This window comes from Pristiophorus japonicus, unplaced genomic scaffold (genome assembly GCF_044704955.1).
Source record: "Pristiophorus japonicus isolate sPriJap1 unplaced genomic scaffold, sPriJap1.hap1 HAP1_SCAFFOLD_61, whole genome shotgun sequence".
Lineage (NCBI taxonomy): Eukaryota > Metazoa > Chordata > Chondrichthyes > Pristiophoridae > Pristiophorus > Pristiophorus japonicus.
In genome coordinates this window covers 3,790,966-3,862,466 of record NW_027254520.1, presented here as the reverse complement: position 1 = coordinate 3,862,466, position 71,501 = coordinate 3,790,966, and the positions used below count along the sequence as shown (strand labels likewise).

The window sequence follows — 71,501 nt, the reverse complement described above, 5'->3', positions numbered from 1 at the left end:
GATGAATTTCCCGGGCTCACGTTCAGTCAGATGATCATTCCGATCTTTTAAGAAAAATGTAAAGTTTACAGATTTTTCCACGAAAATAGCGCCTGGAAAAAAATAGGCAGCGAGGAAGGACAAAAGGGAATGTTTGTGATACAGTGGAGTGTAGGAGTGATTGAATAATAAATGGCACAATGCGAAAAGGCAAAGTGGGTGGTAAGCGGGCAATAAAGTAACAAAGGATGGACCAGAGGAGGTGTTAGTGTGAACAGCAGAACCATTAGCAGACAATGGGAGCGGTGCTTATGATCCGATACGTTGAACCGAATGTTGAGGCGAGAACACTATAACATGCCTGGAATGTAGGGTTTGAACGCCTTTTAATCAGACCAGGCAGCTTGGCCACCCCGGATTGATTTCCTGCATGATTTAAATTCGGTAGCCAAGGGACTAAATCCAAAGCCAGCTTCTCACATCTTTTCAGCGCGAGAGAAACAGGACGCAATCATATTCAGGGCAGAGTCTGTTTCAAGTTGAATTTGAGATTGACGTTGAATGTATGCTTATCCCTTTGGAGGTGAGCTCATGCGGGCAGAAAGGAAGATACACTGATCAAGTATTTGCCGGAATCAAACCGGGGTTGACGTTGTCCAATGAGACGCAGAGCCGAGTACATCTGAGAGACATGAACTTGACTCAGTTCGGTGAGTTTCACTTTGCTCCTGTGAATCTCCAGGATTTTTAGACGCTGTGTGAACAACGGAGTGCAATCACACGTTTTAATTTGAAACATGTCAGTTTTCTCACATGTCGACCGGCTGAGAAGTCGTTTTTTGACTAAAAGTTGGCAGGGCTCGTCCGGGATTTGAACCCGGGACCTCTCGCATTTCAATTATTATGATCCCAAAGCGAGAATCATACCCCTAGACCAACGAGCCGCCGACAGTGAAGGACGTAGCTCTCAGTTTCTGACGTTAGTTTGCTATTCGGCCCATCGTGCCTGTGCTGACTCTCAGAGACCGATCTCATGAGTCCCCCTATCCATCGTCCTGCTCGTGTTTTCCCTTTGATGAAGTGATTATTTTTTGTGACATTACTTCACCAACGAGTTGCATCCTTTTCAGTAAAAGGTGAATTTGGCAATGAGGATAAATGTGATTGAATAAAAAAACGAGGGGAAAGTGTTTAACACAATAACGACGAAGCTGGGGGCATACTGGATCAGCAGTCCATTGCCTCAACCTGTCAGTCACCTTGTCTCCTATCTACTGCAAAGTCAGACATCCATCCCCTATTTTTGCATTCAAACAGAAATAATGTGCACGAAAGTCTACTTCACCGCTTGTTTTGCCCGTGCAACCAGATCGACAGTGATGAAAATATGCCATTAGCTTCTTAAAGCACACAGCCTTCCTTTACTTCAGGTGAGTGACTGTCCGAGATGGTTGGTTTTGAGGCAGAATCAAAACAAAGAATATAAAATTTCACGCGGCGCGATAGCTGACCGTTGCAGGACTAGAACCTGCAATCTTCTCATAAGATCACAGTTACAATCGAAGTCAGACACCTTATCCTTTAGGCCACGCGGCCGCTATCGTCGGTGCATAATTTGTTGTTTTTTATATTGAGAGCAAATTTGGGACAAGGGTTGCATCAAGGAGTGGATATCGGAAAAAATGAGCATATTTTGAGTAATGAACAGATGCGCTGCGATATGGATGTACACGGACACAGGCAAAGTCAATGTAGCTTGAAACACAACAGTTTAACAATTCGGTTCTCACAGCTGATAATCACACTCCTTTTTAAATGTACAGGATGATCCGGATAATGAGAAAATACGTTTTAAAGGGGCAATTGATGAACCGGAACTGACAACCATCCCGTTGAAACAGACACCGAATGATCCTGGACAGGAAGCACATCCATCTTACACAGCTGTAGAATTGCCCTTCACGGACAGCAGTTGCCTTTCAGAAGAATAAAGTGGGATTTCTATCATTCCTGAATGCAATTGTGTTGTGCGTGATTGAGCGCGGTTCTCATGAGCGCGCGGGACTGGGACGGTTGTTGAAGCCACAGGTGACAGACAAGCAGGAAAGAGGGAGGGAAATAAAACCAACCCAGTCAAACAGACAATTTAAAACATATATATATTTATCATGATAAGAAAATAAATAAATTTACAATTTTATTGCAAAAAATTTAATTTGATTTGATTGAAATAAATAAATAATTGTTTCTTAATCTATATATTTTTGATTGAACGAAGTCTGTGCGACTGCATGAAATCCACTGGAAATCAGGGTGTGCATTCAGTAAATACCCAAACACAGTAAACCCATGGTGTAAGACAAGCCACGAGGGAAGATGTGGGCAACAAAGCCCATCTTTTAAAGTCGCGAGTGCTTTTCTGCAGGATCAGAGTGAAGCTGCGTGTGCTGTGAAATAGGTCAAATGTAATAGAGCCAATGCAGGCAGAACAGAAAAAGCACATTTATTGTGAAAGTTAAAAAGTAGGGAATGTATGTAAATATATGCATATATAAATATTGATACATATATTTATATAAACAAAGTCAGTCATGTCTTGTCTTGTCTTGATTTGATTTGTATTTGAAAATAAGGGGGAAGGAGCTCATCATGTCACACAGCCCATCCGCAAGCTCTCGCTAAAATCGCTATGTTTCTAACTTATATAATTTGCCTTCTTTCACATGTGGAATAGCAAAATCCCACAGCAGATTCTTCTCCTGTCAGGCAGTCCCCGAATGCGTGTTGAATCAAATCAGTGTGGCTTCAAGTTGCATGTAATGCATTTTTCCTCCCATGACATGAAATGCACAGTAAGATCGCGCAGAACGTTTCCACGCACTCTCTCACTTACACAAACACTCCAACAAACTAAAAATTCTGCACTCTCCAAAGGCAGTTTTTGAAATTTGAAATTTGAAATCCGGGACAGACAGCACATTCCTTTTAAACAGATAGATAATGATCCGATACTGATAGCACACCATTTTGTAGAGACAGAGAATGACCCCGGGCAGACCAGCACATCACCTGAAAATGGATACAGAAACACAATGAACAAAAACAAAGCATTCTGTAAAACTCAGCAGGCCGTGAACATTCTGTGGATGAATTTCCCGGGCTCACGTTCAGTCAGATGATCATTCCGATCTTTTAAGAAAAATGTAAAGTTTACAGATTTTTCCACGAAAATAGCGCCTGGAAAAAAATAGGCAGCGAGGAAGGACAAAAGGGAATGTTTGTGATACAGTGGATCGTAGGAGTGATTGAATAATAAATGGCACAATGCGAAAAGGCAAAGTGGATGGTAAGCGGGCAATAAAGTAACAAAGGATGGACCAGAGGAGGTGTTAGTGTGAACAGCAGAACCATTAGCAGACAATGGGAGCGGTGCTTATGATCCGATACATTGAACCGAATGTTGAGGCCAGAACACTATAACATGCCTGGAATGTAGGGTTTGAACGCCTTTTAATCAGACCAGGCAGCTTGGCCAACCCGGATTGATTTCCTGCATGATTTAAATTCGGCAGCCAAGGGACCAAATCCAAAGCCAGCTTCTCACATCTTTTCAGCGCGAGAGAAACAGGACGCAATCATATTCAGGGCAGAGTCTGTTTCAAGTTGAATTTGAGATTGACGTTGAATGTATGCTTATCCCTTTGGAGGTGAGCTCATGTGTGCAGAAAGGAAGATACACTGATCAAGTATTTTCCGGAATCAAACCGGGGTTTAGGTTGTCCAATGAGACGCAGAGCCGAGTACATCTGAGAGATATGAATTTTACTCAGTTCGGTGAGTTTCACTTTGCTCCTGTGAATCTCCAGGATTTTTAGACGCTGTGAGAACAACGGAGTGCAATCACACGTTTTAATTTGAAACATATCAGTTTTCTCACATGTCGACTGGCTGAGAAGTCGTTTTTTGACTAAAAGTTGGCAGGGCTCGTCCGGGATTTGAACCCGGGACCTCTCGCATTTCAATTATTATGATCCCAAAGCGAGAATCATAACCCTAGACCAACGAGCCACCGACAGTGAGAAACGTAGCTCTCAGTTGCTGACGTTAGTTTGCTATTCGGCCCATCGTGCCTGTGCTGACTCTCAGAGACCGATCTCATGAGTCCCCCTCTCCATCGTCCTGCTAATGTTTTCCCTTTGATGAAGTGATTATTTTTTGTGACATTACTTCACCAACGAGTTTCATCCTTTTCAGTAAAAGGTGAATTTGGCAATGAGGATAAATGTGATTGAATAAAAAAACGAGGGGAAAGTGTTTAACACAATAACGACGAAGCTGGGGGCATACTGGATCAGCAGACCATTGCCTCAACCTGTCAGTCACCTTGTCTCCGATTTATTGCAAAGTCAGACATCCATCCCCTACTTTTTGCTTTCAAACAGAGTTAATGTGCACGAAAGTCTACTTCACCGCTTGTTTTGCCCGTGCAACCAGATCGACAGTGATGAAAATGTACCATTAGCTTCTTAAAGCACACAGCCTTCCTTTACTTCAGGTGAGTGACTGTCCGAGATGGTTGGTTTTGAGGCAGAATCAAAACAAAGAATATAAAATTTCACGCGGCGCGATAGCTGACCGCTGCAGGACTAGAACCTGCAATCTTCTCATAAGATCACAGTTACAATCGAAGTCAGACACCTTATCCTTTAGGCCACGCGGCCGCTATCGGCGGTACTTAATTTGTTGTTTTTTATATTGAGAGCAAATTGGGGCAAGGGTTGCATCAAGGAGTGGATATCGGAAAACATGAGCATATTTTGAGTAATGAACAGATGCGCTCCGATATGGATGTACACGGACACAGGCAAAGTCAATGTAGCTTGAAACACAAAAGTTTAACAATTCGGTTCTCACAGCTGATAATCACACTCCTTTTTAATTGTACAGGATGATCCGGATAATGAGGAAATACGTTTTAAAGGGGCAATTGATGAACCGGAACTGACAACCATCCCGTTGAAACAGACACCGAATGATCCTAGACAGGAAGCACATCCCTCTTACACAGCTGTAGAATTGCCCTTCACGGACAGCAGTTGCCTTTCAGAAGAATAAAGTGGGATTTCCATCATTCCTGAATGCAATTGTGTTGTGCGTGATTGAGCGCGGTTCTCATAAGCACGCGGGACTGGGACGGTTGTTGAAGCCACAGGTGATAGACAAGCAGGAAATAGGGAGGGAAATAAAACCAACCCAGACAAACAGACAATTTAAAACATATATATATTTATCATAATAAGAAAATAATTAAATTTACAATTTTATTGCAAAAAATTGTATTTGATTTGATTGAAATAAATAAAAAATTGTTTCTTAATCTATATATTTTTGATTGAACGAAGTCTGTGCAACTGCATGAAATCCACTGCAAATCAGGGTGTGCAGTCAGTAAATACCCAAACACAGTAAGCCCATGGTGTAAGACAAGCCACGAGGGAAGATGTGGGCAACAAAGCCCATCTTTTAAAGTCGCGAGTGCTTTTCTGCAGGATCAGAGTGAAGCTGCGTGTGCTGTGAAATAGGTCAAATGTAATAGAGCCAATGCAGGCAGAACAGAAAAAGCACATTTATTGTGAAAGTTAAAAAGTAGGGAATGTATGTAAATATATGCATATATAAATATTGATACATATATTTATATAAACAATGTCAGTCAGTCAGTCATGTCTTGTCTTGTCTTGATTTGATTTGTATTTGAAAATAAGATGGAAGGAGCTCATCATGTCACACAGCCCATCCGCAAGCTCTCGCTAAAATCGCTATGTTTCTAACTTATATAATTTGCCTTCTTTCACATGTGGAATAGCAAAATCCCACAGCAGATTCTTCTCCTGTCAGGCAGTCCCCGAATGCGTGTTGAATCAAATCAGTGTGGCTTCAAGTTGCATGTAATGCATTTTTCCTCCCATGACATGAAATGCACAGTAAGATCGCGCAGAACGTTTCCACGCACTCTCTCACTTACACAAGCACTCCAAGAAACTAAAAATTCTGCACCCTCCAAAGGCAGTTTTTGAAATTTGAAATTTGAAATCCGGGACAGACAGCACATTCCTTTTAAACAGATAGATAATGATCCGATACTGATAGCACACCATTTTGTAGAGACAGAGAATGAGTCCGGGCAGACCAGCACATCACCTTAAAATGGATACAGAAACACAATGAACAAAAACAAAGCATTCTGTAAAACTGTGCAGGCCGTGAACATTCTGTGGATGAATTTCCCGGGCTCACGTTCAGTCAGATGATCATTCCGATCTTTTAAGAAAAATGTAAAGTTTACAGATTTTTCCACGAAAATAGCGCCTGGAAAAAAATAGGCAGCGAGGAAGGACAAATGGGAATGCTTGTGATACAGTGGAGCGTAGGAGTGATTGAATAATAAATGGCACAATGCGAAAAGGCAAAGTGGGTGGTAAGCGGGCAATAAAGTAACAAAGGAAGGACCAGAGGAGGTGTTAGTGTGAACAGCAGAACCATTAGCAGACAATGGGAGCGGTGCTTATGATCCGATACGTTGAACCGAATGTTGAGGCCAGAACACTATAACATGCCTGGAATGTAGGGTTTGAACGCCTTTTAATCAGACCAGGCAGCTTGGCCACCCCGGATTGATTTCCTGCATGTTTTAAATTCGGCAGCCAAGGGACTAAATCCAAAGCCAGCTTCTCACATCTTTTCAGCGCGAGAGAAACAGGACGCAATCATATTCAGGGCAGAGTCTGTTTCAAGTTGAATTTGAGATTGACGTTGAATGTATGCTTATCCCTTTGGAGGTGAGATCATGCGTGCAGAAAGGAAGATACAATGATCAAGTATTTGCCGGAATCAAACCGGGGTTGACGTTGTCCAATGAGACGCAGAGCCGAGTACATCTGAGAGACATGAACTTTGCTCAGTTCGGTGAGTTTCACTTTGCTCCTGTGAATCTCCAGGATTTTTAGACGCTGTGTGAACAACGGAGTGCAATCACACGTTTTAATTTGAAACATGTCAGTTTTCTCACATGTCGACCGGCTGAGAAGTCGTTTTTTGACTAAAAGTTGGCAGGGCTCGTCCGGGATTTGAACCCGGGACCTCTCGCATTTCAATTATTATGATCCCAAAGCGAGAATCATACCCCTAGACCAACGAGCCGCCGACAGTGAAGGACGTAGCTCTCAGTTTCTGACGTTAGTTTGATTTTCGGCCCATCGTGCCTGTGCTGACTCTCAGAGACCGATCTCATGAGTCCCCCTTTCCATCGTCCTGCTCGTGTTTTCCCTTTGATGAAGTGATTATTTTTTGTGACATTACTTCACCAACGAGCTGCATCCTTTTCAGTAAAAGGTGAATTTGGCAATGAGGATAAATGTGATTGAATAAAAAAACTAGGGGAAAATGTTTAACACAATAACGACGAAGCTGGGGGCATGCGGGATCAGCAGTCCATTGCCTCAACCTGTCAGTCACCTTGTCTCCTATTTACTGCAAAGTCAGACATCCATCCCCTACTTTTTGCTTTCAAACAGAGATAATGTGCACGAAAGTCTACTTCACCGCTTGTTTTGCCCGTGCAACCAGATCGACAGTGATGAAAATGTACCATTAGCTTCTTAAAGCACACAGCCTTCCTTTACTTCAGGTGAGTGACTGTCCGAGATGGTTGGTTTTGAGGCAGAATCAAAACAAAGAATATAAAATTTCACGCGGCGCGATAGCTGACCGCTGCAGGACTAGAACCTGCAATCTTCTCATAAGATCACAATTACAATCGAAGTCAGACACCTTATCCTTTAGGCCACGCGGCCGCTATCGGCGGTTCTTAATTTGTTGTTTTTTATATTGAGAGCAAATTTGGGACAAGGGTTGCATCAAGGAGTGGATATCGGAAAACATGAGCATATTTTGAGTAATGAACAGATGCGCTGCGATATGGATGTACACGGACACAGGCAAAGTCAATGTAGCTTGAAACACAAACGTTTAACAATTCGGTTCTCACAGCTGATAATCACACTCTTTTTTAATTGTACAGGATGATCCGGATAATGAGAAAATACGTTTTAAAGGGGCAATTGATGAACCGGAACTGACAACCATCCCGTTGAAACAGACACCGAATGATCCTAGACAGGAAGCACATCCCTCTTACACAGCTGTAGAATTGCCCTTCACGGACAGCAGTTGCCTTTCAGAAGAAACATAGAAACATAGAAAATAGGCGCAGGAGCAGGCCATTCAGCCCTTCTAGCCTGCACCGCCATTCAATGAGTTCATGGCTGAACATGAAACTTCAGTACCCCCTTCCTGCTTTCTCGCCATAACCCTTGATCCCCCGAGTAGTAAGGACTTCATCTAACTCCCTTTTGAATATATTTAGTGAATTGGCCTCAACTACTTTCTGTGGTAGAGAATTCCACAGGTTCACCACTCTCTGGGTGAAGAAGTTTCTCCTCATCTCGGTCCTAAATGGCTTACCCCTTATCCTCAGACTGTGACCCCTGGTTCTGGACTTCCCCAACATTGGGAACATTCTTTCTGCATCTAACCTGTCTAAACCCGTCAGAATTTTAAACGTTTCTATGAGGTCCCCTCTCATTCTTCTGAACTCCAGTGAATACAAGCCCAATTGATCCAATCTTTCTTGATAGGTCAGTCCCGCCATCCCGGGAATCAGTCTGGTGAACCTTCGCTGCACTCCCTCAATAGCAAGAATGTCCTTCCTCAAGTTAGGATACCAAAACTGTACACAATACTCCAGGTGTGGCCTCACCAAGGCCCTGTACAACTGTAGCAACACCTCCCTGCCCCTGTATTCAAATCCCCTCGCTATGAAGGCCAACATGCCATTTGCTTTCTTAACCGCCTGCTGTACCTGCATGCCAACCTTCAATGACTGATGTACCATGACACCCAGGTCTCGTTGCACCTTCCCTTTTCCTAATCTGTCACCATTCAGATAATAGTCTGTCTCTCTGTTTTTACCACCAAAGTGGATAACCTCACATTTATCCACATTATACTTCATCTGCCATGCATTTGCCCACTCACCTAACCTATCCAAGTCACTCTGCAGCCTAATAGCATCCTCCTCGCAGCTCACACTGCCACCCAACTTAGTATCATCCGCAAATTTGGAGATACTGCATTTAATCCCCTCGTCTAAATCATTAATGTACAATGTAAACAGCTGGGGCCCAAGCACAGAACCTTGCGGCACTCCACTAGTCACTGCCTGCCATTCTGAAAAGTACCCGTTTACTCCTACTCTTTGCTTCCTGTCTGACAACCAGTTCTCAATCCACGTCAGCACACTACCCCCAATCCCATGTGCTTTAACTTTGCACATTAATCTCTTGTGTGGGACCTTGTCGAAAGCCTTCTGAAAGTCCAAATATACCACATCAACTGGTTCTCCTTTGTCCACTTTACTGGAAACATCCTCAAAAAATTCCAGAAGATTTGTCAAGCATGATTTCCCTTTCACAAATCCATGCTGACTTGGACCTATCATGTCACCATTTTCCAGATGCACTGCTATGACATCCTTAATAATTGATTCCATCATTTTACCCACTACTGAGGTCAGGCTGACCGGTCTATAATTCCCTGTTTTCTCTCTCCCTCCTTTTTTAAAAAGTGGGGTTACATTGGCTACCCTCCACTCCATAGGAACTGATCCAGAGTCAATGGAATGTTGGAAAATGACTGTCAATGCATCCGCTATTTCCAAGGCCACCTCCTTAAGTACTCTAGGATGCAGGCCATCAGGCCCTGGGGATTTATCTGCCTTCAATCCCATCAATTTCCCCAACACAATTTCCCGACTAATAAAGATTTCCCTCAGTTCCTCTTCCTTACTAGACCCTCTGACCCCTTTTATATCCGGAAGGTTGTTTGTATCCTCCTTAGTGAATACCGAACCAAAGTACTTGTTCAATTGATCCGCCATTTCTTTGTTCCCCGTTATGACTTCCCCTGATTCTGACTGCAGGGGACCTACGTTTGTCTTCACCAACCTTTTTCTCTTTACATACCTATAGAAACTTTTGCAATCCGCCTTAATGTTCCCTGCAAGCTTCTTCTCGTACTCCATTTTCCCTGTCCTAATCAAACCCTTTGTCCTCCTCTGCTGAGTTCTAAATTTCTCCCAGTCCCCAGGTTCGCTGCTATTTCTGGCCAATTTGTATGCCACTTCCTTGGCTTTAATACTATCCCTGATTTCCCTAGATAGCCACGGTTGAGCCACCTTCCCCTTTTTATTTTTACGCCAGACAGGAATGTACAATTGTTGTACTTCATCCATGCGGTCTCTAAATGTCTGCCATTGCCCATCCACAGTCAACCCCCTAATTATCATTCGCCAATCTATCCTAGCCAATTCTCGCCTCATACCTTCAAAGTTACCCTTCTTTAAGTTCTGGACCATGGTCTCTGAATTTACTGTTTCATTCTCCATCCTAATGCAGAATTCCACCATATTATGGTCACTCTTCCCCAAGGGGCCTCGCACAATGAGATTGCTAATTAATCCTCTCTCATTACACAACACCCAGTCTAAGATGGCCTCCCCCCTAGTTGGTTCCTCAACATATTGGTCTAGAAAACCATCCCTTATGCACTCCAGGAAATCCTCCTCCACCGTATTGCTTCCAGTTTGGCTAGCCCAATCTATGTGCATATTAAAGTCACCCATTATAACTGCTACACCTTTATTGCATGCACCCCTAATTTCCTGTTTGATGCCCTCCCCAACATCCCTATTACTGTTTGGAGGTCTGTACACAACTCCTACTAACGTTTTTTGCCCTTTGGTGTTCTGCAGCTCTACCCATATAGATTCCACATCATCCAAGCTAATGTCTTTCCTAACTATTGCATTAATCTCCTCTTTAACCAGCAATGCTACCCCACCTCCTTTTCCTTTTATTCTATCCTTCCTGAATGTTGAATACCCCTGAATGTTGAGTTCCCAGCCCTGATCATCCTGGAGCCACGTCTCCGTAATCCCAATCACATCATATTTGTTAACATCTATTTGCACAATTAATTCATCCACCTTATTGCGGATACTCCTTGCATTAAGACACAAAGCCTTCAGGCTTGTTTTATTAACACCCTTTGTCCTTTTAGAATTTTGCTGTACAGTGGCCCTTTTTGTTCTTTGCCTTGGGTTTCTCTGCCCTACACTTTTCCTCATCTCCTTTCTGTCTTTTGCTTTTGGCTCCTTTTTGTTTCCCTCTGTCTCCCTGCATTGGTTCCCATCCCCCTGCCATATTAGTTTAAATCCTCCCCAACAGCACTAGCAAACACTCCCCCGAGGACATTGGTTCCAGTCCTGCCCAGGTGCAGACCGTCCGGTTTGTACTGGTCCCACCTCCCCCAGAACCGGTCCCAATGCCCCAGGAATTTGAATCCCTCCCTGCTGCACCACTGCTCAAGCCACGTATTCATCTGCGCTATCCTGCGATTCCTACTCTGACTATCACGTGGCACTGGTAGCAATCCCGAGATTACTACTTTTGAGGTCCTACTTTTTAATTTAGCTCCTAGCTCCTTAAATTCGTTTCGTAGGACCTCATCCCTTTTTTTGCCTATGTCGTTGGTACCAATGTGCACCACGACAACTGGCTGTTCTCCCTCCCATTTCAGAATGTCCTGCACCCGCTCCGAGACATCCTTGACCCTTGCACCAGGGAGGCAACATACCATCCTGGAGTCTCGGTTGCGGCCGCAGAAACGCCTATCTATTCCCCTCACAATTGAATCCCCTATCACTATCGCTCTCCCACTCTTTTTCTTGCCCTCCTGTGCAGCAGAGCCAGCCACGGTGCCATGAACTTGGCTGCTGCTGCCCTCCCCTGATGAGTCATTCCCCTCAACAGTACCCAAAGCGGTGTATCTGTTTTGCAGGGGGATGACCGCAGGGGACCCCTGCACTACCTTCCTTGCTCTACTCTTCCTGCTGGTCTTCCATTCCCTATCTGGCTGTGGACCCTTTCCCTGCGGTAAGACCAACTCACTACACGTGATACTCACGTCATTCTCAGCATCGTGGATGCTCCAGAGTGAATCCACCTTCAGCTCCAATTCCGTAACGCGGACCGTCAGGAGCTGGAGGCGGATACACTTCCCGCACACATAGTCGTCAGGGACACCGGAAGTGTCCCTGAGTTCCCACATGGTACAGGAGGAGCATAACACCCGACCGAGCTCTCCTGCCATGTCTTAACCCTTAGATACACTTAAACTGGTAATAACAATGTTAAAAGTTACTGACCAATATAAGAAGAAAAAGAAAAACTACTCACCAATCACCAGCCAATCACTTACCCCCTAGGCTGTGACGTCACCTTTGTTTTTTTGCCTTCTCCCTGTAGCTGCACCGGTACGCCTCTCGCCGACCCCGGACTCGCGCTGCTCCGAGCTCCCGCCTCCTCGACTGACTGCTCCGAGCTCCCGCTGGCCTTTATAGGCCTCTCGCCGACCCCGGACTCGCGCTGCTCCGAGCTCCCGCCTCCTCGACTGACTGCTCCGAGCTCCCGCTGGCCTTTATAGGCCTCTCGCCGACCCCGGACTCGCGCTGCTCCGAGCTCCCGCCTCCTCGAAGAATAAAGTGGGATTTCCATCATTCCTGAATTAAATTGTGTTGTGCGTGATTGAGCGCGGTTCTCATGAGCACGCGGGACTGGGACGGTTGTTGAAGCCACAGGTGATAGATAAGCAGGAAATAGGGAGGGAAATAAAACCAACCCAGACAAACAGACAATTTAAAACATATATATATTTATCATAATAAGAAAATAAATAAATTTACAATTTTATTGCAAAAAATTGAATTTGATTTGATTGAAATAAATAAAAAATTGTTTCTTATTCTATATATTTTTGATTGAACGAAGTCTGTGCGACTGCATGAAATCCACTGCAAATCAGGGTGTGCAGTCAGTAAATACCCAAACACAGTAAGCCCATGGTGTAAGACAAGCCACGAGGGAAGATGTGGGCAACAAAGCCCATCTTTTAAAGTCGCGAGTGCTTTTCTGCAGGATCAGAGTGAAGCTGCGTGTGCTGTGAAATAGGTCAAATGTAATAGAGCCAATGCAGGCAGAACAGAAAAAGCACATTTATTGTGAAAGTTAAAAAGTAGGGAATGTATGTAAATATATGCATATATAAATATTGATACATATATTTATATAAACAAAGCCAGTCAGTCAGTCATGTCTTGTCTTTTCTTGATTTGATTTGTATTTGAAAATAAGGGGGAAGGAGCTCATCATGTCACACAGCCCATCCGCAAGCTCTCGCTAAAATCGCTATGTTTCTAACTTATATAATTTGCCTTCTTTCACATGTGGAATAGCAAAATCCCACAGCAGATTCTTCTCCTGTCAGGCAGTCCCCGAATGCGTGTTGAATCAAATCAGTGTGGCTTCAAGTTGCATGTAATGCATTTTTCCTCCCATGACATGAAATGCACAGTAAGATCGCGCAGAACGTTTCCACGCACTCTCTCACTTACACAAACACTCCAAGAAACTAAAAATTCTGCACCCTCCAAAGGCAGTTTTTGAAATTTGAAATTTGAAATCCGGGACAGACAGCACATTCCTTTTAAACAGATACATAATGATCCGATACTGATAGCACACCATTTTGTAGAGACAGAGAATGACTCCGGGCAGACCAGCACATCACCTTAAAATGGATACAGAAACACAATGAACAAAAACAAAGCATTCTGTAAAACTGTGAAGGCCGTGAACATTCTGTGGATGAATTTCCCGGGCTCACGTTCAGTCAGATGATCATTCCGATCTTTTAAGAAAAATGTAAAGTTTACAGATTTTTCCACGAAAATAGCGCCTGGAAAAAAATAGGCAGCGAGGAAGGACAAAAGGGAATGCTTGTGATACAGTGGAGCGTAGGAGTGATTGAATAATAAATGGCACAATGCGAAAAGGCAAAGTGGGTGGTAAGCGGGCAATAAAGTAACAAAGGAAGGACCAGAGGAGGTGTTAGTGTGAACAGCAGAACCATTAGCAGACAATGGGAGCGGTGCTTATGATCCGATACGTTGAACCGACTGTTGAGGCCAGAACACTATAACATGCCTGGAATGTAGGGTTTGAACGCCTTTTAATCAGACCAGGCAGCTTGGCCACCCCGGATTGATTTCCTGCATGATTTAAATTCGGCAGCCAAGGGACCAAATCCAAAGCCAGCTTCTCACATCTTTTCAGCGCGAGAGAAACAGGACGCAATCATATTCAGGGCAGAGTCTGTTTCAAGTTGAATTTGAGATTGACGTTGAATGTATGCTTATCCCTTTGGAGGTGAGCTCATGCGTGCAGAAAGGAAGATACACTGATCAAGTATTTGCCGGAATCAAACCGGGGTTGACGTTGTCCAATGAGACGCAGAGCCGAGTACATCTGAGAGACATGAACTTTACTCAGTTCGGTGAGTTTCACTTTGCTCCTGTGAATCTCCAGGATTTTTAGACGCTGTGTGAACAACGGAGTGCAATCACACGTTTTAATTTGAAACATGTCAGTTTTCTCACATGTCGACCGGCTGAGAAGTCGTTTTTTGACTAAAAGTTGGCAGGACTCGTCCGGGATTTGAACCCGGCACCTCTCGCATTTCAATTATTATGATCCCAAAGCGAGAATCATACCCCTAGACCAACGAGCCGCCGACAGTGAAGGACGTAGCTCTCAGTTTCTGACGTTAGTTTGCTATTCGGCCCATCGTGCCTGTGCTGACTCTCTGAGACCGATCTCATGAGTCCCCCTTTCCATCGTCCTGCTCGTGTTTTCCCTTTGATGAAGTGATTATTTTTTGTGACATTACTTCACCAACGAGCTGCATCCTTTTCAGTAAAAGGTGAATTTGGCAATGAGGATAAATGTGATTGAATAAAAAAACTAGGGGAAAATGTTTAACACAATAACGACGAAGCTGGGGGCATGCCGGATCAGCAGTCCATTGCCTCAACCTGTCAGTCACCTTGTCTCCTATTTACTGCAAAGTCAGACATCCATCCCCTACTTTTTGCTTTCAAACAGAGATAATGTGCACGAAAGTCAACTTCACCGCTTGTTTTGCCCGTGGAACCAGATCGACAGTGATGAAAATGTACCATTAGCTTCTTAAAGCACACAGCCTTCCTTTACTTCAGGTGAGTGACTGTCCGAGATGGTTGGTTTTGAGGCAGAATCAAAACAAAGAATATAAAATTTCACGCGGCGCGATAGCTGACCGCTGCAGGACTAGAACCTGCAATCTTCTCATAAGATCACAGTTACAATCGAAGTCAGATAATTATCCTTTAGGCCACGCGGCCGCTATCGGCGGTACTTAATTTGTTGTTTTTTATATTGAGAGCAAATTTGGGACAAGGGTTGCATCAAGGAGTGGATATCGGAAAACATGAGCATATTTTGAGTAATGAACAGATGCGCTGCGATATGGATGTACACGGACTCAGGCAAAGTCAATGTAGCTTGAAACACAAACGTTTAACAATTCGGTTCTCACAGCTGATAATCACACTCTTTTTTAATTGTACAGGATGATCCGGATAATGAGAAAATACGTTTTAAAGGGGCAATTGATGAACCGGAACTGACAACCATCCCGTTGAAACAGACACCGAATGATCCTGGACAGGAAGCACATCCGTCTTACACAGCTGTAGAATTGCCGTTCACGGACAGCAGTTGCCTTTCAGAAGAATAAAGTGGGATTTCCATCATTCCTGAATGCAATTGTGTTGTGCGTGATTGAGCGCGGTTCTCATGAGCACGCGGGACTGGGACGGTTGTTGAAGCCACAGGTGATAGACAAGCAGGAAAGAGGGAGGGAAATAAAACCAACCCAGACAAACAGACAATTTAAAACATATATATATTTATCACAATAAGAAAATAAATAAATTTACAATTTCATTGCAAAAAATTGAATTTGATTTGATTGAAATAAATACAAAATTGTTTCTTAATCTATATATTTTTGATTGAACGAAGTCTGTGCGACTGCATGAAATCCACTGCAAATCAGGGTGTGCAGTCAGTAAATACCCAAACACAGTAAGCCCATGGTGTAAGACAAGCCACGAGGGAAGATGTGGGCAACAAAGCCCATCTTTTAAAGTCGCGAGTGCTTTTCTGCAGGATCAGAGTGAAGCTGCGTGTGCTGTGAAATAGGTCAAATGTAATAGAGCCAATGCAGGCAGAACAGAAAAAGCACATTTATTGTGAAAGTTAAAAAGTAGGGAATGTATGTAAATATATGCATATATAAATATTGATACATATATTTATATAAACAAAGTCAGTCAGTCAGTCATGTCTTGTCTTGTCTTGATTTGATTTGTATTTGAAAATAATGGGGAAGGAGCTCAGCATGTTACACAGCCCTTCCGCAAGCTCTCGCTAAAATCGCTATGTTTCTAACTTATATAATTTGCCTTCTTTCACATGTGGAATAGCAAAATCCCACAGCAGATTCTTCTCCTGTCAGGCAGTCCCCGAATGCGTGTTGAATCAAATCAGTGTGGCTTCAAGTTGCATGTAATGCATTTTTCCTCCCATGACATGAAATGCACAGTAAGATCGCGCAGAACGTTTCCACGCACTCTCTCACTTACACAAACACTCCAAGAAACTAAAAATTCTGCACCCTCCAAAGGCAGTTTTTGAAATTTGAAATTTGAAATCCGGGACAGACAGCACATTCCTTTTAAACAGATAGATAATGATCCGATACTGATAGCACACCATTTTGTAGAGACAGAGAATGAGTCCGGGCAGACCAGCACATCACCTTAAAATGGATACAGAAACACAATGAACAAAAACAAAGCATTCTGTAAAACTCTGCAGGCCGTGCACATTCTGTGGATGAATTTCCCGGGCTCACGTTCAGTCAGATGATCATTCCGATCTTTTAAGAAAAATGTAAAGTTTACAGATTTTTCCACGAAAGTAGCGCCTGGAAAAAAATAGGCAGCGAGGAAGGACAAAAGGGAATGCTTGTGATACAGTGGAGCGTAGGAGTGATTGAATAATAAATGGCACAATGCGAAAAGGCAAAGTGGGTGGTAAGCGGGCAATAAAGTAACAAAGGATGGACCAGAGGAGGTGTTAGTGTGAACAGCAGAACCATTAGCAGACAATGGGAGCGGTGCTTATGATCCGATACGTTGAACCGAATGTTGAGGCCAGAACACTATAACATGCCTGGAATGTAGGGTTTGAACGCCTTTTAATCAGACCAGGCAGCTTGGCCACCCCGGATTGATTTCCTGCATGATTTAAATTCGGCAGCCAAGGGACCAAATCCAAAGCCAGCTTCTCACATCTTTTCAGCGCGAGAGAAACAGGACGCAATCATATTCAGGGCAGAGTCTGTTTCAAGTTGAATTTGAGATTGACGTTGAATGTATGCTTATCCCTTTGGAGGTGAGCTCATGCGTGCAGAAAGGAAGATACACTGATCAAGTATTTGCCGGAATCAAACCGGGGTTGACGTTGTCCAATGAGACGCAGAGCCGAGTACATCTGAGAGACATGAACTTTACTCAGTTCGGTGAGTTTCACTTTGCTCCTGTGAATCTCCAGGATTTTTAGACGCTGTGTGAACAACGGAGTGCAATCACACGTTTTAATTTGAAACATGTCAGTTTTCTCACATGTCGACCGGCTGAGAAGTCGTTTTTTGACTAAAAGTTGGCAGGGCTCGTCCGGGATTTGAACCCGGGACCTCTCGCATTTCAATTATTATGATCCCAAAGCGAGAATCATACCCCTAGACCAACGAGCCGCCGACAGTGAAGGACGTAGCTCTCAGTTTCTGACGTTAGTTTGCTATTCGGCCCATCGTGCCTGTGCTGACTCTCAGAGACCGATCTCATGAGTCCCCCTTTCCATCGTCCTGCTCGTGGTTTCCCTTTGATGAAGTGATTATTTTTTGTGACATTACTTCACCAACGACCTGCATCCTTTTCAGTAAAAGGTGAATTTGGCAATGAGGATAAATGTGATTGAATAAAAAAACTAGGGGAAAATGTTTAACACAATAACGACGAAGCTGGGGGCATACGGGATCAGCAGTCCATTGCCTCAACCTGTCAGTCACCTTGTCTCATATTTACTGCAAAGTCAGACATCCATCCCCTACTTTTTGCTTTCAAACAGAGATAATGTGCACGAAAGTCTACTTCACCGCTTGTTTTGCCCGTGCAACCAGATCGACAGTGATGAAAATGTACCATTAGCTTCTTAAAGCACACAGCCTTCCTTTACTTCAGGTGAGTGACTGTCCGAGATGGTTGGTTTTGAGGCAGAATCAAAACAAATAATATAAAATTTCACCGGCGCGATAGCTGACCGCTGCAGGACTAGAACCTGCAATCTTCTCATAAGATCACAGTTACAATCGAAGTCAGACACCTTATCCTTTAGGCCACGCGGCCGCTATCGGCGGTGCTTAATTTGTTGTTTTTTATATTGAGAGCAAATTTGGGACAAGGGTTGCATCAAGGAGTGGATATCGGAAAACATGAGCATATTTTGAGTAATGAACAGATGCGCTGCGATATGGATGTAGACGGACACAGGCAAAGTCAATGTAGCTTGAAACACAAACGTTTAACAATTCGGTTCTCACAGCTGATAATCACACTCTTTTTTAATTGTACAGGATGATCCGGATAATGAGAAAATACGTTTTAAAGGGGTAATTGATGAACCGGAACTGACAACCATCCCGTTGAAACAGACACCGAATGATCCTGGACAGGAAGCACATCCGTCTTACACAGCTGTAGAATTGCCGTTCACGGACAGCAGTTGCCTTTCAGAAGAATAAAGTGGGATTTCCATCATTCCTGAATGCAATTGTGTTGTGCGTGATTGAGCGCGGTTCTCATGAGCACGCGGGACTGGGACGGTTGTTGAAGCCACAGGTGATAGACAAGCAGGAAAGAGGGAGGGAAATAAAACCAACCCAGACAAACAGACAATTTAAAACATATATATATATATCACAATAAGAAAATAAATAAATTTACAATTTTATTGCAAAAAATTGAATTTGATTTGATTGAAATAAATACAAAATTGTTTCTTAATCTATATATTTTTGATTGAACGAAGTCTGTGCGACTGCATGAAATCCACTGCAAATCAGGGTGTGCAGTCAGTAAATACCCAAACACAGTAAGCCCATGGTGTAAGACAAGTCACAAGGGAAGATGTGGGCAACAAAGGCCATCTTTTAAAGTCGCGATTGCTTTTCTGCAGGATCAGACAGAAGCTGCGTGTGCTGTGAAAGAGGTCAAATGTAATAGAGCCAATGCAGGCAGAACAGAAAAGCACATTTATTGTCAAAGTTAAAAAGTAGGGAATGTATGTAAACATATGCATATATAAATATTGATACATATATTTATATAAACAAAGTCAGTCAGTCAGTCATGTCTTGTCTTGTCTTGATTTGATTTGTATTTGAAAATAAGGGGGAAGGAGCTCATCATGTCACACAGCGCATCCGCAAGCTCTCGCTAAAATCGCTATGTTTCTAACTTATATAATTTGCCTTCTTTCACATGTGGAATAGCAAAATCCCACAGCAGATTCTTCTCCTGTCAGGCAGTCCCCGAATGCGTGTTGAATCAAATCAGTGTGGCATCAAGTTGCATGTAATGCATTTTTCCTCCCATGACATGAAATGCACAGTAAGATCGCGCAGAACGTTTCCACGCACTCTCTCACTTACACAAACACTCCAACAAACTAAAAATTCTGCACCCTCCAAAGGCAGTTTTTGAAATTTGAAATTTGAAATCCGGGACCGACAGCACATTCCTTTTAAACAGATAGATAATGATCCGATACTGATAGCACACCATTTTGGAGAGACAGAGAATGATCCGGGCAGACCAGCACATCACCTTAAAAGGGATACAGAAACACAATGAACAAAAACAAATCATTCTGTAAAACTCAGCAGGCCGTGAACATTCTGTGGATGAATTTCCAGGGCTCACGTTCAGTCAGATGATCATTCCGATCTTTTAAGAAAAATGTAAAGTTTACAGATTTTTCCACGAAAATAGCGCCTGGAAAAAAATAGGCAGCGAGGAAGGACAAAAGGGAATGTTTGTGATACAGTGGAGCGTAGGCGTGATTGAATAATAAATGGCACAATGCGAAAAGGCAAAGTGGGTGGTAAGCGGGCAATAAAGTAACAAAGGATGGACCAGAGGATGTGTTAGTGTGAACAGCAGAACCATTAGCAGACAATGGGAGCGGTGCTTATGATCCGATACGTTGAACAGAATGTTGAGGCCAGAACACTATAACATGCCTGGAATGTAGGGTTTGAACGCCTTTTAATCAGACCAGGCAGCTTGGCCACCCCGGATTGATTTCCTGCATGATTTAAATTCGGCAGCCAAGGGACCAAATCCAAAGCCAGCTTCTCACATCTTTTCAGCGCGAGAGAAAGAGGACGCAATCATATTCAGGGCAGAGTCTGTTTCAAGTTGAATTTGAGATTGACGTTGAATGTATGCTTATCCCTTTGGAGGTGAGCTCATGTGTGCAGAAAGGAAGATACACTGATCAAGTATTTGCCGGAATCAAACCGGGGTTTAGGTTGTCCAATGAGACGCAGAGCCGAATACATCTGAGAGATATGAATTTTACTCAGTTCGGTGAGTTTCACTTTGCTCCTGTGAATCTCCAGGATTTTTAGACGCTGTGTGAACAACGGAGTGCAATCACACGTTTTAATTTGAAACATGTCAGTTTTCTCACATGTCGACCGGCTGAGAAGTCGTTTTTTGACTAAAAGTTGGCAGGGCTCGTACGGGATTTGAACCCGGGATCTCTCGCATTTCAATTATTATGATCCCAAAGCGAGAATCATAACCCTAGACCAACGAGCCACCGACAGTGAGAAACGTAGCTCTCAGTTGCTGACGTTAGTTTGCTATTCGGCCCATCGTGCCTGTGCTGACTCTCAGATTCCGATCTCATTAGTCCCCCTCTTCATCGTCCTGCTAATGTTTTCCCTTTGATGAAGTGATTATTTTTTGTGACATTACTTCACCAACGAGTTGCATCCTTTTCAGTAAAAGGTGAATTTGGCAATGAGGATAAATGTGATTGAATAAAAAAACGAGGGGAAAGTGTTTAACACAATAACGACGAAGCTGGGGGCATACTGGATCAGCAGTCCATTGCCTCAACCTGTCAGTCACCTTGTCTCCGATTTACTGCAAAGTCAGACATCCATCCCCTACTTTTTGCTTTCAAACAGAGATAATGTGCACGAAAGTCTACTTCACCGCTTGTTTTGCCCGTGCAACCAGATCGACAGTGATGAAAATGTACCATTAGCTTCTTAAAGCACACAGCTTTCCTTTACTTCAGGTGAGTGACTGTCCGAGATGGTTGGTTTTGAGGCAGAATCAAAACAAAGAATATAAAATTTCACGCGGCGCGATAGCTGACCGCTGCAGGACTAGAACCTGCAATCTTCTCATAAGATCACAGTTACAATCGAAGTCAGACACCTTATCCTTTAGGCCACGCGGCCGCTATCGGCGGTACTTAATTTGTTGTTTTTTATATTGAGAGCAAATTTGGGACAAGGGTTGCATCAAGGAGTGCATATCGGAAAACATGAGCATATTTTGAGTAATGAACAGATGCGCTGCGATATGGATGTACACGGACACAGGCAAAGTCAATGTAGCTTGAAACACAAAAGTTTAACAATTCGGTTCTCACAGCTGATAATCACACTCCTTTTTAATTGTACAGGATGATCCGGATAATGAGAAAATACGTTTAAAAGGGGCAATTGATGAACCGGAACTGACAACCATCCCGTTGAAACAGACACAGAATGATCCTGGACAGGAAGCACATCCGTCTTACACAGCTGTAGAATTGCCGTTCACGGACAGCAGTTGCCTTTCAGAAGAATAAAGTGGGATTTCCATCATTCCTGAATGCAATTGTGTTGTGCGTGATTGAGCGCGGTTCTCATGAGCACGCGGGACTGGGACGGTTGTTGAAGCCACAGGTGATAGACAAGCAGGAAATAGGGAGGGAAATAAAACCAACCCAGACAAACAGACAATTTAAAACATATATATATTTATCATAATAAGAAAATAAATAAATTTACAATTTTATTGTAAAAAATTGAATTTGATTTGATTGAAATAAATAAAAAATTGTTTCTTAATCTATATATTTTTGATTGAACGAAGTCTGTGCGACTGCATGAAATCCACTGCAAATCAGGGTGTGCAGTCAGTAAATACCCAAACACAGTAAGCCCATGGTGTAAGACAAGCCACGAGGGAAGATGTGGGCAACAAAGCCCATCTTTTAAAGTCGCGAGTGCTTTTCTGCAGGATCAGAGTGAAGCTGCGTGTGCTGTGAAATAGGTCAAATGTAATAGAGCCAATGCAGGCAGAACAGAAAAAGCACATTTATTGTGAAAGTTAAAAAGTAGGGAATGTATGTAAATATATGCATATATAAATATTGATACATATATTTATATAAACAAAGTCAGTCAGTCAGTCATGTCTTGTCTTGTCTTGATTTGATTTGTATTTGAAAATAAGGGGGAAGGAGCTCATCATGTCACACAGCCCATCCGCAAGCTCTCGCTAAAATCGCTATGTTTCTAACTTATATAATTTGCCTTCTTTCACATGTGGAATAGCAAAATCCCACAGCAGATTCTTCTCCTGTCAGGCAGTCCCCGAATGCGTGTTGAATCAAATCAGTGTGGCTTCAAGTTGCATGTAATGCATTTTTCCTCCCATGACATGAAATGCACAGTAAGATTGCGCAGAACGTTTCCACGCACTCTCTCACTTACACAAACACTCCAAGAAACTAAAAATTCTGCACCCTACAAAGGCAGTTTTTGAAATTTGAAATTTGAAATCCGGGACCGACAGCACATTCCTTTTAAACAGATAGATAATGATCCGATACTGATAGCACACCATTTTGGAGAGACAGAGAATGACCCCGGGCAGACCAGCACATCACCTTAAAAGGGATACAGAAACACAATGAACAAAAACAAAGCATTGTGTAAAACTCAGCAGGCCGTGAACATTCTGTGGATGAATTTCCCGGGCTCACGTTCAGTCAGATGATCATTCCGATCTTTTAAGAAAAATGTAAAGTTTACAGATTTTTCCACGAAAATAGCGCCTGGAAAAAAATAGGCAGCGAGGAAGGACAAAAGGGAATGCTTGTGATACAGTGGAGCGTAGGAGTGATTGAATAATAAATGGCACAATGCGAAAAGGCAAAGTGGGTGGTAAGCGGGCAATAAAGTAACAAAGGAAGGACCAGAGGAGGTGTTAGTGTGAACAGCAGAACCATTAGCAGACAATGGGAGCGGTGCTTATGATCCGATACGTTGAACCGAATGTTGAGGCCAGAACACTATAACATGCCTGGAATGTAGGGTTTGAACGCCTTTTAATCAGACCAGGCAGCTTGGCCACCCCGGATTGATTTCCTGCATGATTTAAATTCGGCAGCCAAGGGACTAAATCCAAAGCCAGCTTCTCACATCTTTTCAGCGCGAGAGAAACAGGACGCAATCATATTCAGGGCAGAGTCTGTTTCAAGTTGAATTTGAGATTGACGTTGAATGTATGCTTATCCCTTTGGAGGTGAGCTCATGCGTGCAGAAAGGAAGATACACTGATCAAGCATTTGCCGGAATCAAACCGGGGTTGACGTTGTCCAATGAGACGCAGAGACGAGTATATCTGAGAGACATGAACTTTGCTCAGTTCGGTGAGTTTCACTTTGACCTGTGAATCTCCAGGATTTTTAGACGCTGTGTGAACAACGGAGTGCAATCACACGTTTTAATTTGAAACATGACAGTTTTCTCACATGTCGACCGGCTGAGAAGTCGTTTTTTGACTAAAAGTTGGCAGGGCTCGTCCGGGATTTGAACCCGGGACCTCTCGCATTTCAATTATTATGATCCCAAAGCGAGAATCATACCCCTAGAACAACGAGCCGCCGACAGTGAAGGACGTAGCTCTCAGTTTCTGACGTTAGTTTGCTATTCGGCCCATCGTGCCTGTGCTGACTCTCAGAGACCGATCTCATGAGTCCCCCTTTCCATCGTCCTGCTCGTGTTTTCCCTTTGATGAAGTGATTATTTTTTGTGACATTACTTCACCAACGAGTTGCATCCTTTTCAGTAAAAGGTGAATTTGGCAATGAGGATAAATGTGATTGAATAAAAAAACGAGGGGAAAGTGTTTAACACAATAACGACGAAGCTGGGGGCATACGGGATCAGCAGTCCATTGCCTCAACCTGTCAGTCACCTTGTCTCCTATTTACTGGACAGTCAGACATCCATCCCCTACTTTTTGCTTTCAAACAGAGATAATGTGCACGAAAGTCTACTTCACCGCTTGTTTTGCCCGTGCAACCAGATCGACAGTGATGAAAATGTACCATTAGCTTCTTAAAGCACACAGCCTTCCTTTACTTCAGGTGAGTGACTGTCCGAGATGGTTGGTTTTGAGGCAGAATCAAAACAAAGAATATAAAATTTCACGCGGCGCGATAGCTGACCGCTGCAGGACTAGAACCTGCAATCTTCTCATAAGATCACAGTTACAATCGAAGTCAGACAACTTATCCTTTAGGCCACGCGGCCGCTATCGGCGGTACTTAATTTGTTGTTTTTTATATTGAGAGCAAATTTGGGACAAGGGTTGCATCAAGGAGTGCATATCGGAAAACATGAGCATATTTTGAGTAATGAACAGTTGCGCTGCGATATGGATGTACACGGACACAGGCAAAGTCAATGTAGCTTGAAACACAAACGTTTAACAATTCGGTTCTCACAGCTGATAATCACACTCTTTTTTAATTGTACAGGATGATCCGGATAATGAGAAAATACGTTTTAAAGGGGCAATTGATGAACCGGAACTGACAACCATCCCGTTGAAACAGACACCGAATGATCCTGGACAGGAAGCACATCCGTCTTACACAGCTGTAGAATTGCCGTTCACGGACAGCAGTTGCCTTTCAGAAGAATAAAGTGGTATTTCCATCATTCCTGAATGCAATTGTGTTGTGCGTGATTGAGCGCGGTTCTCATGAGCACGCGGGACTGGGACGGTTGTTGAAGCCACAGGTGATAGACAAGCAGGAAAGAGGGAGGGAAATAAAACCAACCCAGACAAACAGACAATTTAAAACATATATATATTTATCACAATAAGAAAATAAATACATTTACAATTTTATTGCAAAAAATTGAATTTGATTTGATTGAAATAAATACAAAATTGTTTCTTAATCTATATATTTTTGATTGAACGAAGTCTGTGCGACTGCATGAAATCCACTGCAAATCAGGGTGTGCAGTCAGTAAATACCCAAACACAGTAAGCCCATGGTGTAAGACAAGCCACAAGGGAAGATGTGGGCAACAAAGGCCATCTTTTAAAGTCGCGATTGCTTTTCTGCAGGATCAGACAGAAGCTGCGTGTGCTGTGAAAGAGGTCAAATGTAATAGAGCCAATGCAGGCAGAACAGAAAAGCACATTTATAGTCAAAGTTAAAAAGTAGGGAATGTATGTAAATATATGCATATATAAATATTGATACATATATTTATATAAACAAAGTCAGTCAGTCAGTCATGGCTTGTCTTGTCTTGATTTGATTTGTATTTGAAAATAAGGGGGAAGGAGCTCATCATGTCACACAGCTCTCGCTAAAATCGCTATGTTTCTAACTTATATAATTTGCCTTCTTTCACATGTGGAATAGCAAAATCCCACGGCAGATTCTTCTCCTGTCAGGCAGTCCCCGAATGCGTGTTGAATCAAATCAGTGTGGCTTCAAGTTGCATGTAATGCATTTTTCCTCCCATGACATGAAATGCACAGTAAGATCGCGCAGAACGTTTCCACGCACTCTCTCACTTACACACACACTCCAACAAACTAAAAATTCTGCACCCTCCAAAGGCAGTTTTTGAAATTTGAAATTTGAAATCCGGGACAGACAGCACATTCCTTTTAAACAGATAGATAATGATCCGATACTGATAGCACACCATTTTGTAGAGACAGAGAATGACCCCGGGCAGACCAGCACATCACCTTAAAATGGATACAGAAACACAATGAACAAAAACAAAGCATTCTGTAAAATCCAGCAGGCCGTGAACATTCTGTGGATGAATTTCCCGGGCTCACGTTCAGTCAGATGATCATTCCGATCTTTTAAGAAAAATGTAAAGTTTACAGATTTTTCCACGAAAATAGCGCCTGGAAAAAAATAGGCAGCGAGGAAGGACAAAAGGGAATGCTTGTGATACAGTGGAGCGTAGGAGTGATTGAATAATAAATGGCACAATGCGAAAAGGCAAAGTGGGTGGTAAGCGGGCAATAAAGTAACAAAGGATGGACAAGAGGAGGTGTTAGTGTGAACAGCAGAACCATTAGCAGACAATGGGAGCGGTGCTTATGATCCGATACGTTGAACCGAATGTTGAGGCCAGAACACTATAACATGCCTGGAATGTAGGGTTTGAACGCCTTTTAATCAGACCAGGCAGCTTGGCCACCCCGGATTGATTTCCTGCATGATTTAAATTCGGCAGCCAAGGGACTAAATCCAAAGCCAGCTTCTCACATCTTTTCAGCGCGAGAGAAACAGGACGCAATCATATTCAGGGCAGAGTCTGTTTCAAGTTGAATTTGAGATTGACGTTGAATGTATGCTTATCCCTTTGGAGGTGAGCTGATGCGTGCAGAAAGGAAGATACACTGATCAAGTATTTACCGGAATCAAACCGGGGTTTAGGTTGTCCAATGAGACGCAGAGCCGAGTACATCTGAGAGACATGAACTTGACTCAGTTCGGTGAGTTTCACTTTGCTCCTGTGAATCTCCAGGATTTTTAGACGCTGTGTGAACAAAGGAGTGCAATCACACGTTTTAATTTGAAACATGTCAGTTTTCTCACATGTCGACCGGCTGAGAAGTCGTTTTTTGACTAAAAGTTGGCAGGGCTCGTCCGGGATTTGAACCCGGGACCTCTCGCATTTCAATTATTATGATCCCAAAGCGAGAATCATACCCCTAGACCAACGAGCCGCCGACAGTGAAGGACGTAGCTCTCAGTTTCTGACGTTAGTTTGCTATTCGGCCCATCGTGCCTGTGCTGACTCTCAGAGACCGATCTCATGAGTCCCCCTTTCCATCGTCCTGCTCGTGTTGTCCCTTTGATGAAGTGATTATTTATTGTGACATTACTTCACCAACGAGCTGCATCCTTTTCAGTAAAAGGTGAATTTGGCAATGAGGATAAATGTGATTGAATAAAAAAACTAGGGGAAAATGTTTAACACAATAACGACGAAGCTGGGTGCATACGGGATCAGCAGTCCATTGCCTCAACCTGTCAGTCACCTTGTCTCCGATTTACTGCAAAGTCAGACATCCATCCCCTACTTTTTGCTTTCAAACAGAGATAATGTGCACGAAAGTCTACTTCACCGCTTGTTTTGCCCGTGCAACCAGATCGACAGTGATGAAAATGTACCATTAGCTTCTTAAAGCACACAGCCTTCCTTTACTTCAGGTGAGTGACTGTCCGAGATGGTTGGTTTTGAGGCAGAATCAAAACAAAGAATATAAAATTTCACGCGGCGCGATAGCTGACCGCTGCAGGACTAGAACCTGCAATCTTCTCATAAGATCACAGTTACAATCGAAGTCAGACACCTTATCCTTTAGGCCACGCGGCCGCTATCGGCGGTACTTAATTTGTTGTTTTTCATATTGAGAGCAAATTTGGGACAAGGGTTGCATCAAGGAGTGGATATCGGAAAACATGAGCATATTTTGAGTAATGAACAGATGCGCTGCGATATGGATGTACACGGACACAGGCAAAGTCAATGTAGCTTGAAACACAAACGTTTAACAATTCGGTTCTCACAGCTGATAATCACACTCTTTTTTAATTGTACAGGATGATCCGGATAATGAGAAAATACGTTTTAAAGGGGCAATTGATGAACCGGAACTGACAACCATCCCGTAGAAACAGACAACGAATGATGCTGGACAGGAAGCACATCCGTCTTACACAGCTGTAGAATTGCCGGTCACGGACAGCAGTTGCCTTTCAGAAGAATAAAGTGGGATTTCCATCATTCCTGAATGCAATTGTGTTGTGCGTAATTGAGCGCGGTTCTCATGAGCACGCGGGACTGGGACGGTTGTTGAAGCCACAGGTGATAGACAAGCAGGAAAGAGGGAGGGAAATAAAACCAACCCAGACAAACAGACAATTTAAAACGTATATATATTTATCACAATAAGAAAATAAATAAATTTACAATTTTATTGCAAAAAATTAAATTTGATTTGATTGAAATAAATAAATAATTGTTTCTTAATCTATATATTTTTGATTGAACGAAGTCTGTGCGACTGCATGAAATCCACTGGAAATCAGGGTGTGCAGTCAGTAAATACCCAAACACAGTAAACCCATGGTGTAAGACAAGCCACGAGGGAAGATGTGGGCAACAAAGTCCATCTTTTAAAGTCGCGAGTGCTTTTCTGCAGGATCAGACAGAAGCTGCGTGTGCTGTGAAAGAGGTCAAATGTAATAGAGCCAATGCAGGCAGAACAGAAAAGCACATTTATTGTCAAAGTTAAAAAGTAGGGAATGTATGTAAATATATGCATATATAAATATTGATACATATATTTATATAAACAAAGTCAGTCAGTCAGTCATGTCTTGTCTTGTCTTGATTTGATTTGTATTTGAAAATAAGGGGGAAGGAGCTCATCATGTCACACAGCGCATCCGCAAGCTCTCGCTAAAATCGCTATGTTTCTAACTTATATAATTTGCCTTCTTTCACATGTGGAATAGCAAAATCCCACGGCAGATTCTTCTCCTGTCAGGCAGTCCCCGAATGCGTGTTGAATCAAATCAGTGTGGCTTCAAGTTGCATGTAATGCATTTTTCCTCCCATGACATGAAATGCACAGTAAGATCGCGCAGAACGTTTCCACGCACTCTCTCACTTACACACACACTCCAACAAACTAAAAATTCTGCACCCTCCAAAGGCAGTTTTTGAAATTTGAAATTTGAAATCCGGGACAGACAGCACATTCCTTTTAAACAGATAGATAATGATCCGATACTGATAGCACACCATTTTGTAGAGACAGAGAATGACCCCGGGCAGACCAGCACATCACCTTAAAATGGATACAGAAACACAATGAACAAAAACAAAGCATTCTGTAAAACTCAGCAGGCCGTGAACATTCTGTGGATGAATTTCCCGGGCTCACGTTCAGTCAGATGATCATTCCGATCTTTTAAGAAAAATGTAAAGTTTACAGATTTTTCCACGAAAATAGCGCCTGGAAAAAAATAGGCAGCGAGGAAGGACAAAAGGGAATGCTTGTGATACAGTGGAGCGTAGGAGTGATTGAATAATAAATGGCACAATGCGAAAAGGCAAAGTGGGTGGTAAGCGGGCAATAAAGTAACAAAGGATGGACCAGAGGAGGTGTTAGTGTGAACAGCAGAACCATTAGCAGACAATGGGAGCGGTGCTTATGATCCGATACGTTGAACCGAATGTTGAGGCCAGAACACTATAACATGCCTGGAATGTAGGGTTTGAACGCCTTTTAATCAGACCAGGCAGCTTGGCCAACCCGGATTGATTTCCTGCATGATTTAAATTCGGCAGCCAGCTTCTCACATCTTTTCAGCGCGAGAGAAACAGGACGCAATCATATTCAGGGCAGAGTCTGTTTCACGTTGAATTTGAGATTGACGTTGAATGTATGCTTATCCCTTTGGAGGTGAGCTCATGCGTGCAGAAAGGAAGATACACTGATCAAGTATTTGCCGGAATCAAACCGGGGTTTAGGTTGTCCAATGATACGCAGAGCCGAGTACATCTGAGAGACATGAACTTTACTCAGTTCGGTGAGTTTCACTTTGCTCCTGTGAATCTCCAGGATTTTTAGACGCTGTGTGAACAACGGAGTGCAATCACACGTTTTAATTTGAAACATGTCAGTTTTCTCACATGTCGACCGGCTGAGAAGTCGTTTTTTGACTAAAAGTTGGCAGGGCTCGTCCGGGATTTGAACCCGGGACCTCTCGCATTTCAATTATTATAATCCCAAAGCGAGAATCATACCCCTAGACCAACGAGCCACCGACAGTGAGAAACGTAGCTCTCAGTTGCTGACGTTAGTTTGCTATTCGGCCCATCGTGCCTGTGCTGACTCTCAGAGACCGATCTCATGAGTCCCCCTCTCCATCGTCCTGCTAATGTTTTCCATTTGATGAAGTGATTATTTTTTGTGACATTACTTCAACAACGAGTTGCATCCTTTTCAGTAAAAGGTGAATTTGGCAATGAGGATAAATGTGATTGAATAAAAAAACGAGGGGAAAGTGTTTAACACAATAACGACGAAGCTGGGGGCATACTGGATCAGCAGTCCATTGCCTCAACCTGTCAGTCACCTTGTCTCCGATTTACTGCAAAGTCAGACATCCATCCCCTACTTTTTGCTTTCAAACAGTGATAATGTGCACGAAAGTCTACTTCACCGCTTGTTTTGCCCGTGCAACCAGATCGACAGTGATGAAAATGTACCATTAGCTTATTAAAGCACACAGCCTTCCTTTACTTCAGGTGAGTGACTGTCCGAGATGGTTGGTTTTGAGGCAGAATCAAAACAAAGAATATAAAATTTCACGCGGCGCGATAGCTGACCGCTGCAGGACTAGAACCTGCAATCTTCTCATAAGATAACAGTTACAATCGAAGTCAGACACCTTATCCTTTAGGCCACGCGGCCGCTATCGGCGGTACTTAATTTGTTGTTTTTTATATTGAGAGCAAATTTGGGACAAGGGTTGCATCAAGGAGTGGATATCGGAAAACATGAGCATATTTTGAGTAATGAACAGATGCGCTGCGATATGGATGTACACGGACACAGGCAAAGTCAATGTAGCTTGAAACACAAAAGTTTAACAATTCGGTTCTCACAGCTGATAATCACACTCCTTTTTAAATGTACAGGATGATCCGGATAATGAGAAAATACGTTTTAAAGGGGCAATTTATGAACCGGAACTGACAACCATCCCGTTGAAACAGACACCGAATGATCCTCGACAGGAAGCACATCCCTCTTACACAGCTGTAGAATTGCCGTTCACGGACAGCAGTTGCCTTTCAGAAGAATAAAGTGGGATTTCCATCATTCCTGAATGCAATTGTGTTGTGCGTGATTGAGCGCGGTTCTCATGAGCACGCGGGACTGGGACGGTTGTTGAAGACACAGGTGATAGACAAGCAGGAAATAGGAAGGGAAATAAAACCAACCCAGACAAACAGACAATTTAAAACATATATATATTTATCATAATAAGAAAATAAATAAATTTACAATTTTATTGCAAAAAATTTAATTTGATTTGATTGAAATAAATAAATAATTGTTTCTTAATCTATATATTTTTGATTGAACGAAGTCTGTGCGACTGCATGAAATCCACTGGAAATCAGGGTGTGCAGTCAGTAAATACCCAAACACAGTAAGCCCATGGTGTAAGACAAGCCACGAGGGAAGATGTGGGCAACAAAGCCCATCTTTTAAAGTCACGAGTGCTTTTCTGCAGGATCAGAGTGAAGCTGCGTGTGCTGTGAAATAGGTCAAATGTAATAGAGCCAATGCAGGCAGAACAGAAAAAGCACATTTATTGTGAAAGTTAAAAAGTAGGGAATGTATGTAAATATATGCATATATAAATATTGATACATATATTTATATAAACAAAATCAGTCAGTCAGTCATGTCTTGTCTTGTCTTGATTTGATTTGTATTTGAAAATAAGGGGGAAGGAGCTCATCATGTCACACAGCCCATCCGCAAGCTCTCGCTAAAATCGCTATGTTTCTAACTTATATAATTTGCCTTCTTTCACATGTGGAATAGCAAAATCCCACAGCAGATTCTTCTCCTCTCAGGCAGTCCCCGAATGCGTGTTGAATCAAATCAGTGTGGCTTCAAGTTGCATGTAATGCATTTTTCCTCCCATGACATGAAATGCACAGTAAGATCGCGCAGAACGTTTCCACGCACTCTCTCACTTACACAAACACTCCAACAAACTAAAAATTCTGCACCCTCCAAAGGCAGTTTTTGAAATTTGAAATTTGAAATCCGGGACAGACAGCACATTCCTTTTAAACAGATAGATAATGATCCGATACTGATAGCACACCATTTTGTAGAGACAGAGAATGACCCCGGGCAGACCAGCACATCACCTTAAAAGGGATACAGAAACACAATGAACAAAAACAAAGCATTCTGTAAAACTCAGCAGGCCGTGAACATTCTGTGGATGAATTTCCCGGGCTCACGTTCAGTCAGATGATTATTCCGATCTTTTAAGAAAAATGTAAAGTTTACAGATTTTTCCACGAAAATAGCGCCTGGAAAAAAATAGGCAGCGAGGAAGGACAAAAGGGAATGCTTGTGATACAGTGGACCGTAGGAGTGATTGAATAATAAATGGCACAATGCGAAAAGGCAAAGTGGGTGGTAAGCGGGCAATAAAGTAACAAAGGATGGACCAGAGGAGGTGTTAGTGTGAACAGCAGAACCATTAGCAGACAATGGGAGCGGTGCTTATGATCCGATACGTTGAACCGAATGTTGAGGCCAGAACACTATAACATGCCTGGAATGTAGGGTTTGAACGCCTTTTAATCAGACCAGGCAGCTTGGCCACCCCGGATTGATTTCCTGCATGATTTAAATTCGGCAGCCAAGGGACTAAATCCAAAGCCAGCTTCTCACATCTTTTCAGCGCGAGAGAAACTGGACGCAATCATATTCAGGGCAGAGTCTGTTTCAAGTTGAATTTGAGATTGACGTTGAATGTATGCTTATCCCTTTGGAGGTGAGCTCATGCGTGCAGAAAGGAAGATACACTGATCAAGTATTTGCCGGAATCAAACCGGGGTTTAGGTTGTCCAATGATACGCAGAGCCGAGTACATCTGAGAGACATGAACTTTACTCAGTTCGGTGAGTTTCACTTTGCTCCTGTGAATCTCCAGGATTTTTAGACGCTGTGTGAACAACGGAGTGCAATCACACGTTTTAATTTGAAACATGTCAGTTTTCTCACATGTCGACCGGCTGAGAAGTCGTTTTTTGACTAAAAGTTGGCAGGGCTCGTCCGGGATTTGAACCCGGGACCTCTCGCATTTCAATTATTATAATCCCAAAGCGAGAATCATACCCCTAGACCAAAGAGCCACCGACAGTGAGAAACGTAGCTCTCAATTGCTGACGTTAGTTTGCTATTCGGCCCATCGTGCCTGTGCTGACTCTCAGAGACCGATCTCATGAGTCCCCCTCTCCATCGTCCTGCTAATGTTTTCCATTTGATGAAGTGATTATTTTTTGTGACATTACTTCAACAACGAGTTGCATCCTTTTCAGTAAAAGGTGAATTTGGCAATGAGGATAAATGTGATTGAATAAAAAAACGAGGGGAAAGTGTTTAACACAATAACGACGAAGCTGGGGGCATACTGGATCAGCAGTCCATTGCCTCAACCTGTCAGTCACCTTGTCTCCGATTTACTGCAAAGTCAGACATCCATCCCCTACTTTTTGCTTTCAAACAGTGATAATGTGCACGAAAGTCTACTTCACCGCTTGTTTTGCCCGTGCAACCAGATCGACAGTGATGAAAATGTACCATTAGCTTCTTAAAGCACACAGCCTTCCTTTACTTCAGGTGAGTGACTGTCCGAGATGGTTGGTTTTGAGGCAGAATCAAAACAAAGAATATAAAATTTCACGCGGCGCGATAGCTGACCGCTGCAGGACTAGAACCTGCAATCTTCTCATAAGATAACAGTTACAATCGAAGTCAGACACCTTATCATTTAGGCCACGCGGCCGCTATCGGCGGTACTTAATTTGTTGTTTTTTATATTGAGAGCAAATTTGGGACAAGGGTTGCATCAAGGAGTGGATATCGGAAAACATGAGCATATTTTGAGTAATGAACAGATGCGCTGCGGTATGGATGTGCACGGACACAGGCAAAGTCAATGTAGCTTGAAACACAAAAGTTTAACAATTCGGTTCTCACAGCTGATAATCACACTCCTTTTTAATTGTACAGGATGATCCGGATAATGAGAAAATACGTTTAAAAGGGGCAATTGATGAACCGGAACTGACAACCATCCCGTTGAAACAGACACAGAATGATCCTGGACAGGAAGCACATCCGTCTTGCACAGCTGTAGAATTGCCGTTCACGGACAGCAGTTGCCTTTCAGAAGAATAAAGTGGGATTTCCATCATTCCTGAATGCAATTGTGTTGTGCGTGATTGAGCGCGGTTCTCATGAGCACGCGGGACTGGGACGGTTGTTGAAGCCACAGGTGATAGACAAGCAGGAAATAGGGAGGGAAATAAAACCAACCCAGACAATTTAAAACATATATATATTTATCATAATAAGAAAATAAATAAATTTACAATTTTATTGCAAAAAATTGAATTTGATTTGATTGAAATAAATAAAAAATTGTTTCTTAATCTATATATTTTTGATTGAACGAAGTCTGTGCGACTGCATGAAATCCACTGCAAATCAGGGTGTGCAGTCAGTAAATACCCAAACACAGTAAGCCCATGGTGTAAGACAAGCCACGAGGGAAGATGTGGGCAACAAAGCCCATCTTTTAAAGTCGCGAGTGCTTTTCTGCAGGATCAGAGTGAAGCTGCGTGTGCTGTGAAATAGGTCAAATGTAATAGAGCCAATGCAGGCAGAACAGAAAAAGCACATTTATTGTGAAAGTTAAAAAGTAGGGAATGTATGTAAATATATGCATATATAAATATTGATACATATATTTATATAAACAAAGTCAGTCAGTCAGTCATGTCTTGTCTTGTCTTGATTTGATTTGTATTTGAAAATAAGGGGGAAGGAGCTCATCATGTCACACAGCCCATCCGCAAGCTCTCGCTAAAATCGCTATGTTTCTAACTTATATAATTTGCCTTCTTTCACATGTGGAATAGCAAAATCCCACAGCAGATTCTTCTCCTGTCAGGCAGTCCCCGAATGCGTGTTGAATCAAATCAGTGTGGCTTCAAGTTGCATGTAATGCATAGTAAGATCGCGCAGAACGTTTCCAAGCACTCTCTCACTTACACAAAGACTCCAACAAACTAAAAATTCTGCACCCTCCAAAGGCAGTTTTTGAAATTTGAAATTTGAAATCCGGGACCGACAGCACATTCCTTTTAAACAGATAGATAATGATCCGATACTGATAGCACACCATTTTGGAGAGACAGAGAATGACCCCGGGCAGACCAGCACATCACCTTAAAAGGGATACAGAAACACAATGAACAAAAACAAAGCATTCTGTAAAACTCAGCAGGCCGTGAACATTCTGTGGATGAATTTCCCGGGCTCACGTTCAGTCAGATGATCATTCCGATCTTTTAAGAAAAATGTAAAGTTTACAGATTTTTCCACGAAAATCGCGCCTGGAAAAAAATAGGCAGCGAGGAAGGACAAAAGGGAATGTTTGTGATACAGTGGAGCGTAGGAGTGATTGAATAATAAATGGCACAATGCGAAAAGGCAAAGTGGGTGGTAAGCGGGCAATAAAGTAACAAAGGATGGACCAGAGGAGGTGTTAGTGTGAACAGCAGAACCATTAGCAGACAATGGGAGCGGTGCTTATGATCCGATACGTTGAACCGAATGTTGAGGCCAGAACACTATAACATGCCTGGAATGTAGGGTTTGAACGCCTTTTAATCAGACCTGGCAGCTTGGCCACCCCGGATTGATTTCCTGCATGATTTAAATTCGGCAGCCAAGGGACCAAATCCAAAGCCAGCTTCTCACATATTTTCAGCGCGAGAGAAACAGGACGCAATCATATTCAGGGCAGAGTCTGTTTCAAGTTGAATTTGAGATTGACGTTGAATGTATGCTTATCCCTTTGGAGGTGAGCTCATGCGTGCAGAAAGGAAGATACACTGATCAAGTATTTGCCGGAATCAAACCAGGGTTTAGGTTGTCCAATGAGACGCAGAGCCGAGTACATCTGAGAGATATGAATTTTACTCAGTTCGGTGAGTTTCACTTTGCTCCTGTGAATCTCCAGGATTTTTAGACGCTGTGTGAACAACGGAGTGCAATCACACGTTTTAATTTGAAACATATCAGTTTTCTCACATGTCGACCGGCTGAGAAGTCGTTTTTTGACGAAAAGTTGGCAGGAAGTCGTTTTTTGACTAAAAGTTGGCAGGGCTCGTCCGGGATTTGAACCCGGGACCTCTCGCATTTCAATTATTATAATCCCAAAGCGAGAATCATACCCCTAGACCAACGAGCCACCGACAGCGAGAAATGTTGCTCTCAGTTGCTGACGTTAGTTTGCTATTCGGCCCATCGTGCCTGTGCTGACTCTCAGAGACCGATCTCATGAGTCCCCCTCTCCATCGTCCTGCTAATGTTTTCCCTTTGATGAAGTGATTATTTTTTGTGACATTACTTCACCAACGAGTTGCATCCTTTTCAGTAAAAGGTGAATTTGGCAATGAGGATAAATGTGATTGAATAAAAAAACGAGGGGAAAGTGTTTAACACAATAACGACGAAGCTGGGGGCATACTGGATCAGCAGTCCATTGCCTCAACCTGTCAGTCACCTTGTCTCCGATTTACTGCAAAGTCAGACATCCATCCCCTACTTTTTGCTTTCAAACAGAGATAATGTGCACGAAAGTCTACTTCACCGCTTGTTTTGCCCGTGCAACCAGATCGACAGTGATGAAAATGTACCATTAGCTTCTTAAAGCACACAGCCTTCCTTTACTTCAGGTGAGTGACTGTCCGAGATGGTTGGTTTTGAGGCAGAATCAAAACAAAGAATATAAAATTTCACGCGGCGCGATAGCTGACCGCTGCAGGACTAGAACCTGCAATGTTCTCATAAGATCACAGTTACAATCGAAGTCAGACACCTTATCCTTTAGGCCACGCGGCCGCTATCGGTGGTACTTAATTTGTTGTTTTTTATATTGAGAGCAAATTTGGGACAAGGGTTGCATCAAGGAGTGGATATCGAAAAACATGAGCATATTTTGAGTAATGAACAGATGCGCTGCGATATGGATGTACACGGACACAGGCAAAGTCAATGTAGCTTGAAACACAAAAGTTTAACAATTCGGTTCTCACAGCTGATAATCACACTCCTTTTTAAATGTACAGGATGATCCGGATAATGAGAAAATACGTTTTAAAGGGGCAATTGATGAACCGGAACTGACAACCATCCCGTTGAAACAGACACCGAATGATCCTAGACAGGAAGCACATCCCTCTTACACAGCTGTAGAATTGCCCTTCACGGACAGCAGTTGCCTTTCAGAAGAATAAAGTGGGATTTCTATCATTCCTGAATGCAATTGTGTTGTGCGTGTTTGAGCGCGGTTCTCATGAGCACGCGGGACTGGGACGGTTGTTGAAGCCACAGGTGACAGACAAGCAGGAAAGAGGGAGGGAAATAAAACCAACCCAGTCAAACAGACAATTCAAAACATATATATATTTATCATGATAAGAAAATAAATAAATTTACAATTTTATTGCAAAAAATTTAATTTGATTTGATTGAAATAAATAAATAATTGTTTCTTAATCTATATATTTTTGATTGAACGAAGTCTGTGCGACTGCATGAAATCCACTGCAAATCAGGGTGTGCAGTCAGTAAATACCCAAACACAGTAAGCCCATGGTGTAAGACAAGCCACGAGGGAAGATGTGGGCAACAAAGCCCATCTTTTAAAGTCGCGAGTGCTTTTCTGCAGGATCAGAGTGAAGCTGCGTGTGCTGTGAAATAGGTCAAATGTAATAGAGCCAATGCAGGCAGAACAGAAAAAGCACATTTATTGTGAAAGTTAAAAAGTAGGGAATGTATGTAACTATATGCATATATAAATATTGATACATATATTTATATAAACAAAGTCAGTCAGTCAGTCATGTCTTGTCTTGTCTTGATTTGATTTGTATTTCAAAATAAGGGGGAAGGAGCTCATCATGTCACACAGCCCATCCGCAAGCTCTCGCTAAAATCGCTATGTTTCTAACTTATATAATTTGACTTCTTTCACATGTGGAATAGCAAAATCCCACAGCAGATTCTTCTCCTGTCAGGCAGTCCCCGAATGCGTGTTGAATCAAATCAGTGTGGCTTCAAGTTGCATGTAATGCATAGTAAGATCGCGCAGAACGTTTACAAGCACTCTCTCACTTACACAAACACTCCAACAAACTAAAAATTCTGCACCCTCCAAAGGCAGTTTTTGAAATTTGAAATTTGAAATCCGGGACCGACAGCACATTCCTTTTAAACAGATAGATAATGATCCGATACTGATAGCACACCATTTTGGAGAGACAGAGAATGACCCCGGGCAGACCAGCACATCACCTTAAAAGGGATACAGAAACACAATGAACAAAAACAAAGCATTCTGTAAAACTCAGCAGGCCGTGAACATTCTGTGGATGAATTTCCCGGGCTCACGTTCAGTCAGATGATCATTCCGATCTTTTAAGAAAAATGTAAAGTTTACAGATTTTTCCACGAAAATCGCGCCTGGAAAAAAATAGGCAGCGAGGAAGGACAAAAGGGAATGTTTGTGATACAGTGGAGCGTAGGAGTGATTGAATAATAAATGGCACAATGCGAAAAGGCAAAGTGGGTGGTAAGCGGGCAATAAAGTAACAAAGGATGGACCAGAGGAGGTGTTAGTGTGAACAGCAGAACCATTAGCAGACAATGGGAGCGGTGCTTATGATCCGATACGTTGAACCGAATGTTGAGGCCAGAACACTATAACATGCCTGGAATGTAGGGTTTGAACGCCTTTTAATCAGACCTGGCAGCTTGGCCACCCCGGATTGATTTCCTGCATGATTTAAATTCGGCAGCCAAGGGACCAAATCCAAAGCCAGCTTCTCACATATTTTCAGCGCGAGAGAAACAGGACGCAATCATATTCAGGGCAGAGTCTGTTTCAAGTTGAATTTGAGATTGACGTTGAATGTATGCTTATCCCTTTGGAGGTGAGCTCATGCGTGCAGAAAGGAAGATACACTGATCAAGTATTTGCTGGAATCAAACCGGGGTTTAGGTTGTGCAATGAGACGCAGAGCCGAGTACATCTGAGAGATATGAATTTTACTCAGTTCGGTGAGTTTCACTTTGCTCCTGTGAATCTCCAGGATTTTTAGACGCTGTGTGAACAACGGAGTGCAATCACACGTTTTAATTTGAAACATATCAGTTTTCTCACATGTCGACCGGCTGAGAAGTCGTTTTTTGACTAAAAGTTGGCAGGAAGTCGTTTTTTGACTAAAAGTTGGCAGGGCTCGTCCGGGATTTGAACCCGGGACCTCTCGCATTTCAATTATTATAATCCCAAAGCGAGAATCATACCCCTAGACCAACGAGCCACCGACAGCGAGAAATGTAGCTCTCAGTTGCTGACGTTAGTTTGCTATTCGGCCCATCGTGCCTGTGCTGACTCTCAGAGACCGATCTCATGAGTCCCCCTCTCCATCGTCCTGCTAATGTTTTCCCTTTGATGAAGTGATTATTTTTTGTGACATTACTTCACCAACGAGTTGCATCCTTTTCAGTAAAAGGTGAATTTGGCAATGAGGATAAATGTGATTGAATAAAAAAACGAGGGGAAAGTGTTTAACACAATAACGACGAAGCTGGGGGCATACTGGATCAGCAGTCCATTGCCTCAACCTGTCAGTCACCTTGTCTCCGATTTACTGCAAAGTCAGACATCCATCCCCTACTTTTTGCTTTCAAACAGAGATAATGTGCACGAAAGTCTACTTCACCGCTTGTTTTGCCCGTGCAACCAGATCGACAGTGATGAAAATGTACCATTAGCTTCTTAAAGCACACAGCCTTCCTTTACTTCAGGTGAGTGACTGTCCGAGATGGTTGGTTTTGAGGCAGAATCAAAACAAAGAATATAAAATTTCACGCGGCGCGATAGCTGACCGCTGCAGGACTAGAACCTGCAATGTTCTCATAAGATCACAGTTACAATCGAAGTCAGACACCTTATCCTTTAGGCCACGCGGCCGCTATCGGCGGTACTTAATTTGTTGTTTTTTATATTGAGAGCAAATTTGGGACAAGGGTTGCATCAAGGAGTGGATATCGGAAAACATGAGCATATTTTGAGTAATGAACAGATGCGCTGCGATATGGATGTACACGGACACAGGCAAAGTCAATGTAGCTTGAAACACAAAAGTTTAACAATTCGGTTCTCACAGCTGATAATCACACTCCTTTTTAAATGTACAGGATGATCCGGATAATGAGAAAATACGTTTTAAAGGGGCAATTGATGAACCGGAACTGACAACCATCCCGTTGAAACAGACACCGAATGATCCTAGACAGGAAGCACATCCCTCTTACACAGCTGTAGAATTGCCCTTCACGGACAGCAGTTGCCTTTCAGAAGAATAAAGTGGGATTTCTATCATTCCTGAATGCAATTGTGTTGTGCGTGATTGAGCGCGGTTCTCATGAGCACGCGGGACTGGGACGGTTGTTGAAGCCACAGGTGACAGACAAGCAGGAAAGAGGGAGGGAAATAAAACCAACCCAGTCAAACAGACAATTCAAAACATATATATATTTATCATGATAAGAAAATAAATAAATTTACAATTTTATTGCAAAAAATTTAATTTGATTTGATTGAAATAAATAAATAATTGTTTCTTAATCTATATATTTTTGATTAAACGAAGTCTGTGCGACTGCATGAAATCCACAGGAAATCAGGGTGTGCAGTCAGTAAATACCCAAACACAGTAAGCCCATGGTGTAAGACAAGCCACGAGGGAAGATGTGGGCAACAAAGCCCATCTTTTAAAGTCGCGAGTGCTTTTCTGCAGGATCAGAGTGAAGCTGCGTGTGCTGTGAAATAGGTCAAATGTAATAGAGCCAATGCAGGCAGAACAGAAAAAGCACATTTATTGTGAAAGTTAAAAAGTAGGGAATGTATGTAAATATATGCATATATAAATATTGATACATATATTTATATAAACAAAGTCAGTCAGTCAGTCATGTCTTGTCTTGTCTTGATTTGATTTGTATTTGAAAATAAGGGGGAAGGAGCTCATCATGTCACACAGCCCATCCGCAAGCTCTCGCTAAAATCGCTATGTTTCTAACTTAAATAATTTGCCTTCTTTCACATGTGGAATAGCAAAATCCCACAGCAGATTCTTCTCCTGTCAGGCAGTCCCCGAATGCGTGTTGAATCAAATCAGTGTGCCTTCAAGTTGCATGTAATGCATTTTTCCTCCCATGACATGAAATGCACAGTAAGATCGCGCAGAACGTTTCCACGCACTCTCTCACTTACACAAACACTCCAACAAACTAAAAATTCTGCACCCTCCAAAGGCAGTTTTTGAAATTTGAAATTTGAAATCCGGGACAGACAGCACATTCCTTTTAAACAGATAGATAATGATCCGATACTGATAGCACACCATTTTGTAGAGACAGAGAATGACCCCGGGCAGACCAGCACATCACCTGAAAATGGATACAGAAACACAATGAACAAAAACAAAGCATTCTGTAAAACTCAGCAGGCCGTGAACATTCTGTGGATGAATTTCCCGGGCTCACGTTCAGTCAGATGATCATTCCGATCTTTTAAGAAAAATGTAAAGTTTACAGATTTTTCCACGAAAATAGCGCCTGGAAAAAAATAGGCAGCGAGGAAGGACAAAAGGGAATGCTTGTGATACAGTGGACCGTAGGAGTGATTGAATAATAAATGGCACAATGCGAAAAGGCAAAGTGGGTGGTAAGCGGGCAATAAAGTAACAAAGGATGGACCAGAGGAGGTGTTAGTGTGAACAGCAGAACCATTAGCAGACAATGGGAGCGGTGCTTATGATCCGATACGTTGAACCGAATGTTGAGGCCAGAACACTATAACATGCCTGGAATGTAGGGTTTGAACGCCTTTTAATCAGACCAGGCAGCTTGGCCACCCCGGATTGATTTCCTGCATGATTTAAATTCGGCAGCCAAGGGACTAAATCCAAAGCCAGCTTCTCACATCTTTTCAGCGTGAGAGAAACAGGACGCAATCATATTCAGGGCAGAGTCTGTTTCAAGTTGAATTTGAGATTGACGTTGAATGTATGCTTATCCCTTTGGAGGTGAGCTCATGCGTGCAGAAAGGAAGATACACTGATCAAGTATTTGCCGGAATCAAACCGGGGTTTAGGTTGTCCAATGATACGCAGAGCCGAGTACATCTGAGAGACATGAACTTTACTCAGTTCGGTGAGTTTCACTTTGCTCCTGTGAATCTCCAGGATTTTTAGACGCTGTGTGAACAACGGAGTGCAATCACACGTTTTAATTTGAAACATGTCAGTTTTCTCACATGTCGACCGGCTGAGAAGTCGTTTTTTGACTAAAAGTTGGCAGGGCTCGTCCGGGATTTGAACCCGGGACCTCTCGCATTTCAATTATTATAATCCCAAAGCGAGAATCATACCCCTAGACCAACGAGCCACCGACAGTGAGAAACGTAGCTCTCAGTTGCTGACGTTTGTTTGCTATTCGGCCCATCGTGCCTGTGCTGACTCTCAGAGACCGATCTCATGAGTCCCCCTCTCCATCGTCCTGCTAATGTTTTCCCTTTGATGAAGTGATTATTTTTTGTGACATTACTTCAACAACGAGTTGCATCCTTTTCAGTAAAAGGTGAATTTGGCAATGAGGATAAATGTGATTGAATAAAAAAACGAGGGGAAAGTGTTTAACACAATAACGACGAAGCTGGGGGCATACTGGATCAGCAGTCCATTGCCTCAACCTGTCAGTCACCTTGTCTCCGATTTACTGCAAAGTCAGACATCCATCCCCTACTTTTTGCTTTCAAACAGAGATAATGTGCACGAAAGTCTACTTCACCGCTTGTTTTGCCCGTGCAACCAGATCGACAGTGATGAAAATGTACCATTAGCTTCTTAAAGCACACAGCCTTCCTTTACTTCAGGTGAGTGACTGTCCGAGATGGTTGGTTTTGAGGCAGAATCAAAACAAAGAATATAAAATTTCACGCGGCGCGATAGCTGACCGCTGCAGGACTAGAACCTGCAATGTTCTCATAAGATCACAGTTACAATCGAAGTCAGACACCTTATCCTTTAGGCCACGCGGCCGCTATCGGTGGTACTTAATTTGTTGTTTTTTATATTGAGAGCAAATTTGGGACAAGGGTTGCATCAAGGAGTGGATATCGAAAAACATGAGCATATTTTGAGTAATGAACAGATGCGCTGCGAGATGGATGTACACGGACACAGGCAAAGTCAATGTAGCTTGAAACACAAAAGTTTAACAATTCGGTTCTCACAGCTGATAATCACACTCCTTTTTAAATGTACAGGATGATCCGGATAATGAGAAAATACGTTTTAAAGGGGCAATTGATGAACCGGAACTGACAACCATCCCGTTGAAACAGACACCGAATGATCCTAGACAGGAAGCACATCCCTCTTACACAGCTGTAGAATTGCCCTTCACGGACAGCAGTTGCCTTTCAGAAGAATAAAGTGGGATTTCTATCATTCCTGAATGCAATTGTGTTGTGCGTGATTGAGCGCGGTTCTCATGAGCACGCGGGACTGGGACGGTTGTTGAAGCCACAGGTGACAGACAAGCAGGAAAGAGGGAGGGAAATAAAACCAACCCAGTCAAACAGACAATTCAAAACATATATATATTTATCATGATAAGAAAATAAATAAATTTACAATTTTATTGCAAAAAATTTAATTTGATTTGATTGAAATAAATAAATAATTGTTTCTTAATCTATATATTTTTGATTGAACGAAGTCTGTGCGACTGCATGAAATCCACTGCAAATCAGGGTGTGCAGTCAGTAAATACCCAAACACAGTAAGCCCATGGTGTAAGACAAGCCACGAGGGAAGATGTGGGCAACAAAGCCCATCTTTTAAAGTCGCGAGTGCTTTTCTGCAGGATCAGAGTGAAGCTGCGTGTGCTGTGAAATAGGTCAAATGTAATAGAGCCAATGCAGGCAGAACAGAAAAAGCACATTTATTGTGAAAGTTAAAAAGTAGGGAATGTATGTAAATATATGCATATATAAATATTGATACATATATTTATATAAACAAAGTCAGTCAGTCAGTCATGTCTTGTCTTGTCTTGATTTGATTTGTATTTCAAAATAAGGGGGAAGGAGCTCATCATGTCACACAGCCCATCCGCAAGCTCTCGCTAAAATCGCTATGTTTCTAACTTATATAATTTGCCTTCTTTCACATGTGGAATAGCAAAATCCCACAGCAGATTCTTCTCCTGTCAGGCAGTCCCCGAATGCGTGTTGAATCAAATCAGTGTGGCTTCAAGTTGCATGTAATGCATAGTAAGATCGCGCAGAACGTTTACAAGCACTCTCTCACTTACACAAACACTCCAACAAACTAAAAATTCTGCACCCTCCAAAGGCAGTTTTTGAAATTTGAAATTTGAAATCCGGGACCGACAGCACATTCCTTTTAAACAGATAGATAATGATCCGATACTGATAGCACACCATTTTGGAGAGACAGAGAATGACCCCGGGCAGACCAGCACATCACCTTAAAAGGGATACAGAAACACAATGAACAAAAACAAAGCATTCTGTAAAACTCAGCAGGCCGTGAACATTCTGTGGATGAATTTCCCGGGCTCACGTTCAGTCAGATGATCATTCCGATCTTTTAAGAAAAATGTAAAGTTTACAGATTTTTCCACGAAAATCGCGCCTGGAAAAAAATAGGCAGCGAGGAAGGACAAAAGGGAATGTTTGTGATACAGTGGAGCGTAGGAGTGATTGAATAATAAATGGCACAATGCGAAAAGGCAAAGTGGGTGGTAAGCGGGCAATAAAGTAACAAAGGATGGACCAGAGGAGGTGTTAGTGTGAACAGCAGAACCATTAGCAGACAATGGGAGCGGTGCTTATGATCCGATACGTTGAACCGAATGTTGAGGCCAGAACACTATAACATGCCTGGAATGTAGGGTTTGAACGCCTTTTAATCAGACCTGGCAGCTTGGCCACCCCGGATTGATTTCCTGCATGATTTAAATTCGGCAGCCAAGGGACCAAATCCAAAGCCAGCTTCTCACATATTTTCAGCGCGAGAGAAACAGGACGCAATCATATTCAGGGCAGAGTCTGTTTCAAGTTGAATTTGAGATTGACGTTGAATGTATGCTTATCCCTTTGGAGGTGAGCTCATGCGTGCAGAAAGGAAGATACACTGATCAAGTATTTGCTGGAATCAAACCGGGGTTTAGGTTGTGCAATGAGACGCAGAGCCGAGTACATCTGAGAGATATGAATTTTACTCAGTTCGGTGAGTTTCACTTTGCTCCTGTGAATCTCCAGGATTTTTAGACGCTGTGTGAACAACGGAGTGCAATCACACGTTTAAATTTGAAACATATCAGTTTTCTCACATGTCGACCGGCTGAGAAGTCGTTTTTTGACTAAAAGTTGGCAGGAAGTCGTTTTTTGACTAAAAGTTGGCAGGGCTCGTCCGGGATTTGAACCCGGGACCTCTCGCATTTCAATTATTATAATCCCAAAGCGAGAATCATACCCCTAGACCAACGAGCCACCGACAGCGAGAAATGTAGCTCTCAGTTGCTGACGTTAGTTTGCTATTCGGCCCATCGTGCCTGTGCTGACTCTCAGAGACCGATCTCATGAGTCCCCCTCTCCATCGTCCTGCTAATGTTTTCCCTTTGATGAAGTGATTATTTTTTGTGACATTACTTCACCAACGAGTTGCATCCTTTTCAGTAAAAGGTGAATTTGGCAATGAGGATAAATGTGATTGAATAAAAAAACGAGGGGAAAGTGTTTAACACAATAACGACGAAGCTGGGGGCATAATGGATCAGCAGTCCATTGCCTCAACCTGTCAGTCACCTTGTCTCCGATTTACTGCAAAGTCAGACATCCATCCCCTACTTTTTGCTTTCAAACAGAGATAATGTGCACGAAAGTCTACTTCACCGCTTGTTTTGCCCGTGCAACCAGATCGACAGTGATGAAAATGTACCATTAGCTTCTTAAAGCACACAGCCTTCCTTTACTTCAGGTGAGTGACTGTCCGAGATGGTTGGTTTTGAGGCAGAATCAAAACAAAGAATATAAAATTTCACGCGGCGCGATAGCTGACCGCTGCAGGACTAGAACCTGCAATGTTCTCATAAGATCACAGTTACAATCGAAGTCAGACACCTTATCCTTTAGGCCACGCGGCCGCTATCGGCGGTACTTAATTTGTTGTTTTTTATATTGAGAGCAAATTTGGGACAAGGGTTGCATCAAGGAGTGGATATCGGAAAACATGAGCATATTTTGAGTAATGAACAGATGCGCTGCGATATGGATGTACACGGACACAGGCAAAGTCAATGTAGCTTGAAACACAAAAGTTTAACAATTCGGTTCTCACAGCTGATAATCACACTCCTTTTTAAATGTACAGGATGATCCGGATAATGAGAAAATACGTTTTAAAGGGGCAATTGATGAACCGGAACTGACAACCATCCCGTTGAAACAGACACCGAATGATCCTAGACAGGAAGCACATCCCTCTTACACAGCTGTAGAATTGCCCTTCACGGACAGCAGTTGCCTTTCAGAAGAATAAAGTGGGATTTCTATCATTCCTGAATGCAATTGTGTTGTGCGTGATTGAGCGCGGTTCTCATGAGCACGCGGGACTGGGACGGTTGTTGAAGCCACAGGTGACAGACAAGCAGGAAAGAGGGAGGGAAATAAAACCAACCCAGTCAAACAGACAATTCAAAACATATATATATTTATCATGATAAGAAAATAAATAAATTTACAATTTTATTGCAAAAAATTTAATTTGATTTGATTGAAATAAATAAATAATTGTTTCTTAATCTATATATTTTTGATTAAACGAAGTCTGTGCGACTGCATGAAATCCACAGGAAATCAGGGTGTGCAGTCAGTAAATACCCAAACACAGTAAGCCCATGGTGTAAGACAAGCCACGAGGGAAGATGTGGGCAACAAAGCCCATCTTTTAAAGTCGCGAGTGCTTTTCTGCAGGATCAGAGTGAAGCTGCGTGTGCTGTGAAATAGGTCAAATGTAATAGAGCCAATGCAGGCAGAACAGAAAAAGCACATTTATTGTGAAAGTTAAAAAGTAGGGAATGTATGTAAATATATGCATATATAAATATTGATACATATATTTATATAAACAAAGTCAGTCAGTCAGTCATGTCTTGTCTTGTCTTGATTTGATTTGTATTTGAAAATAAGGGGGAAGGAGCTCATCATGTCACACAGCCCATCCGCAAGCTCTCGCTAAAATCGCTATGTTTCTAACTTAAATAATTTGCCTTCTTTCACATGTGGAATAGCAAAATCCCACAGCAGATTCTTCTCCTGTCAGGCAGTCCCCGAATGCGTGTTGAATCAAATCAGTGTGCCTTCAAGTTGCATGTAATGCATTTTTCCTCCCATGACATGAAATGCACAGTAAGATCGCGCAGAACGTTTCCACGCACTCTCTCACTTACACAAACACTCCAACAAACTAAAAATTCTGCACCCTCCAAAGGCAGTTTTTGAAATTTGAAATTTGAAATCCGGGACAGACAGCACATTCCTTTTAAACAGATAGATAATGATCCGATACTGATAGCACACCATTTTGTAGAGACAGAGAATGACCCCGGGCAGACCAGCACATCACCTGAAAATGGATACAGAAACACAATGAACAAAAACAAAGCATTCTGTAAAACTCAGCAGGCCGTGAACATTCTGTGGATGAATTTCCCGGGCTCACGTTCAGTCAGATGATCATTCCGATCTTTTAAGAAAAATGTAAAGTTTACAGATTTTTCCACGAAAATAGCGCCTGGAAAAAAATAGGCAGCGAGGAAGGACAAAAGGGAATGCTTGTGATACAGTGGACCGTAGGAGTGATTGAATAATAAATGGCACAATGCGAAAAGGCAAAGTGGGTGGTAAGCGGGCAATAAAGTAACAAAGGATGGACCAGAGGAGGTGTTAGTGTGAACAGCAGAACCATTAGCAGACAATGGGAGCGGTGCTTATGATCCGATACGTTGAACCGAATGTTGAGGCCAGAACACTATAACATGCCTGGAATGTAGGGTTTGAACGCCTTTTAATCAGACCAGGCAGCTTGGCCACCCCGGATTGATTTCCTGCATGATTTAAATTCGGCAGCCAAGGGACTAAATCCAAAGCCAGCTTCTCACATCTTTTCAGCGTGAGAGAAACAGGACGCAATCATATTCAGGGCAGAGTCTGTTTCAAGTTGAATTTGAGATTGACGTTGAATGTATGCTTATCCCTTTGGAGGTGAGCTCATGCGTGCAGAAAGGAAGATACACTGATCAAGTATTTGCCGGAATCAAACCGGGGTTTAGGTTGTCCAATGATACGCAGAGCCGAGTACATCTGAGAGACATGAACTTTACTCAGTTCGGTGAGTTTCACTTTGCTCCTGTGAATCTCCAGGATTTTTAGACGCTGTGTGAACAACGGAGTGCAATCACACGTTTTAATTTGAAACATGTCAGTTTTCTCACATGTCGACCGGCTGAGAAGTCGTTTTTTGACTAAAAGTTGGCAGGGCTCGTCCGGGATTTGAACCCGGGACCTCTCGCATTTCAATTATTATAATCCCAAAGCGAGAATCATACCCCTAGACCAACGAGCCACCGACAGTGAGAAACGTAGCTCTCAGTTGCTGACGTTTGTTTGCTATTCGGCCCATCGTGCCTGTGCTGACTCTCAGAGACCGATCTCATGAGTCCCCCTCTCCATCGTCCTGCTAATGTTTTCCCTTTGATGAAGTGATTATTTTTTGTGACATTACTTCAACAACGAGTTGCATCCTTTTCAGTAAAAGGTGAATTTGGCAATGAGGATAAATGTGATTGAATAAAAAAACGAGGGGAAAGTGTTTAACACAATAACGACGAAGCTGGGGGCATACTGGATCAGCAGTCCATTGCCTCAACCTGTCAGTCACCTTGTCTCCGATTTACTGCAAAGTCAGACATCCATCCCCTACTTTTTGCTTTCAAACAGTGATAATGTGCACGAAAGTCTACTTCACCGCTTGTTTTGCCCGTGCAACCAGATCGACAGTGATGAAAATGTACCATTAGCTTCTTAAAGCACACAGCCTTCCTTTACTTCAGGTGAGTGACTGTCCGAGATGGTTGGTTTTGAGGCAGAATCAAAACAAAGAATATAAAATTTCACGCGGCGCGATAGCTGACCGCTGCAGGACTAGAACCTGCAATCTTCTCATAAGATCACAGTTACAATCGAAGTCAGACACCTTATCCTTTAGGCCACGCGGCCGCTATCGGCGGTACTTAATTTGTTGTTTTTTATATTGAGAGCAAATTTGGGACAAGGGTTGCATCAAGGAGTGGATATCGGAAAACATGAGCATATTTTGAGTAATGAACAGATGCGCTGCGATATGGATGTACACGGACACAGGCAAAGTCAATGTAGCTTGAAACACAAAAGTTTAACAATTCGGTTCTCACAGCTGATAATCACACTCCTTTTCAAATGTACAGGATGATCCGGATAATGAGAAAATACGTTTTAAAGGGGCAATTGATGAACCGGAACTGACAACCATCCCGTTGAAACAGACACCGAATGATCCTAGACAGGAAGCACATCCCTCTCACACAGCTGTAGAATTGCCCTTAACGGACAGCAGTTGCCTTTCAGAAGAATAAAGTGGGATTTCTATCATTCCTGAATGCAATTTTGTTGTGCGTGATTGAGCGCGGTTCTCATGAGCACGCGGGACTGGGACGGTTGTTGAAGCCACAGGTGACAGACAAGCAGGAAAGAGGGAGGGAAATAAAACCAACCCAGTCAAACAGACAATTTATAACATATATATATTTATCATGATAAGAAAATAAATAAATTTACAATTTTATTGCAAAAAATTGAATTTGATTTGATTGAAATAAATAAATAATTGTTTCTTAATCTATATATTTTTGATTGAACGAAGTCTGTGCGACTGCATGCAATCCACTGGAAATCAGGGTGTGCAGTCAGTAAATACCCAAACACAGTAAGCCCATGGTGTAAGACAAGCCACGAGGGAAGATGTGGGCAACAAAGCCCATCTTTTAAAGTCGCGAGTGCTTTTCTGCAGGATCAGAGTGAAGCTGCGTGTGCTGTGAAATAGGTCAAATGTAATAGAGCCAATGCAGGCAGAACAGACAAAGCACATTTATTGTGAAAGTTAAAAAGTAGGGAATGTATGTAATTATATGCATATATAAATATTGATACATATATTTATATAAACAAAGTCAGTCAGTCAGTCATGTCTTGTCTTGTCTTGATTTGATTTGTATTTGAAAATAAGGGGGAAGGAGCTCATCATGTCACACAGCCCATCCGCAAGCTCTCGCTAAAATCGCTATGTTTCTAACTTATATAATTTGCCTTCTTTCACATGTGGAATAGCAAAATCCCACAGCAGATTCTTCTCCTGTCAGGCAGTCCCCGAATGCGTGTTGAATCAAATCAGTGTGGCTTCAAGTTGCATGTAATGCATAGTAAGATCGCGCAGAACGTTTCCACGCACTCTCTCACTTACACAAACACTCCAAGAAACTAAAAATTCTGCACCCTCCAAAGGCAGTTTTTGAAATTTGAAATTTGAAATCCGGGACAGACAGCACATTCCTTTTAAACAGATAGATAATGATCCAATACTGATAGCACACCATTTTGTAGAGACAGAGAATGACTCCGGGCAGACCAGCAGATCACCTTAAAATGGATACAGAAACACAATGAACAAAAACAAAGCATTCTGTAAAACTCAGCAGGCCGTGAACATTCTGTGGATGAATTTCCCGGGCTCACGTTCAGTCAGATGATCATTCCGATCTTTTAAGAAAAATGTAAAGTTTACAGATTTTTCCACGAAAATAGCGCCTGGAAAAAAATAGGCAGCGAGGAAGGACAAAAGGGAATGCTTGTGATATAGTGGAGCGTAGGAGTGATTGAATAATAAATGGCACAATGCGCAAAGGCAAAGTGGGTGGTAAGCGGGCAATAAAGTAACAAAGGAAGGACCAGAGGAGGTGTTAGTGTGAACAGCAGAACCATTAGCAGACAATGGGAGCGGTGCTTATGATCCGATACGTTGAACCGAATGTTGAGGCCAGAACACTATAACATGCCTGGAATGTAGGGTTTGAACGCCTTTTAATCAGACTAGGCAGCTTGGCCACCCCGGATTGATTTCCTGCATGATTTAAATTCGGCAGCCAAGGGACTAAATCCAAAGCCAGCTTCTCACATCTTTTCAGCGCGAGAGAAACAGGACGCAATCATATTCAGGGCAGAGTCTGTTTCAAGTTGAATTTGAGCTTATCCCTTTGGAGGTGAGCTCATGCGTGCAGAAAGGAAGATACACTGATCAAGTATTTGCCGGAATCAAACCGGGGTTTAGGTTGTCCAATGATACGCAGAGCCGAGTACATCTGAGAGACATGAACTTTACTCAGTTCGGTGAGTTTCACTTTGCTCCTGTGAATCTCCAGGATTTTTAGACGCTGTGTGAACAACGGAGTGCAATCACACGTTTTAATTTGAAACATGTCAGTTTTCTCACATGTCGACCGGCTGAGAAGTCGTTTTTTGACTAAAAGTTGGCAGGGCTCGTCCGGGATTTAAACCCGGGACCTCTCGCATTTCAATTATTATGATCCCAAAGCGAGAATCATACCCCTAGACCAACGAGCCGCCGACAGTGAAGGACGTAGCTCTCAGTTTCTGACGTTAGTTTGCTATTCGGCCCATCGTGCCTGTGCTGACTCTCAGAGACCGATCTCATGAGTCCCCCTTTCCATCGTCCTGCTCGTGTTTTCCCTTTGATGAAGTGATTATTTTTTGTGACATTACTTCACCAACGAGCTGCATCCTTTTCAGTAAAAGGTGAATTTGGCAATGAGGATAAATGTGATTGAATAAAAAAACTAGTGGAAAATGTTTAACACAATAACGACGAAGCTGGGGGCATACGGGATCAGCAGTCCATTGCCTCAACCTGTCAGTCACCTTGTCTCCTATTTACTGCAAAGTCAGACATCCATCCCCTACTTTTTGCTTTCAAACAGAGATAATGTGCACGAAAGTCTACTTCACCGCTTGTTTTGCCCGTGCAACCAGATCGACAGTGATGAAAATGTACCATTAGCTTCTTAAAGCACACAGCCTTCCTTTACTTCAGGTGAGTGACTGTCCGAGATGGTTGGTTTTGAGGCAGAATCAAAACAAAGAATATAAAATTTCACGCGGCGCGATAGCTGACCGCTGCAGGACTAGAACCTGCAATCTTCTCATAAGATCACAGTTACAATCGAAGTCAGACACCTTATCCTTTAGGCCACGCGGCCGCTATCGGCGGTACTTAATTTGTTGTTTTTTATATTGAGAGCAAATTTGGGACAAGGGTTGCATCAAGGAGTGGATATCGGAAAACATGAGCATATTTTGAGTAATGTACACGGACACAGGCAAAGTCAATGTAGCTTGAAACACAAACGTTTAACAATTCGGTTCTCACAGCTGATAATCACACTCTTTTTTAATTGTACAGGATGATCCGGATAATGAGAAAATACGTTTTAAAGGGGCAATTGATGAACCGGAACTGACAACCATCCCGTTGAAACAGACACCGAATGATCCTGGACAGGAAGCACATCCCTCTTACACAGCTGTAGAATTGCCGTTCACGGACAGCAGTTGCCTTTCAGAAGAATAAAGTGGGATTTCCATCATTCCTGAATGCAATTGTGTTGTGCGTGATTGAGCGCGGTTCTCATGAGCACGCGGGACTGGGACGGTTGTTGAAGCCACAGGTGATAAACAAGCAGGAAATAGGGAGGGAAATAAAACTAACCCAGACAAACAGACAATTTAAAACATATATATATTTATCACAATAAGAAAATAAATAAATTTACAATTTTATTGCAAAAAATTGAATTTGATTTGATTGAAATAAATAAAAAATTGTTTCTTAATCTATATATTTTTGATTGAACGAAGTCTGTGCGACTGCATGAAATCCACTGCAAATCAGGGTGTGCAGTCAGTAAATACCCAAACACAGTAAGCCCATGGTGTAAGACAAGCCACAAGTGAAGATGTGGGCAACAAAGGCCATCTTTTAAAGTCGCGATTGCTTTTCTGCAGGATCCGACAGTAGCTGCGTGTGCTCTGAAAGAGGTCAAATGTAATAGAGCCAATGCAGGCAGAACAGAAAAGCACATTTATTGTCAAAGTTAAAAAGTAGGGAATGTATGTAAATATATGCATATATAAATATTGATACATATATTTATATAAACAAAGTCAGTCAGTCAGTCATGTCTTGTCTTGTCTTGATTTGATTTGTATTTGAAAATAAGGGGGAAGGAGCTCATCATGTCACACAGCCCATCCGCAAGCTCTCGCTAAAATCGCTATGTTTCTAACTTAAATAATTTGCCTTCTTTCACATGTGGAATAGCAAAATCCCACAGCAGATTCTTCTCCTGTCAGGCAGTCCCCGAATGCGTGTTGAATCAAATCAGTGTGGCTTCAAGTTGCATGTAATGCATTTTTCCTCCCATGACATGAAATGCACAGTAAGATCGCGCAGAACGTTTCCACGCACTCTCTCACTTACACAAACACTCCAAGAAACTAAAAATTCTGCACCCTCCAAAGGCAGTTTTTGAAATTTGAAATTTGAAATCCGGGACCGACAGCACATTCCTTTTAAACAGATAGATAATGATCCGATACTGATAGCACACCATTTTGGAGAGACAGAGAATGACCCCGGGCAGACCAGCACATCACCTTAAAAGGGATACAGAAACACAATGAACAAAAACAAAGCATTCTGTAAAACTCAGCAGGCCGTGAACATTCTGTGGATGAATTTCCCGGGCTCACGTTCAGTCAGATGATCATTCCGATCTTTTAAGAAAAATGTAAAGTTTACAGATTTTTCCACGAAAATAGCGCCTGGAAAAAAATAGGCAGCGAGGAAGGACAAAAGGGAATGTTTGTGATACAGTGGAGCGTAGGAGTGATTGAATAATAAATGGCACAATGCGAAAAGGCAAAGTGGGTGGTAAGCGGGCAATAAAGTAACAAAGGATGGACCAGAGGAGGTGTTAGTGTGAACAGCAGAACCATTAGCAGACAATGGGAGCGGTGCTTATGATCCGATACGTTGAACCGAATGTTGAGGCCAGAACACTATAACATGCCTGGAATGTAGGGTTTGAACGCCTTTTAATCAGACCAGGCAGCTTGGCCACCCCGGATTGATTTCCTGCATGATTTAAATTCGGCAGCCAAGGGACCAAATCCAAAGCCAGCTTCTCACATCTTTTCAGCGCGAGAGAAACAGGAGGCAATCATATTCAGGGCAGAGTCTGTTTCAAGTTGAATTTGAGATTGACGTTGAATGTATGCTTATCCCTTTGGAGGTGAGCTCATGCGTGCAGAAAGGAAGATACACTGATCAAGTATTTGCCGGAATCAAACCGGGGTTGACGTTGTCCAATGAGACGCAGAGCCGAGTACATCTGAGAGACATGAAATTTACTCAGTTCGGTGAGTTTCACTTTGCTCCTGTGAATCTCCAGGATTTTTAGACGCTGTGTGAACAACGGAGTGCAATCACACGTTTTAATTTGAAACATATCAGTTTTCTCACATGTCGACCGGCTGAGAAGTCGTTTTTTGACTAAAAGTTGGCAGGAAGTCGTTTTTTGACTAAAAGTTGGCAGGGCTCGTCCGGGATTTGAACCCGGGACCTCTCGCATTTCAATTATTATAATCCCAAAGCGAGAATAATACCCCTAGACCAACGAGCCACCGACAGTGAGAAACGTAGCTCTCAGTTGCTGACGTTAGTTTGCTATTCGGCCCATCGTGCCTGTGCTGACTTTCACAGACCGATCTCATGAGTCCCCCTCTCCATCGTCCTGCTAATGTTTTCCCTTTGATGAAGTGATTATTTTTTGTGACATTACTTCAACAACGAGTTGCATCCTTTTCAGTAAAAGGTGAATTTGGCAATGAGGATAAATGTGATTGAATAAAAAAACGAGGGGAAAGTGTTTAACACAATAACGACGAAGCTGGGGGCATACTGGATCAGCAGTCCATTGCCTCAACCTGTCAGTCACCTTGTCTCCGATTTACTGCAAAGTCAGACATCCATCCCCTACTTTTTGCTTTCAAACAGAGATAATGTGCACGAAAGTCTACTTCACCGCTTGTTTTGCCCGTGCAACCAGATCGACAGTGATGATAATGTACCATTAGCTTCTTAAAGCACACAGCCTTCCTTTACATCAGGTGAGTGACTGTCCGAGATGGTTGGTTTTGAGGCAGAATCAAAACAAAGAATATAAAATTTCACGCGGCGCAATAGCTGACCGCTGCAGGACTAGAACCTGCAATGTTCTCATAAGATCACAGTTACAATCGAAGTCAGACACCTTATCCTTTAGGCCACGCGGCCGCTATCGGCGGTACTTAATTTGTTGTTTTTTATATTGAGAGCAAATTTGTGACAAGGGTTGCATCAAGGAGTGGATATCGGAAAACATGAGCATATTTTGAGTAATGAACAGATGCGCTGCGATATGGATGTACACGGACACAGGCAAAGTCAATGTAGCTTGAAACACAAAAGTTTAACAATTCGGTTCTCACAGCTGATAATCACACTCCTTTTTAAATGTACATGATGATCCGGATAATGAGAAAATACGTTTTAAAGGGGCAATTGATGAACCGGAACTGACAACCATCCCGTTGAAACAGACACCGAATGATCCTAGACAGGAAGCACATCCCTCTTACACAGCTGTAGAATTGCCCTTCACGGACAGCAGTTGCCTTTCAGAAGAATAAAGTGGGATTTCTATCATTCCTGAATGCAATTGTGTTGTGCGTGATTGAGCGCGGTTCTCATGAGCACGCGGGACTGGGACGGTTGTTGAAGCCACAGGTGACAGACAAGCAGGAAAGAGGGAGGGAAATAAAACCAACCCAGTCAAACAGACAATTCAAAACATATATATATTTATCATGATAAGAAAATAAATAAATTTACAATTTTATTGCAAAAAATTGAATTTGATTTGATTGAAATACATAAATAATTGTTTCTTAATCTATATATTTTTGATTGAACGAAGTCTGTGCGACTGCATGAAATCCACAGGAAATCAGGGTGTGCAGTCAGTAAATACCCAAACACAGTAAGCCCATGGTGTAAGACAAGCCACGAGGGAAGATGTGGGCAACAAAGCCCATCTTTTAAAGTCGCGAGTGCTTTTCTGCAGGATCAGAGTGAAGCTGCGTGTGCTGTGAAATAGGTCAAATGTAATAGAGCCAATGCAGGCAGAACAGAAAAAGCACATTTATTGTGAAAGTTAAAAAGTAGGGAATGTATGTAAATATATGCATATATAAATATTGATACATATATTTATATAAGCAAAGTCAGTCAGTCAGTCATGTCTTGTCTTGTCTTGATTTGATTTGTATTTGAAAATAAGGGGGAAGGAGCTCATCATGTCACACAGCCCATCCGCAAGCTCTCGCTAAAATCGCTATGTTTCTAACTTAAATAATTTGCCTTCTTTCACATGTGGAATAGCAAAATCCCACAGCAGATTCTTCTCCTGTCAGGCAGTCCCCGAATGCGTGTTGAATCAAATCAGTGTGGCTTCAAGTTGCATGTAATGCATTTTTCCTCCCATGACATGAAATGCACAGTAAGATCGCGCAGAACGTTTCCACGCACTCTCTCACTTACACAAACACTCCAAGAAACTAAAAATTCTGCACCCTCCAAAGGCCGTGTTTGAAATTTGAAATTTGAAATCCGGGACAGACAGCACATTCCTTTTAAACAGATAGATAATGATCCGATACTGATAGCACACCATTTTGTAGAGACAGAGAATGACCCCGGGCAGACCAGCACATCACCTGAAAATGGATACAGAAACACAATGAACAAAAACAAAGCATTCTGTAAAACTCAGCAGGCCGTGAACATTCTGTGGATGAATTTCCCGGGCTCACGTTCAGTCAGATGATCATTCCGATCTTTTAAGAAAAATGTAAAGTTTACAGATTTTTCCACGAAAATAGCGCCTGGAAAAAAATAGGCAGCGAGGAAGGACAAAAGGGAATGCTTGTGATACAGTGGAGCGTAGGAGTGATTGAATAATAAATGGCACAATGCGAAAAGGCAAAGTGGGTGGTAAGCGGGCAATAAAGTAACAAAGGATGGACCAGAGGAGGTGTTAGTGTGAACAGCAGAACCATTAGCAGACAATGGGAGCGGTGCTTATGATCCGATACGTTGAACCGAATGTTGAGGCCAGAACACTATAACATGCCTGGAATGTAGGGTTTGAACGCCTTTTAATCAGACCAGGCAGCTTGGCCACCCCGGATTGATTTCCTGCATGATTTAAATTCGGCAGCCAAGGGACTAAATCCAAAGCCAGCTTCTCACATCTTTTCAGCGCGAGAGAAACAGGACGCAATCATATTCAGGGCAGAGTCTGTTTCAAGTTGAATTTGAGATTGACGTTGAATGTATGCTTATCCCTTTGGAGGTGAGCTCATGAGTGCAGAAAGGAAGATACACTGATCAAGTATTTGCCGGAATCAAACCGGGGTTTAGGTTGTCCAATGATACGCAGAGCCGAGTACATCTGAGAGACATGAACTTTACTCAGTTCGGTGAGTTTCACTTTGCTCCTGTGAATCTCCAGGATTTTTAGACGCTGTGTGAACAACGGAGTGCAATCACACGTTTTAATTTGAAACATGTCAGTTTTCTCACATGTCGACCGGCTGAGAAGTCGTTTTTTGACTAAAAGTTGGCAGGGCTCGTCCGGGATTTGAACCCGGGACCTCTCGCATTTCAATTATTATAATCCCAAAGCGAGAATCATACCCCTAGACCAACGAGCCACCGACAGTGAGAAACGTAGCTCTCAGTTGCTGACGTTAGTTTGCTATTCGGCCCATCGTGCCTGTGCTGACTCTCAGAGACCGATCTCATGAGTCCCCCTCTCCATCGTCCTGCTAATGTTTTCCATTTGATGAAGTGATTATTTTTTGTGACATTACTTCAACAACGAGTTGCATCCTTTTCAGTAAAAGGTGAATTTGGCAATGAGGATAAATGTGATTGAATAAAAAAACGAGGGGAAAGTGTTTAACACAATAACGACGAAGCTGGGGGCATACTGGATCAGCAGTCCATTGCCTCAACCTGTCAGTCACCTTGTCTCCGATTTACTGCAAAGTCAGACATCCATCCCCTACTTTTTGCTTTCAAACAGTGATAATGTGCACGAAAGTCTACTTCACCGCTTGTTTTGCCCGTGCAACCAGATCGACAGTGATGAAAATGTACCATTAGCTTCTTAAAGCACACAGCCTTCCTTTACTTCAGGTGAGTGACTGTCCGAGATGGTTGGTTTTGAGGCAGAATCAAAACAAAGAATATAAAATTTCACGCGGCGCGATAGCTGACCGCTGCAGGACTAGAACCTGCAATCTTCTCATAAGATAACAGTTACAATCGAAGTCAGACACCTTATCCTTTAGGCCACGCGGCCGCTATCGGCGGTACTTAATTTGTTGTTTTTTATATTGAGAGCAAATTTGGGACAAGGGTTGCATCAAGGAGTGGATATCGGAAAACATGAGCATATTTTGAGTAATGAACAGATGCGCTGCGATATGGATGTACACGGACACAGGCAAAGTCAATGTAGCTTGAAACACAAAAGTTTAACAATTCGGTTCTCACAGCTGATAATCACACTCCTTTTTAATTGTACAGGATGATCCGGATAATGAGAAAATACGTTCAAAAGGGGCAATTGATGAACCGGAACTGACAACCATCCCGTTGAAACAGACACAGAATGATCCTGGACAGGAAGCACATCCGTCTTACACAGCTGTAGAATTGCCGTTCACGGACAGCAGTTGCCTTTCAGAAGAATAAAGTGGGATTTCCATCATTCCTGAATGCAATTGTGTTGTGCGTGATTGAGCGCGGTTCTCATGAGCACGCGGGACTGGGACGGTTGTTGAAGCCACAGGTGATAGACAAGCAGGAAATAGGGAGGGAAATAAAACCAACCCAGACAAACAGACAATTTAAAACATATATATATTTATCATAATAAGAAAATAAATAAATTTACAATTTTTTTGCAAAAAATTGAATTTGATTTGATTGAAATAAATAAAAAATTGTTTCTTAATCTATATATTTTTGATTGAACGAAGTCTGTGCGACTGCATGAAATCCACTGCAAATCAGGGTGTGCAGTCAGTAAATACCCAAACACAGTAAGCCCATGGTGTAAGACAAGCCACGAGGGAAGATGTGGGCAACAAAGCCCATCTTTTAAAGTCGCGAGTGCTTTTCTGCAGGATCAGAGTGAAGCTGCGTGTGCTGTGAAATAGGTCAAATGTAATAGAGCCAATGCAGGCAGAACAGAAAAAGCACATTTATTGTGAAAGTTAAAAAGTAGGGAATGTATGTAAATATATGCATATATAAATATTGATACATATATTTATATAAACAAAGTCAGTCAGTCAGTCATGTCTTGTCTTGTCTTGATTTGATTTGTATTTGAAAATAAGGGGGAAGGAGCTCATCATGTCACACAGCCCATCCGCAAGCTCTCGCTAAAATCGCTATGTTTCTAACTTATATAATTTGCCTTCTTTCACATGTGGAATAGCAAAATCCCACAGCAGATTCTTCTCCTGTCAGGCAGTCCCCGAATGCGTGTTGAATCAAATCAGTGTGGCTTCAAGTTGCATGTAATGCATAGTAAGATCGCGCAGAACGTTTCCAAGCACTCTCTCACTTACACAAACACTCCAACAAACTAAAAATTCTGCACCCTCCAAAGGCAGTTTTTGAAATTTGAAATTTGAAATCCGGGACCGACAGCACATTCCTTTTAAACAGATAGATAATGATCCGATACTGATAGCACACCATTTTGGAGAGACAGAGAATGACCCCGGGCAGACCAGCACATCACCTTAAAAGGGATACAGAAACACAATGAACAAAAACAAAGCATTCTGTAAAACTCAGCAGGCCGTGAACATTCTGTGGATGAATTTCCCGGGCTCACGTTCAGTCAGATGATCATTCCGATCTTTTAAGAAAAATGTAAAGTTTACAGATTTTTCCACGAAAATCGCGCCTGGAAAAAAATAGGCAGCGAGGAAGGACAAAAGGGAATGTTTGTGATACAGTGGAGCGTAGGAGTGATTGAATAATAAATGGCACAATGCGAAAAGGCAAAGTGGGTGGTAAGCGGGCAATAAAGTAACAAAGGATGGACCAGAGGAGGTGTTAGTGTGAACAGCAGAACCATTAGCAGACAATGGGAGCGGTGCTTATGATCCGATACGTTGAACCGAATGTTGAGGCCAGAACACTATAACATGCCTGGAATGTAGGGTTTGAACGCCTTTTAATCAGACCTGGCAGCTTGGCCACCCCGGATTGATTTCCTGCATGATTTAAATTCGGCAGCCAAGGGACCAAATCCAAAGCCAGCTTCTCACATATTTTCAGCGCGAGAGAAACAGGACGCAATCATATTCAGGGCAGAGTCTGTTTCAAGTTGAATTTGAGATTGACGTTGAATGTATGCTTATCCCTTTGGAGGTGAGCTCATGCGTGCAGAAAGGAAGATACACTGATCAAGTATTTGCCGGAATCAAACCGGGGTTTAGGTTGTCCAATGAGACGCAGAGCCGAGTACATCTGAGAGATATGAATTTTACTCAGTTCGGTGAGTTTCACTTTGCTCCTGTGAATCTCCAGGATTTTTAGACGCTGTGTGAACAACGGAGTGCAATCACACGTTTTAATTTTCTCACATGTCGACCGGCTGAGAAGTCGTTTTTTGACTAAAAGTTGGCAGGAAGTCGTTTTTTGACTAAAAGTTGGCAGGGCTCGTCCGGGATTTGAACCCGGGACCTCTCGCATTTCAATTATTATAATCCCAAAGCGAGAATCATACCCCTAGACCAACGAGCCACCGACAGCGAGAAATGTAGCTCTCAGTTGCTGACGTTAGTTTGCTATTCGGCCCATCGTGCCTGTGCTGACTCTCAGAGACCGATCTCATGAGTCCCCCTCTCCATCGTCCTGCTAATGTTTTCCCTTTGATGAAGTGATTATTTTTTGTGACATTACTTCACCAACGAGTTGCATCCTTTTCAGTAAAAGGTGAATTTGGCAATGAGGATAAATGTGATTGAATAAAAAAACGAGGGGAAAGTGTTTAACACAATAACGACGAAGCTGGGGGCATACTGGATCAGCAGTCCATTGCCTCAACCTGTCAGTCACCTTGTCTCCGATTTACTGCAAAGTCAGACATCCATCCCCTACTTTTTGCTTTCAAACAGAGATAATGTGCACGAATGTCTACTTCACCGCTTGTTTTGCCCGTGCAACCAGATCGACAGTGATGAAAATGTACCATTAGCTTCTTAAAGCACACAGCCTTCCTTCACGTCAGGTGAGTGACTGTCCGAGATGGTTGGTTTTGAGGCAGAATCAAAACAAAGAATATAAAATTTCACGCGGCGCGATAGCTGACCGCTGCAGGACTAGAACCTGCAATGTTCTCATAAGATCACAGTTACAATCGAAGTCAGACACCTTATCCTTTAGGCCACGCGGCCTCTATCGGCGGTACTTAATTTGTTGTTTTTTATATTGAGAGCAAATTTGGGACAAGGGTTGCATCAAGGAGTGGATATCGGAAAACATGAGCATATTTTGAGTAATGAACAGATGCGCTGCGATATGGATGTACACGGACACAGGCAAAGTCAATGTAGCTTGAAACACAAAAGTTTAACAATTCGGTTCTCACAGCTGATAATCACACTCCTTTTTAAATGTACAGGATGATCCGGATAATGAGAAAATACGTTTTAAAGGGGCAAATGATGAACCGGAACTGACAACCATCCCGTTGAAACAGACACCGAATGATCCTAGACAGGAAGCACATCCCTCTTACACAGCTGTAGAATTGCCCTTCACGGACAGCAGTTGCCTTTCAGAAGAATAAAGTGTGATTTCTATCATTCCTGAATGCAATTTTGTTGTGCGTGATTGAGCGCGGTTCTCATGAGCACGCGGGACTGGGACGGTTGTTGAAGCCACAGGTGACAGACAAGCAGGAAAGAGGGAGGGAAATAAAACCAACCCAGTCAAACAGACAATTTAAAACATATATATATTTATCATGATAAGAAAATAAATAAATTTACAATTTTATTGCAAAAAATTGAATTTGATTTGATTGAAATAAATAAAAAATTGTTTCTTCATCTATATATTTTTGATTGATCGAAGTCTGTGCGACTGCATGAAATCCACTGCAAATCAGGGTGTGCAGTCAGTAAATACCCAAACACAGTAAGCCCATGGTGTAAGACAAGCCACGAGGGAAGATGTGGGCTCCAAAGCCCATCTTTTAAAGTCGCGAGTGCTTTTCTGCAGGATCAGAGTGAAGCTGCGTGTGCTGTGAAATAGGTCAAATGTAATAGAGCCAATGCAGGCAGAACAGAAAAAGCACATTTATTGTGAAAGTTAAAAAGTAGGGAATGTATGTAAATATATGCATATATAAATATTGATACATATATTTATATAAACAAAGTCAGTGAGTCAGTCATGTCTTGTCTTGTCTTGATTTGATTTGTATTTGAAAATAAGGGGGAAGGAGCTCATCATGTCACACAGCCCATCCGCAAGCTCTCGCTAAAATCGCTATGTTTCTAACTTATATAATTTGCCTTCTTTCACATGTGGAATAGCAAAATCCCACAGCAGATTCTTCTCCTGTCAGGCAGTCCCCGAATGCGTGTTGAATCAAATCAGTGTGGCTTCAAGTTGCATGTAATGCATTTTTACTCCCATGACATGAAATGCACAGTAAGATCGCGCAGAACGTTTCCACGCACTCTCTCACTTACACAAACACTCCAACAAACTAAAAATTCTGCACCCTCCAAAGGCAGTTTTTGAAATTTGAAATTTGAAATCCGGGACAGACAGCACATTCCTTTTAAACAGATAGATAATGATCCGATACTGATAGCACACCATTTTGTAGAGACAGAGAATGACCCCGGGCAGACCAGACCACACCTGAAAATGGATACAGAAACACAATGAACAAAAACAAAGCATTCTGTAAAACTCAGCAGGCCGTGAACATTCTGTGGATGAATTTCCCGGGCTCACGTTCAGTCAGATGATCATTCCGATCTTTTAAGAAAAATGTAAAATTTACAGATTTTTCCACGAAAATAGCGCCTGGAAAAAAATAGGCAGCGAGGAAGGACAAAAGGGAATGCTTGTGATACAGTGGACCGTAGGAGTGATTGAATAATAAATGGCACAATGCGAAAAGGCAAAGTGGGTGGTAAGCGGGCAATAAAGTAACAAAGGATGGACCAGAGGAGGTGTTAGTGTGAACAGCAGAACCATTAGCAGACAATGGGAGCGGTGCTTATGATCCGATACGTTGAACCGAATGTTGAGGCCAGAACACTATAACATGCCTGGAATGTAGGGTTTGAACGCCTTTTAATCAGACCAGGCAGCTTGGCCACCCCGGATTGATTTCCTGCATGATTTAAATTCGGCAGCCAAGGGACGAAATCCAAAGCCAGCTTCTCACATCTTTTCAGCGCGAGAGAAACAGGACGCAATCATATTCAGGGCAGAGTCTGTTTCAAGTTGAATTTGAGATTGACGTTGAATGTATGCTTATCCATTTGGAGGTGAGCTCATGCGTGCAGAAAGGAAGATACACTGATCAAGTATTTGCCGGAATCAAACCGGGGTTGACGTTGTCCAATGAGACGCAGAGCCGAGTACATCTGAGAGACATGAACTTTACTCAGTTCGGTGAGTTTCACTTTGCTCCTGTGAATCTCCAGGATTTTTAGACGCTGTGTGAACAACGGAGTGCAATCACACGTTTTAATTTGAAACATGTCAGTTTTCTCACATGTCGACCGGCTGAGAAGTCGTTTTTTGACTAAAAGTTGGCAGGGCTCGTCCGGGATTTGAACCCAGGACCTCTCGCATTTCAATTATTATAATCCCAAAGCGAGAATCATACCCCTAGACCAACGATCCGCCGACAGTGAAGGACGTAGCTCTCAGTTTCTGACGTTAGTTTGCTATTCGGCCCATCGTGCCTGTGCTGACTCTCAGAGGCCGATCTCATGAGTCCCCCTTTCCATCGTCCTGCTCGTGTTTTCCCTTTGATGAAGTGATTATTTTTTGTGACATTACTTCACCAACGAGCTGCATCCTTTTCAGTAAAAGGTGAATTTGGCAATGAGGATAAATGTGATTGAATAAAAAAACGAGGGGAAAATGTTTAACACAATAACGACGAAGCTGGGGGCATACTGGATCAGCAGTCCATTGCCTCAACCTGTCAGTCACCTTGTCTCCTATTTACTGCAAAGTCAGACATCCATCCCCTATTTTTGCGTTCAAACAGAAATAATGTGCACGAAAGTCTACTTCACCGCTTGTTTTGCCCGTGCAACCAGATCGACAGTGATGAAAATATGCCATTAGCTTCTTAAAGCACACAGCCTTCCTTTACTTCAGGTGAGTGACTGTCCGAGATGGTTGGTTTTGAGGCAGAATCAAAACAAAGAATATAAAATTTCACGCGGCGCGATAGCTGACCGCTGCAGGACTCCAACTTGCAATCTTCTGATAAGATCACAGTTACAATCGAAGTCAGACACCTTATCCTTTAGGCCACGCGGCCGATATCGTCGGTGCATAATTTGTTGTTTTTTATATTGAGAGCAAATTTGGGACAAGGGTTGCATCAAGGAGTGGATATCGGAAAACATGAGCATATTTTGCGTAATGAACAGATGCGCTGCGATATGGATGTACACGGACACAGGCAAAGTCAATGTAGCTTGAAACACAACAGTTTAACAACTCGGTTCTCACAGCTGATAATCACACTCCTTTTTAAATGTACAGGTTGATCCGGATAATGAGAAAATACGTTTTAAAGGGGCAATTGATGAACCGGAACTGACAACCATCCCGTTGAAACAGACACCGAATGATCCTGGACAGGAAGCACATCCCTCTTACACAGCTGTAGAATTGCCCTTCACGGATAGCAGTTGTCTTTCAGAAGAATAAAGTGGGATTTCTATCATTCCTGAATGCAATTGTGTTGTGCGTGATTGAGCGCGGATCTCATGAGCACGCGGGACTGGGACGGTTGATGAAGCCACAGGTGACAGACAAGCAGGAAAGAGGGAGGGAAATAAAACCAACCCAGACAAACAGACAATTTAAAACATATATATATTTATTATGAATAGAAAATAAATAAATTTACAATTTTATTGCAAAAAATTTAATTTGATTTGATTGAAATAAATAAATAATTGTTTCTTAATCTATATATTTTTGATTGAACGAAGTCTGTGCGACTGCATGAAATCCACTGGAAATCATGGTGTGCAGTCAGTAAATACCCAAACACAGTAAGCCCATGGTGTAAGACAAGCCACGAGGGAAGATGTGGGCAACAAAACCCATCTTTTAAAGTCGCGAGTGCTTTTCTGCAGAATCAGACTGAAGCTGCGTGTGCTGTGAAAGAGGTCAAATGTAATAGAGCCAATGCAGGCAGAACAGAAAAAGCACATTTATTGTGAAAGTTAAAAAGTAGTGAATGTATGTAAATATATGCATATATAAATATTGATACATATATTTATATAAACAAAGTCAGTCAGTCAGTCATGTCTTGTCTTGTCTTGATTTGATTTGTATTTGAAAATAAGGGGGAAGGAGCTCATCATGTCACACAGCCCATCCGCAAGCTCTCGCTAAAATCCCTATGTTTCTAACTTATATAATTTGCCTTCTTTCACATGTGGAATAGCAAAATCCCACAGCAGATTCTTCTCCTGTCAGGCAGTCCCCGAATGCGTGTTGAATCAAATCAGTGTGGCTTCAAGTTGCATGTAATGCATTTTTCCTCCCATGACATGAAATGCACAGTAAGATCGCGCAGAACGTTTCCACGCACTCTCTCACTTACACAAACACTCCAACAAACTAAAAATTCTGCACCCTCCAAAGGCAGTTTTTGAAATTTGAAATTTGAAATCCGGGACCGACAGCACATTCCTTTTAAACAGATAGATAATGATCCGATACTGATAGCACACCATTTTGGAGAGACAGAGAATGACCCCGGGCAGACCAGCACATCACCTTAAAAGGGATACAGAAACACAATGAACAAAAAGAAAGCATTCTGTAAAACTCAGCAGGCCGTGAACATTCTGTGGATGAATTTCCCGGGCTCACGTTCAGTCAGATGATCATTCCGATCTTTTAAGAAAAATGTAAAGTTTACAGATTTTTCCACGAAAATAGCGCCTGGAAAAAAATAGGCAGCGAGGAAGGACAAAAGGGAATGTTTGTGATACAGTGGAGTGTAGGAGTGATTGAATAATAAATGGCACAATGCGAAAAGGCAAAGTGGGTGGTAAGCGGGCAATAAAGTAACAAAGGATGGAGCAGAGGAGGTGTTAGTGTGAACAGCAGAACCATTAGCAGACAATGGGAGCGGTGCTTATGATCCGATACGTTGAACCGAATGTTGAGGCCAGAACACTATAACATGCCTGGAATGTAGGGTTTGAACGCCTTTTAATCAGACCAGGCAGCTTGGCCACCCCGGATTGATTTCCTGCATGATTTAAATTCGGCAGCCAAATGACCAAATCCAAAGCCAGCTGCTCACATCTTTTCAGCGCGAGAGAAACAGGACGCAATCATATTCAGGGCAGAGTCTGTTTCAAGTTGAATTTGAGATTGACGTTGAATGTATGCTTATCCCTTTGGAGGTGAGCTCATGTGTGCAGAAAGGAAGATACACTGATCAAGTATTTGCCGGAATCAAACCGGGGTTTAGGTTGTCCAATGAGACGCAGAGCCGAGTACATCTGAGAGATATGAATTTTACTCAGTTCGGTGAGTTTCACTTTGCTCCTGTGAAACTCCAGGATTTTTAGGCGCTCTGTGAACAACGGAGTGCAATCACACGTTTTAATTTGAAACATGTCAGTTTTCTCACATGTCGACCGGCTGAGAAGTCGTTTTTTGACTAAAAGTTGGCAGGGTTCGTCCGGGATTTGAACCCGGGACCTCTCGCATTTCAATTATTATAATCCTAAAGCGAGAATCATACCCCTAGACCAACGAGCCACCGACAGCGAGAAACGTAGCTCTCAGTTGCTGACGTTAGTTTGCTATTCGGCCCATCGTGCCTGTGCAGACTCTCAGAGACCGATCTCATGAGTCCCCCTCTCCATCGTCCTGCTAATGTTTTCCCTTTGATGAAGTGATTATTTTTTGTGACATTACTTCACCAACGAGTTGCATCCTTTTCAGTAAAAGGTGAATTTGGCAATGAGGATAAATGTGATTGAATAAAAAAACGAGGGGAAAGTGTTTAACACAATAACGACGAAGCTGGGGGCATACTGGATCAGCAGTCCATTACCTCAACCTGTCAGTCACCTTGTCTTCGATTTACTGCAAAGTCAGACATCCATCCCCTACTTTTTGCTTTCAAACAGAGATAATGTGCACGAAAGTCTACTTCACCGCTTGTTTTGCCCGTGCAACCAGATCGACAGTGATGAAAATGTACCATTAGCTTCTTAAAGCACACAGCCTTCCTTTACTTCAGGTGAGTGACTGTCCGAGATGGTTGGTTTTGAGGCAGAATCAAAACAAAGAATATAAAATTTCACGCGGCGCGATAGCTGACCGCTGCAGGACTAGAACCTGCAATCTTCTCATAAGATCACAGTTACAATCGAAGTCAGACACCTTATCCTTTAGGCCACGCGGCCGCTATCGGCGGTACTTAATTTGTTGTTTTTTATATTGAGAGCAAATTTGGGACAAGGGTTGCATCAAGGAGTGGATATCGGAAAACATGAGCATATTTTGAGTAATGAACAGATGCGCTGCGATATGGATGTACACGGACACAGGCAAAGTCAATGTAGCTTGAAACACAAAAGTTTAACAATTCGGTTCTCACAGCTGATAATCACACTCCTTTTTAAATGTACAGGATGATCCGGATAATGAGAAAATACGTTTTAAAGGGGCAATTGATGAACCGGAACTGACAACCATCCCGTTGAAACAGACACCGAATGATCCTAGACAGGAAGCACATCCCTCTTACACAGCTGTAGAATTGCCCTTCACGGACAGCAGTTGCCTTTCAGAAGAATAAAGTGGGATTTCCATCATTCCTGAATGCAATTGTGTTGTGCGTGATTGAGCGCGGTTCTCATAAGCACGCGGGACTGGGACGGTTGTTGAAGCCACAGGTGATAAACAAGCAGGAAATAGGGAGGGAAATAAAACTAACCCAGACAAACAGACAATTTAAAACATATATATATTTATCATAATAAGAAAATAAATAAATTTACAATTTTATTGCAAAAAATTGAATTTGATTTGATTGAAATAAATAAAAAATTGTTTCTTAATCTATATATTTTTGATTGAACGAAGTCTGTGCGACTGCATGAAATCCACTGCAAATCAGGGTGTGCAGTCAGTAAATACCCAAACACAGTAAGCCCATGGTGTAAGACAAGCCACAAGGGAAGATGTGGGCAACAAAACCCATCTTTTAAAGTCGCGAGTGCTTTTCTGCAGGATCAGAGTGAAGCTGCGTGTGCTGTGAAATAGGTCAAATGTAATAGAGCCAATGCAGGCAGAACAGAAAAAGCACATTTATTGTGAAAGTTAAAAAGTAGGGAATGTATGTAAATATATGCATATATAAATATTGATACATATAGTTATATAAACAAAGTCAGTCAGTCAGTCATGTATTGTCTTGTCTTGATTTGATTTGTATTTGAAAATAAGGGGGAAGGAGCTCATCATGTCACACAGCCCATCCGCAAGCTCTCGCTAAAATCGCTATGTTTCTAACTTATATAATTTGCCTTCTTTCACATGTGGAATAGCAAAATCCCACAGCAGATTCTTCTCCTGTCAGGCAGTCCCCGAATGCGTGTTGAATCAAATCAGTGTGGCTTCAAGTTGCATGTAATGCATTTTTCCTCCCATGACATGAAATGCACAGTAAGATCGCGCAGAACGTTTCCACGCACTCTCTCACTTACACAAACACTCCAAGAAACTAAAAATTCTGCACCCTCCAAAGGCAGTTTTTGAAATTTGAAATTTGAAATCCGGGACAGACAGCACATTCCTTTTAAACAGATAGATAATGATCCGATACTGATAGCACACCATTTTGTAGAGACAGAGAATGACTCCGGGCAGAACAGCACATCACCTTAAAATGGATACAGAAACACAATGAACAAAAACAAAGCATTCTGTAAAACTCTGCAGGCCGTGAACATTCTGTGGACGAATTTCCCGGGCTCACGTTCAGTCAGATGATCATTCCGATCTTTTAAGAAAAATGTAAAGTTTACAGATTTTTCCACGAAAATAGCGCCTGGAAAAAAATAGGCAGCGAGGAAGGACAAAAGGGAATGCTTGTGATACAGTGGAGCGTAGGAGTGATTGAATAATAAATGGCACAATGCGAAAAGGCAAAGTGGGTGGTAAGCGGGCAATAAAGTAACAAAGGAAGGACCAGAGGAGGTGTTAGTGTGAACAGCAGAACCATTAGCAGACAATGGGAGCGGTGCTTATGATCCGATACGTTGAAACGAATGTTGAGGCCAGAACACTATAACATGCCTGGAATGTAAGGTTTGAACGCCTTTTAATCAGACCAGGCAGCTTGGCCACCCCGGATTGATTTCCTGCATGATTTAAATTCGGCAGCCAAGGGACGAAATCCAAAGCCAGCTTCTGACATCTTTTCAGCGCGAGAGAAACAGGACGCAATCATATTCAGGGCAGAGTCTGTTTCAAGTTGAATTTGAGATTGACGTTGAATGTAGGCTTATCCCTTTGGAGGTGAGCACATGCGTGCAGAAAGGAAGAAACACTGATCAAGTATTTGCCGGAATCAAACCGGGGTTGACGTTGTCCAATGAGACGCAGAGCCGAGTACATCTGAGAGACATGAACTTTGCTCAGTTCGGTGAGTTTCACTTTGCTCCTATGAATCTCCAGGATTTTTAGATGCTGTGTGAACAACGGAGTGCAATCACACGTTTTAATTTGAAACATGTCAGTTTTCTCACATGTCGACCGGCTGAGAAGTCGTTTTTTGACTAAAAGTTGGCAGGGCTCGTCCGGGATTTGAACCCGGGACCTCTCGCATTTCAATTATTATGATCCCAAAGCGAGAATCATACCCCTAGACCAACGAGCCGCCGACAGTGAAGGACGTAGCTCTCAGTTTCTGACGTTAGTTTGCTATTCGGCCCATCGTGCCTGTGCTGACTCTCAGAGGCCGATCTCATGAGTCCCCCTTTCCATCGTCCTGCTCGTGTTTTCCCTTTGATGAAGTGATTATTTTTTGTGACATTACTTCACCAACGAGCTGCATCCTTTTCAGTAAAAGGTGAATTTGGCAATGAGGATAAATGTGATTGAATAAAAAAACTAGGGGAAAATGTTTAACACAATAACGACGAAGCTGGGGGCATACGGGATCAGCAGTCCATTGCCTCAACCTGTCAGTCACCTTGTCTCCTATTTACTGCAAAGTCAGACATACATCCCCTACTTTTTGCTTTCAAACAGAGATAATGTGCACGAAAGTCTACTTCACCGCTTGTTTTGCCCGTGCAACCAGATCGACAGTGATGAAAATGTACCATTAGCTTCTTAAAGCACACAGCCTT

The 71,501-nt window shown here is 42.5% G+C and overlaps 17 non-coding genes across 17 annotated transcripts; all 17 read right to left on the bottom strand.

The window, feature by feature from the left end:
* Window positions 1-835: 835 nt before the first annotated feature.
* Window positions 836-923, bottom strand: trnap-ugg (transfer RNA proline (anticodon UGG)). The gene is given in 2 exon segments: window positions 836-871; window positions 888-923. It is a non-coding gene; the product is annotated as a tRNA-Pro (tRNA).
* A 3,036-nt stretch (window positions 924-3,959) lies between these two features.
* On the bottom strand, window positions 3,960-4,047 carry trnap-ugg (transfer RNA proline (anticodon UGG)). The gene is given in 2 exon segments: window positions 3,960-3,995; window positions 4,012-4,047. It is a non-coding gene; the product is annotated as a tRNA-Pro (tRNA).
* A 3,044-nt stretch (window positions 4,048-7,091) lies between these two features.
* On the bottom strand, window positions 7,092-7,179 carry trnap-ugg (transfer RNA proline (anticodon UGG)). Its single transcript is given in 2 exon segments — window positions 7,092-7,127; window positions 7,144-7,179. It is a non-coding gene; the product is annotated as a tRNA-Pro (tRNA).
* A 7,457-nt stretch (window positions 7,180-14,636) lies between these two features.
* On the bottom strand, window positions 14,637-14,724 carry trnap-ugg (transfer RNA proline (anticodon UGG)). The gene is given in 2 exon segments: window positions 14,637-14,672; window positions 14,689-14,724. It is a non-coding gene; the product is annotated as a tRNA-Pro (tRNA).
* A 3,044-nt stretch (window positions 14,725-17,768) lies between these two features.
* Window positions 17,769-17,856, bottom strand: trnap-ugg (transfer RNA proline (anticodon UGG)). The gene is given in 2 exon segments: window positions 17,769-17,804; window positions 17,821-17,856. It is a non-coding gene; the product is annotated as a tRNA-Pro (tRNA).
* Window positions 17,857-27,150: 9,294 nt separating this feature from the next.
* trnap-ugg (transfer RNA proline (anticodon UGG)) lies at window positions 27,151-27,238 on the bottom strand. Its single transcript is given in 2 exon segments — window positions 27,151-27,186; window positions 27,203-27,238. It is a non-coding gene; the product is annotated as a tRNA-Pro (tRNA).
* A 3,024-nt stretch (window positions 27,239-30,262) lies between these two features.
* On the bottom strand, window positions 30,263-30,350 carry trnap-ugg (transfer RNA proline (anticodon UGG)). Its single transcript is given in 2 exon segments — window positions 30,263-30,298; window positions 30,315-30,350. It is a non-coding gene; the product is annotated as a tRNA-Pro (tRNA).
* A 6,173-nt stretch (window positions 30,351-36,523) lies between these two features.
* On the bottom strand, window positions 36,524-36,611 carry trnap-ugg (transfer RNA proline (anticodon UGG)). The gene is given in 2 exon segments: window positions 36,524-36,559; window positions 36,576-36,611. It is a non-coding gene; the product is annotated as a tRNA-Pro (tRNA).
* A 3,048-nt stretch (window positions 36,612-39,659) lies between these two features.
* Window positions 39,660-39,747, bottom strand: trnap-ugg (transfer RNA proline (anticodon UGG)). The gene is given in 2 exon segments: window positions 39,660-39,695; window positions 39,712-39,747. It is a non-coding gene; the product is annotated as a tRNA-Pro (tRNA).
* A 3,045-nt stretch (window positions 39,748-42,792) lies between these two features.
* trnap-ugg (transfer RNA proline (anticodon UGG)) lies at window positions 42,793-42,880 on the bottom strand. Its single transcript is given in 2 exon segments — window positions 42,793-42,828; window positions 42,845-42,880. It is a non-coding gene; the product is annotated as a tRNA-Pro (tRNA).
* Window positions 42,881-45,928: 3,048 nt separating this feature from the next.
* trnap-ugg (transfer RNA proline (anticodon UGG)) lies at window positions 45,929-46,016 on the bottom strand. The gene is given in 2 exon segments: window positions 45,929-45,964; window positions 45,981-46,016. It is a non-coding gene; the product is annotated as a tRNA-Pro (tRNA).
* Window positions 46,017-49,061: 3,045 nt separating this feature from the next.
* Window positions 49,062-49,149, bottom strand: trnap-ugg (transfer RNA proline (anticodon UGG)). Its single transcript is given in 2 exon segments — window positions 49,062-49,097; window positions 49,114-49,149. It is a non-coding gene; the product is annotated as a tRNA-Pro (tRNA).
* Window positions 49,150-52,150: 3,001 nt separating this feature from the next.
* Window positions 52,151-52,238, bottom strand: trnap-ugg (transfer RNA proline (anticodon UGG)). Its single transcript is given in 2 exon segments — window positions 52,151-52,186; window positions 52,203-52,238. It is a non-coding gene; the product is annotated as a tRNA-Pro (tRNA).
* Window positions 52,239-58,420: 6,182 nt separating this feature from the next.
* trnap-ugg (transfer RNA proline (anticodon UGG)) lies at window positions 58,421-58,508 on the bottom strand. The gene is given in 2 exon segments: window positions 58,421-58,456; window positions 58,473-58,508. It is a non-coding gene; the product is annotated as a tRNA-Pro (tRNA).
* Window positions 58,509-61,541: 3,033 nt separating this feature from the next.
* Window positions 61,542-61,629, bottom strand: trnap-ugg (transfer RNA proline (anticodon UGG)). Its single transcript is given in 2 exon segments — window positions 61,542-61,577; window positions 61,594-61,629. It is a non-coding gene; the product is annotated as a tRNA-Pro (tRNA).
* Window positions 61,630-67,805: 6,176 nt separating this feature from the next.
* trnal-uag (transfer RNA leucine (anticodon UAG)) lies at window positions 67,806-67,893 on the bottom strand. The gene is given in 2 exon segments: window positions 67,806-67,841; window positions 67,858-67,893. It is a non-coding gene; the product is annotated as a tRNA-Leu (tRNA).
* A 3,045-nt stretch (window positions 67,894-70,938) lies between these two features.
* trnap-ugg (transfer RNA proline (anticodon UGG)) lies at window positions 70,939-71,026 on the bottom strand. The gene is given in 2 exon segments: window positions 70,939-70,974; window positions 70,991-71,026. It is a non-coding gene; the product is annotated as a tRNA-Pro (tRNA).
* Window positions 71,027-71,501: the final 475 nt, after the last annotated feature.